This window comes from Lycorma delicatula, chromosome 10 (assembly GCF_047948215.1).
Source record: "Lycorma delicatula isolate Av1 chromosome 10, ASM4794821v1, whole genome shotgun sequence".
Lineage (NCBI taxonomy): Eukaryota > Metazoa > Arthropoda > Insecta > Hemiptera > Fulgoridae > Lycorma > Lycorma delicatula.
Window position 1 is genome coordinate 122,914,968 of NC_134464.1, and position 72,089 is coordinate 122,987,056.

Here is a 72,089-nt window from a genome sequence, read left to right on the forward strand (position 1 = left end):
ATCATCTCTGTTTAAATCTTTTTACCGACTATTTTATAATTAATAAAAATATTGATTTATCTGCAATCGATGTTTCTATTTGAAAGCCACAATTTTGTTTCTATAACTCCTATAGAAATTTTCACAAACATTTTTAGAACCTTCATTAAAAAGTTGATAAATTTTTAATAGAATTTGTGGAAACGGGCAAGTGATACTAAATTAAAAGTGTATACCTCTTTGGGGTACATGTTGTAAAACATTCATATAATTATTAAAAAATATAACCCTGATATTTTCAATTTTGGGCAAGCTTTGGAGGTGTAAAATTAGTTACAAAATCTAGCTCATTGGGTTTGATAATTTCACTGGAGCCATATTGCGCTCTCAGTTGTGCATATCTTGTCTCAGATAGATCACTCAAGCAAGTCACTTTTCTTATTTAATTACAATAAATGTGCTATCAGACATTTCTGTTTATAAAAGGAGGTATGTATGTAAGTATGTAGACCGATATAATTTATCGATTCATTAATAATACAGATTCCAAGCAAGTTAATTTAAAAAAATGACTAACACACTGTAACATAAGTATATGTAATTTGTCAGTTAGGAGTGAAATTTTATGGCCTAACTGAAAGCTAGGAATTATTTTTTAAATTATAGAGTAGGAATACACATACCTGAAAATTAAGAGGATAATTTCATTTACTAGTTATTGTTATATATTTGTTATTTAAGGTGTTTATTTTTTGTATTTTTACGGGCATCAACTACTAAGATCCATTAGCCATCGTCACATTCTTTAAAAAGATGTTAGTATCACCATCAGGATCGACATATGTAAGGGTGTAAAGGGCCCTTATATTTTATTTAAAAGCACAAACTTCACAAAAACATTAAGACACAAACACAACACTTACAGGGTGTAAAGGGCTCCGATCTTAAAAATTGAGACAAAATTCTCAACGAACATGAAAATAAAAATATATATCTATACAATACCATTTCCTTCTTCTACCTGTCTCGTTTATTAATTTGTTTAAGCACTCTGGTCGCCCCTGGGGCGACCAGAACCGCTGTTAAGCAGTATATAAGTCATGGCAGTTGACTCCATATAAACAGGCTACAAACATGCATTGCACCCTCAGTCCACCCTTGAGGGTCCCCCATGACATCATTGGACACACCCCGACTCACTGCTCTTGAATGCAGACAAGCCAAGGTGGCCTAGGTAAGAGGGCTACCTCCCGTCTCTATATGTGCCACGCTTCAAGACTCCCATAGAGACTTTTTAACAGCTTTAAATTTTTCACTTTTACAGAATTCTAACAAGTCCACTGTCGTGTAAAAATGAACTGTATTTTCTTCATTTCCATTATCCAGATCAGCACTAATATTATTTCTAAGACGGAACCTCTTTCTGAGGTCCTCATATATGGTACACTCTTTTATTAGATGCTTGATTGTCAGTGTTTTATTACAAACACCGCACATTGCTCTCACTTCGCCGGTTAACAAATATGAATTTGTTAATCGCGTGTGACCGATTCTAGGTCTGGTCACCGCTACTTGTTCTTCACGGCGAGTCAACTTAAAGTCGCTTTTCCATATATATGGAGAAATTTTTACTGAGTTTAGTTTTGTATTTAAACTCCTCCATTCAGCATTCCACTTGTTTTTTACTATGTTTGTTAGACGGTTTTTAACATCTGCCACTCTTGCAGGAAATGCATCCAAAACATCGCAGACTGTTGCCTTTCTGGCAGCTTCGTCTGCGCTCTCATTACCTGTAATACCAGCATGCCCTGGAGTCAATACAAATACGAATCGATGTCCTCGTTGATTTAGAACGTATAAAATGGACAGGATGTTTGAAATTAGGACATCCTTAATGTTCTTGTTCCGAATTGCGACAAGTGCACTTAAAGAATCGGAACATATTAACACTCTCTCTTCGCAATAGTGTTCAGTGTAGCGAAGAGCTTGCTGAATTGCAGTAAGTTCTGCCGTGTAGACACTGGCCATATCTGGCAGTTTCCAAAAGTGGGCTTTTCCATTTACATATATGGAGCATCCAACACCATGTTCGGTTTTAGAGCCGTCAATATAAATTCTGATATGTTCTTCGTAACTACTGACGGTTGCTAAAAATTCCTGCTGGATGATCACTGCTGGTTTCTTTTTTATTTCTCCCTGAGAGATCCAACCTTGTATTTACCGCTGGCAATAGTCATGGCGGTATTTCTCTTGTGGAAATTGCTAGCGTCTCAGGAATAGTAATTTCGTATTTTCCTCTTAATTCGTGGTACCTTATTCCGGCTGGTCTGGAATAGGTAACACGATGTTCTAATAATGCAGCCATAGGATGATTCGTAAAGAGTTTGTTATTTATATGAGCAGGAAATTCCCATACGTTTGCTGCATGTCTTAACAAAAGGACCTCTCTTCTATAATATAGTGGCATTATTCCGGCTTCGGACATTAGACTAGTCGCCGGACTTATGCGGAAAGCTCCTGTTCTGAGCCCCAATTAATATTCGATAAACATTTTATAATGTTTAGGGCTTTTTGCATCTATCACTCGTCCTATATATGTAATCCCCACGTAAGGGATTTATCCAATACCAGTCCTAAAAATCTCACGTTATCCTTATATTGTATTGGATTATCGCCAATTGTCAACGTAGGACTTTGATGAGGAATTCTCTTCCTACAGAATTGTACACAGCACGTTTTTTCTGGTGAAAATTAGAATTCATTATTCTTGGCAACTTCATTTAGAGCGTTAATCGCCCGTTGCAATTTATATTTCACCATAGCAGTCTTGTTGCTGGCATACACAATTGCCAAATCAACAACATAGACGCTTTTGCTGATTTCTACTGGAATGGCTAATATCAATTTATTAATGGCGATGGAAAACAAGGTACCGCTCAACGGCGAACCTTGTGGTATGCCATTTTCCAACATTCTTTCAGATGAATATTCATTGTTGACACATACTTGGAAGGTACGATCATTCACATAGCTGCTGAGCAATACTGGCAGATTGCCACGAATGCCCCATTCATGTATCTGGAGCATAACTCCATGTCGCCAGATCATATCGAAAGCCTTCTGAAGATCAAAGAAGACTCCGACACAATGTTTTCTTGTAATAACGCTGTTATATATAATGTTTTCTAAGTTGATCATTTGATCGGTAGTAGAGTGGTATTGTCGAAAACCTGCTTGATATGGTGATATAAGGTTTTCTTTTTCTAAAACCCAAACGAGTCGATTATTAATAATTTTTTCTAGTATTTTTCCCATAGCGCACGTCAAGGAGCGCTTTTTTTTGGTACTGGAACAACATGAGCTTTTTTCCACTGCTGCGGGTACATTCCATCCCGCCATATTTGATTATACAGTTCTGTATAATCAAATCTGGGTTGAGAGAGAGTAGCTGGTTGGTGGACTCGAGACTTGACTGTGATAAAGCAGGCCGTGGACCGACTCAGGAGAGCCGCACAGCGTGCGCGTGATCCTGACCGGCGCACGGTTCTGTTTGCGGAGTATCGTCAGAAAAGGAACGAGTATTTTCATAGCATTAGGACTTCGAAGCGAGATTCCTGGCGCTCTTTTGTTCAAGAGCAGGGGAATAAAGACCCTTGGGGTGTTGTTTATCGAGTACTTGGTAACAAGCGGAAAAAGGACAATCTTCTGTCGGCTCTCTCGACCCAAGACAGCGTTGTAGTTGAGAAATATCGTGTTCTATCTCTTCTGATGGACGATCTGCTCCCCGATGATACAGAGACCTCGTATCATCGGAGAGTTCGAGCGGAGGTCGTAGGTTTCGACACAGACTCTTTGTCTTCGGAGATTACTGAAGCGGAAGTCCGTCAAGTAATCTGTAGCCTGGCTAGGATTACCATCAAAGCCCCCCGGATATGATGGTATTACGGTGGAGCTCCTTGTTTGCACCCTGCCTGTGATTCTCGGCCCATTGACTAGGGTGTTCAATAGGTGTTTATTCGCTGGGTATTTCCCGGCTTGCTGGAAGCGTGGTATCTTGAAGCTGTTATTCAAGGGTGGCGACAAGGACCCCACCGTCAGTTCTTTTTACCGTCCTCTGACGCTCTTGCCAGTTGTTGGAAAGGTTTTCGAAAAGGTACTCACCTCCGCATAAATAGTAGGTTGACTTCTAATCACATGCTGATGGACGACCAGTATGGCTTTAGACCCGGCAAGAGTACAGAGGACGTGATTCTTAGGGTCCTGGATCTGGCTTCAGGCAGTGAGTGCAAATATGTATTCGGTGTCTTTTTGGACATATCCGGGGCATTTAATAACTTGTGGTGGCCCTCTGCCTTGTTATCAATTGCAGAAGCGTGGTTGCACGCGGAATGAAATTAGCACTCTCTCGAGTTACTTTACAGTTCACGAAGAACTGTTGTCCTTCGTGACGGCAGTTTGCAAGTAGGAAAGACCCTGTCAAAAGGATGCCCACAGGGCAGTGTATTAGATCCACTCGTCTGGACCATCGAGTTCGATTCTCTCATGCGGCTGCGTTTTTGCCCGGTGGCTGTCGCGTTGTGGCTTACGCCGACGATGGGCTGCTGCTGGTCGAGGGCGGTTCGCATGCTGAGATCGAGCTTAGAGCGGCACAGGCATGTAGCGGTTTGCGGTTGTGGAGTCTTCAGCATAAGATGGTTTTCAGTGCGGAGAAAACCACTATGATGTTTTTGAAGGGCCTGCTAACTGCAACTCGCCACCCGCGGGTTGTGATGGACGGCCGTTCAATTATGTATGTCACTCTTCAGAAGTATCTGGGTGTTATCCTTGATGAGAGGCTTCTCTTCAAGGAGCAGCTGCAGTATGTGGCGAAGAAGGCAGTTGATGCTTTCTTCGGCGTCCGTAGAGTAATCCATCCCGATTGGGGGTTGAATGCTGCCTCTATATCAATAAAAATAGCCAAAATATATCTGCAGTCGGCGCTTTCCACCTCGGTAAGAGCATTTAAGATGCAATCCTCGGCGCCAACCCGTTTCATGAAGCCATATTGGCCTCGATTTAGAATACAGCTCATATCGATGCTTTTCTCAAGCCGTTCCACAACCAGCCTTTCCAGCAACTTGCCGAGAACCGGCAAGAGGCTGATGGATCGATAACTGCCGACCTCACCAGGATCCTTTCCAGGTTTCAGGAGTACCCTTACCAAAGCCACCTTTCAGCAAGCCGGAAAGCAGCCCCAGCTTAGGCATCCCGTGAACAGTCTGCCAAGCGGCTCTCTTATGACAGGCAATAGATGGGAAAAAATATCCAGGTCAAGTTGGTCAATCCCCGGTGCCTTCTTCAGTGACATTCGAAAAACCACTCGGTCTATATCATCGGGTCCCACGGTCCGAACGCCAGGGAATGGTGTTTCACTCGCCCTAACGCCGATTTCCGCTTCACCCTCCGGAGCATCTGGAAACAGAGCATCCAGGAACGCCCGGTAAGTCGCCACAGATGTTAAAGTGTGGTCACGACCACCTAACCCGCAATGGACTTGGCTTGTAACAAGTCTTTGCGAGCTGCCAGGAATCGCGCTGCAACTCGCACACGGAGTCTTTACAAAACTTGAGTTTGGCTTCTTTGATGGCGTGAACATATGTGTTACGGGCACACCGGTAGATCCGAAGACGCTCAGCGTGCACGTGATTAACGATATTCCCCGTTAGGGGGCAGTGCTGGTGCCTTATCCGCGCGGACCTAACTCTTGCGCGCAGCACGCTAAGGTCAGAGGACCACCATTTCTTGCCGGGCCTCCGCCTGTCTTCCACAGACGACCCCCCGGAGAATGGGGTCATGACGGCTCCAGGCACGCTCAGATCAGCGGACTGGCTGCTTATGACGGGTCCGTCCATTAGCCTAGGCCGCCGTAGGACCTCATCACCGCCAGTATTGATGGCCCGGCAGATTAGCTCTGCCATCAATTCCAACTCCTCCCTACACTCCATGCGCTACTGCAATCCTTGTAAGGCAGTATCGCACACACGCCTCAGCCTGTGTCGATCCAGGCCCCTTAGGTTGTAACGACCTGCATTTGGTACCCTAGGACTGCCTCCGTAAGCAGTATCATAGGTTATAAGCCTATGATCGCTCACACTGGCCTCGGGCCAGACAGCCTATTTACCTGTCTTCCGAAGCGAGTCGCCCGTCACCAAAGTGACGTCTATATAACTCTCTCCCAGTTCGCTGGAGAAAGTTGGCGGCTGCTCCGCATCATTAATAAGGTAGAGGTTCCTGGCTTCTGCGAACTGCTCGAGACCAGCACCTCTGGGGTCTGTGAGTGGTGAACCCCAGGCGGTAGACTTGGCATTTGCGTCCAGCGCAACCAACACTCTGGAGCCCGGGAGACTGTCCAGAATCATCCCCAACTTCGCCAGCAAGTCATCGATACTCCATCCAAGCTGGAAGTATCCCGACACAAGTACAACATCGAGCGTACCCCTCGTGATTCGCACGACGGTGACCTGCTCATCAGACCACTGAGGAATCCAGAATACACCCAAAGCGTCACAGCTCACCACGACCGCAGAGAGCGGCCGTCCCCCACGAGTATGAATATCTTTCACCCCGTGGAAGCCGACTACCCTATCCGCGACCGTGTACGGCTCCTGGACCAAAAGGACCTCGAGGTTGCACTCCTCAAGGAGCCTCATGGCCTCGCTCGTGGCCGCCCGGGAATGGTGCAATTAATCTGCCCCAGGCGCAGGCGTTCGAACTGGTGAAATATGTCCCCAAGGGCTTCCGGCCGTTCAAGCGTCGCCATAGGCTGTGTTGTTTACAGCTCTAGCCCGTGCTACATCGTACGCCTTACACTGCCGACCTCCTACCCGGTGTCCAGCATTGCTGTCTTTCAGCTGCGAGCAGGCGGCGCACTTCGGGGGCGACAACTTGGCAGGGCAGTTTGTTGCCCTGTGCCCCGGAGCAGCACAGTAGCCACACATCTCCTTCTGCGCTCGGCATCGGAGAGCGGTGTGCCTGAGAGCACTTACACTTGTGGGCAGAAATTTGACATAGACCTTACCAAAAAAATAGCTTTAGCAGGTAATATTGAGAATTTTACAGCTGACAAAGGTTGGTTTCAAAAATTTATGTGCAAGTTTGTTTTTGACTATAAGAAAACGAACTATTGTTTGTCAAAGATTTGCAGATGCATATAAAGAAAAACTTATACAATTTCAGTGGTATGTTATTGGCTTGAGCAAAAAATTCAGTTTCTATTAAAAATAGGTAACGCTGATCAAACTCCTATACGCTTTGAAATGCTGCAGAATTCGATTATAAGTTTGATCGGTGAAAGAAGAGTTCCTATATGAACTGGTGGTAATAGAGTTTAGCATGTTATTTTAGCAGACGGAACAATATTTCCACCTTTTGTTGTTTTCAGGAGAAAGACTTTGGCCAAAGAAAATCTCCCAAGGGGGATAAATAACGGTTGAAATTAGTTTGGTTTCATAGACACAAATGCTTGCAAAAGGTAAAATCTACTCTCAACCTTGATAGTTTTCAGGGTACAGCATTTAATTGAAAATGTGAAAAATTCATTATCGAAAAATAATTCTGAATTAGTAATTATTCCAGGAAGATTAACTTCTCTCCTTCAACCTTTAGATACATGTATTAAAGCCATTTAAAGAGAGATTGAAAGAATTTTATTCTTCTTGGATGGCAAACAATGATCATTAATTTACATTCACTGGACGAATTAAAGACAATTTCTCTCCTTAACCTGTGAATGGATGTTGACCACATTGGAAAATATATCTTCAGAGCTAGTGATTAAAAGCTTTAACTTCAAATACTATGGATAGGGTGGAACATAATATCCTCTGGAAAAACAAAAAAGACAAAGACTCTGATTCTGGCTCTGAAAATGGCTACAAAGTCTTCACTTTGTATAAAACATTCCAGAAGTGACTAACTTCTGGAATGTTTTATTTAATTTATAATAAAATTAGTAAATAAAGTTGTGAAAAAGTGTTGTTTATTTTTTACTAATATGAAATCTTACATTTATTGAAGTATCTAGGTATAAATGAATATATATTCTAAAGTTTTTTTTCTTTCTCATTAATCTTAAAAGTAGCCTATTTAAAAGTACGCCAGGCAGTCTTATGGGGTGGCAGATCTTACGTGGATAAATATGATATGTCATTTATTTGATTCTTGATTACTATTACACAAAATCTTTACCAATAGTTGTTTATATAATTGTAATTCTAAACATCACTTCTTTAAAATAATCTATAGTTGTGATCCTATTAGAAATTTTACACTTAAATCTAAAATTTAGGGTTTAATTTTGATAAGTCCCATAATAATTATTCAAGATTGTTGAAATTATGTTGATAGATGTTAGAATAGTGTAGATATTATGATAGTCACAATAATTGAAATGTGTAATCAGAATTTTAATTTAATCACTACCTAACACATTTCAAAAATGTACTCTGATATTTTTGGTATCTTGTTCATTTATTACATATGAAAAATAATTATAGCAATGTAACATGCTACAATTAATTTCCTAGTGTTTTCTTATCCTTTTAAATCTATTTTTAGTCTTTGTCTGTAATATCATGCTAAATATTCCTCTTTTCTCTTTATTATTTTTGCACCTGTCGCATTTAGCTTAATAGATTCAAATAAACATTTGGATGGAATTTGGTTAAATTTTCATGGAACGTGGACTTCCCCATCATGTCATGTTTAAAAAGATTTATTTATATTGAAATTTGTGCTACAACAAAAGTGAAGGTATTGCTACTTCATTCACATTCTACTGTTATATTTCATTCACATTATATTTCATTATAAGCATATAGAGCCAGTATCGATATAAATTCAGTAATAATATTAAGTGGCAATGCCAAACCATATAACATGTAAAATGAGTTACATATTAATATGTATTGCTTTTTCTCAACCAGTTTGTTTCTGCACTACCAGCAGAAAATTGTAGCAACTGACAGAATGTTTGTTAAAAAGAATTAAAACTTCATTATTAAAGAGATCTTTTATATTACCTAATACTAATTAAATTACTATTAATACCTATTTTGTCATTATGTACAGAAATGTAATTTATTTAAATTGTAACAAAAGTATTTTTACAATGTTCAAATCAATGTATTAATATAAGTTGTTTTGTTACACCAGTCTAACAAATGTGTTTTTAATACTTACATGTTCTGTTCAACAGTTGTATACCTATTATCCAGTTCTGTAATATTGTTACACATTGTGTTTTTAAATTTAACTATTTAATATGGAAAAAACTTGTTAATAAAGCAAGCGGTAAATATTTTTTTTAAATTAGCAGTATTAGAATTTTTAACGCATTACAATATAATTATTAACATTATAACAATAACATTATTTAATACTGAAAATCCAGAATGCTATAAAAAAACCTACATTTTTCCTATACACTTGAGATGCAGCTTCTTATTTAAAATCGCACAATTATTAACCGTGAATATTTAGCCAAGTAATGCAGTAATTGGTAATATATAAGTATGTTTGTATTCACTGTGTTCTTATGATGATAACAGTTAACCTCTGTTGTAATTTATTAATCAAAACAGGTGACTCTTTTTTAATAAAACTTATATGCATCTGATTTCATAATTAATTTCTAGATGTTTATATTTATAGAATTTTCAGTTTTTTACTAGCACTAAAACATAACTCCTCGTTTCAGAAACTTATCGTGATAACATTTAACTTAAATTTTGAGGAAATAGAAGCAATCTAATTAATTGTGATATTAATAACACTAAGGCGTGGTAGCAGTAGTTAATTAAAGTTAATTATAATTTTGATCATTATTTACATAAAAACAAATACTGTATTATTAATATAGTCAAGCACACTGGGTAAAGAAAATTGTCTAGAATAATCTTTAAAAAAAATCATAAAGTGGGTTAAATGATCAAAAAAGACAGTTATAAAAAATGTAATGTTAATGAAAAGGTATTTATTATATAGAAATAAATAGTTTTAATCACCCGCTTAACAAATTGAATTAAATTAATTATGATGGAAGCAGTTAAATATGGGTTTGCAAGCCATCGGGTCGGTCTAGTGGTGAACACATCTTTCCAAATCAGCTGATTTCAAAGTCGAGAGTTCCAATGTTCAAAAATCCTAGTAATGCAATTTTTTACAGCTGCACCCTTAATTTACCCCTGTACAGGGGGATGTTTGCAAAAGTAATAGTGGAATTTTGTACTGTCACCCGATCTTAGTAACTGTGTAAAATTTCATCAATAGGCAATGTCAGAAAGTATGTTAAATTAAGGATGCAAGATTTGAGGACAAACATGAAAAAAAATTGAAAAAAACATTTTGAGTTAATATAAAGCAAGTAAAAATACAATAATTAAATATTAATTAGGTTGTTCATGGAATTTTAAATAGCAATTATGTTCAGCTGTTAAATATAAATACACATTGCACTTGAGGCATTTAACAGATGTTTTCGTTGAACAATTTGCTGTATACCTCCTGTTACAATAGGACCTGCATTCTTCTAATAATTGAAGATAAGGGCAAGCCATTTTTTCTCTGACTTTCTGTAGAATTTGCATCTTCTTCCTTTGTTCCTGCATAGTTTCTTCTATATCATTCTCTTTGATAAGTTTTCCCATATTCCATTTTACATGAGCACAGTTGTACAATATTTTTTTTTTTGTGGAATGTGTTTCTTATTCATCTTATTTGGGGTACTGAAGACATGAATTAGATATTGCCAAGTCTAACATGTGGAGTATCACTTTGATGGTCCATTTTTTGGTCTGATTGCGAGGACAGGAAGATAGCATGCGTTTAGCTAAATCAACTCCATAAACATTTTTATTGTAAGACTCTATTACTTAGACTGTTTAATGAATATAAATTTATTGTCATTTTTTGACCATCTTTTAACTTTACATAATGGAGAGTATGGAGTAATGGAGATCTGTGAGTGAAGAGTATTGTAACTAGTTAATAAACTAGTTACAATACTAGTGAATCATTTATTGAATCATTTTGTTACCGCTAATATTCCATCATTACTTACTTTGATATCATAGCTTCCTCTTCCCTTATACTTTAAATTACTGTCAGATTCAAGTGATATCTGTTTTGAAAGATGATTGTTATGTACCAGTGGACCTAATGCCACAAAGTAGTAATTGTTCAGCCAATTTAACACTTGAAAAGTACCGATCGAAATGTAATATAAGGCCAGGCACTAATCAGCGAACCAACCGGGTTGGTCTAGTGGTGAATGCGTCTTCCAAAATCAGCTGATTTGGAAGTCCAGAGTTGCAGCGTTCAAGTCCTAGTAAAGCCAGCTATTTTTACACGGACATGAATACTAGATCGTGGATACCGGTGTTCTTTGGCGGTTGGGTTTCAATTAACCACACATCTCAGGTATGGTCGAACTGAGAATGTACAAGACTACACTTTATTCACACTCATACATATCATCCTCATTCATCTAAACGGTAGTTACCGGAGGCTAAACAGGAAAAGGAAAGGCACTAATCAGCGAGACAGATGTAAAACTGCAGCTGTCCCAAGACCAAACCCCTGTTTGACTTCTTCAGGAAAGATAAGTGTACCTTGATATATACTAAAATTATAAATGATTCTATTTGGGTTTGCTTGAACAAAAACTTTTAGCCCAACAGGATTAGGTTTATCTGGAACATTACTAATTTTCTTATTTGTTATCTGAATGTATTAACTTAACTGAGGCCCATTGTTCTTTTAAAAGGATATGATTTTATAAGCATTTATATAACTGGAACCTATTGGACTTTTAAAAGAACATGATTAGTTGGATACATTCACATATTAATGAAAATGTTACGTATGAAAATAGAATAATTTAACTGTCCTTGAAGAACAGTGTTTCTAAGTAGTGGGACGCCATCTTAATTGTTTATTATTAGCAACACTGTGATTGCATAAAAGTGGTTACTCCACTCATCAAAAGCATTGTGAAGAACAGTACTGCCATCTACACATCAAAGTATGTACTACTTCAAAAGGAAGGAATTTTTAAATATTTCTTTTAAAAGGATACTAGGTCTTAATGACTAAATAACATATCAATTTTCAGGACTCAATACAGTAAATATATCAGTACTTTTAAAAACACTGATGTTAAGTTTAAATTATGATTATGTCTCAGTAGTTTTTGGTCCTACATCAGGCAAGACTTATGTAATAACAGCAATTTTATATAAATAGTGTTATGGTGAATGCTTTTGTGAAGTTGTTTGATAAACCATTTTAAAAAAAAAAAAATCTAATAATGTGTTAAACAAAGATGGTACACCAATATATAATACGAAAGGTAAAGTCGATAGATGGGTGGAATATATTGAAGAGTTATACGGAGGAAATGAATTAGAAAATGGTGTTATAGAGGAAGAAGAGTAAGTTGAGGAGGATGAAATGGGAGAAACAATACTGAGATCTGAATTTAAGAGAGCATTAAAAGATTTAAATGGCAGAAAGGCTCCTGGAATAGACGGAATACCTGTAGAATTACTGCGCAGTGCAGGTGAGGAAGCGATTGATAGATTATACAAACTGGTATGTAATATTTATGAAAATGGGGAATTTCCATCAGACTTCAAAAAAAGTGTTATAGTTATGATACCAAAGAAAGCAGGGGCAGATAAATGTGAAGAATACAGAACAATTAGTTTAACTAGTCATGCATCAAAAATCTTAACTAGAATTTTATACAGAAGAATTGAGAGGAGAGTGGAAAAAGTGTTAGGAGAAGACCAATTTGGTTTCAGGAAAAATATAGGAACAAGGGAAGCAATTTTAGGCCTCAGATTAATAGTAGAAGGAAGATTAAAGAAAACCAAACCAACATACTTGGCGTTTATAGACCTAGAAAAGGCATTCGATAATGTAGACTGAAATAATAAAATGTTCAGCATGTAAAAAAAATTAGGGTTCAAATACAGAGTTAGAAGAACAATTGCTAACATGTACAGGAACCAAACAGCAACAGTAACAATCGAAGAACATAAGAAAGAAGCCGTAATAAGAAAGGGAGTCCGACAAGGATGTTCCCTATCTCCGTTACTTTTTAATCTTTACATGGAACTAGCAGTTAATGATGTTAAAGAACAATTTAGATTCGTAGTAACAGTACAAGGTGAAAAGATAAAGATGCTACGATTTGCTGATGATATAGTAATTCTAGCCGAGAGTAAAACGGATTTAGAAGAAACAATGAACGGCATAGATGAAGTCCTACGCAAGAACTATCGCGTGAAAATAAACAAAACAAAAGTAATGAAATAGTAGAAATAACAAAGATGGACCGCTGAATGTGAAAATAGGAGGAGAAAAGATTATGGAGGTATAAGAATTTTGTTATTTGGGAAGTAGAATTACTAAAGATGGACGAAGCAGGAGCGATATAAAATGCCGAATAGCACAAGCTAAACGAGCTTTCAGTAAGAAATATAATTTGTTTACATCAAAAATTAATTTAAATGTGAGGAAAAGATTTTTGAAAGTGTATGTTTGGAGTGTCGCTTTATATGGAAGTGAAACTTGGACGATCGGAGTATCTGAGAAGAAAAGATTAGAAGCTTTTGAAATGTGGTGCTATAGGAGAATGTTAAAAATCAGATGGGTGGATAAAGTGACAAATGTAGAGGTATTGCGGCAAATAGATGAAGAAAGAAGCATTTGGAAAAATATAGTTAAAAGAAGAGGCAGACTTCTAGGCCACATACTAAGGCATCCTGGAATAGTCGCTTTAATATTGGAAGGACAGGTAGAAGGGAAAAATTGTGTAGGCAGGCCACGTTTGGAGTATGTAAAACAAATTGTTGGGGATGTAGGATGTAGAGGGTATACTGAAATGAAACGACTAGCACTAGATAGGGAATCTTGGAGAGCTGCATCAAACCAGTCAAATGACTGAAGACAAAAAAAAAAAAAAAATCACAACAGTATAAAAATCAAACAACATATTTTGTTTATTTTCTTTTTTATTTATATATTAATTTTTATTTATTATTTGTATATATTGTTTTGTTTATTTTCTTTTACCTAAACAGGGGGATCTTGCCTCTGAGAATAAAAATTAAAGCCTGAAAGCGCTCTTTCTCCAACGATTTCCTCGTTCTTAACATAGAATCACTTACCCCCTCATTCACCCCAAGAAGGCTAGGATGGCTTAAAACCTTACCTGAGATAATACAAATGTATCCTGAAGTTTGAAGCAATCCGGTAGGTTGGTTCTCGCATGATACTCTGATACCTCCCTCTTAACCCCACGATTGTTTCGAAAACTATCAACTTTTGTGCAAAGTGCCGGTTCGTGTCATCAGGTCATTTTTAGACCTTTATGAGAGTATAACATTTATTTTTTCTTGATTTCGTATTTGCATTATACATATAAAAATTTAATTTTTTTAACAGTATAGATCGCATATAGAAATGTTCTACAAAGTATCGGTTCAAATCGAACCGTTCATTATAAAACTTGATCTTTGAGGAATGTTGACCATGTGTTTGAGTGAGGTTAATATTTTTTTAATTTTATTCAGATTAGATAATTGAAGTTTTTGATGATATAGTACATATTTTCTGAAGTTATTTAATTTTTCTTGAACTTTGAATCGACCGGTTTTATTAAGGTTACAATGTGAGTATTCTATTTATTAACAAATGCAGATCCTAGCCGTTATTCCTTACAATTTTAAAACGGCCCTTACAGATTTTTGGTGTTTGGAAGTGTAGATTACTCTTTTTTAAAGTTAAACAATTGTTTGATTAATTGTGTGATTACTGATTTTGATTCACGAGTACGTAGTTGTGTAAATTATACATTACCCTACTCAGTGTCATCATCTCTTATGATGTTATATCTTAAACTTATCTATCTTGAATTCACGAGTGAAGTTTCATGTTGTCTGCCACATATTAGTTACATATATTTTTAACTCTTTTAATGACATAATTGTCCTAATTTCATCATTAAGGCAGTTGAAAATTTAGTTATGTTAAGTTTAACCTAACAAAAGTTATGAAATTTTTGGTGAGGGTACTGTGTAACAAACGAGGGACGTAACTCGTGAAAAGCAATTTCCGACCGAAAAATTTCAATTGTAACGAATTACCTACATCCTAAATAAGGTGTAGTCCAAATTTCATCAAAATTGAAAGTGTGTCCCTAATTGCAAACAATTATCTTTAAGGTTAAATACCAACTTCATTTTAATGGATTTACATACCGGTGTGTAGCAGTATCTTCATTTCAGTAGAAAAGGCACCTTACTTGACACTTTTCTTAATAACCATTGTATAGGATGCTTTTTATTTATAATCATGACCGTGTTATTTTTGGTAGGAACTTGCCATGTCACTTACAACAATTATGGTTATGGTATTTAATTTACATAATACAAAACATATAGTCTGCTATTTTATATTGAAATTTAATGTGCATTTTTAATTTGTAGAATGGTTAAATTATATAAATGAAATCCCACCAAAAATTGTTTTAAAAAAAATTACACTTTGTTTTTCAGTTTGTGATGCATTATATATATATATATATAAATATATATGTATGTGTGTGCCCGTGTGTTTTTTTTAAATCTGACAAAATCAATTCTTGTGTGTCATATTTATTTTTAATAACTTGCAGATGGCACAGATTATTGGTAGCAGTGACAATGGTTTTGGTGATGAGGAATCTGAGAACGACCAGTTTCCAAACGCAAAAAATCTAAAAAAGTTAGGAGGATTTCATACATTTGGTATTAGTTTACCTCTAATTAAAGGTATTGAAAAGAAAGGCTACAAAACTCCTACACCTATTCAAAGAAAGGTATATATTTAAATGTTGAATGGTGAATCTGATTTTGTATGTGTTTTTCTATTCTGTGTCCACATATTATTTATAACATTACAACGGGTACCACTTTACTCCTTGAGGATGTGAGTTCATATTCTCAGGCCAGATGATTGTTATTATGTAAAGTGAATTTGGTTGAGATGTGTACAATATTTTCCATGTTGAAAATTTCATTAAAAATTTGAACAAAATCATTTTCTGTAAAAGAAAATTTTTTAATTGTTTTTAAATAAGTTGGTGGGATGATGTGCTAAATGGTTTGGAAATTTATCGAAAATAGCAATGATTATAAGGCTTTTTCTTACAAGTAAAAATTTTGTGTTGAATTAACATGAAAGTAGTTTTGATGTCTGGTTTGACAGAGATGATACTTATTTGACTATTCCTATCAAAATCACTTAAATAATTCACAACTCTGACTATTTATAATTTTATGAATAATCTTTTTATTTTGATTTAATATTACATTATAATTATATTTGAGGAACGATCAGAAAGTAAGTTCACCCCCTCTATGAAACAAACACATATTTGTAAGACAATTTTTTTTTATTGAATTATAAAGTATGTATTTTTATCTATTTTTCGACATAATCACCAAGTTTTTCTAAACACTTTTCATACCTTGTGACAATTTTTTCAATTCCACTCTCATAAAAATTATGTCCAATTTCCTTCAACCATTTAAGGTCTGCTTCCTTCAGTTCCTCATCATTAGCAAAATGCTGGGCAAGGCAACAAGTCCTGTATGCCTGGTTGAGTGTGTTGATGATTTTGATAATATCCTTGTCCATTCACTGTGGATAGGGAAAGACAGTAAAACTGAAATGTTATTGTAATAATTATAATAATAATGCTGATCTCCATTGCTTGAGTGGTAGTATCTCAGCCTTTCATCTGGGGATCACAGGTTCAAACCCCAATCAGGCATGGCATTTTTATATGCTTCAAAATTCCAGTTCCATATTCCCATATACAAGCTTCAAAGCTAATGTGGTGGATTAATGATTTAATTCATCCAGAAAAAATTGCTACTTCTGGAAAATTTACAGTTATTTTATTTATTACAGTTTAGGAAAAAAAAATGTTCTCAGATATTTATTTTCTTTACTGTGGCATTACTGTTAGGCTACTTTAAGTAAAAATTTTATTTAGGTGATTCATTAGTGTCTAATCTAAAAATATTTTAACATTAATTTCTAATACATTTCTTCATAAAGAGTATAAAAATGAATAAAAGTAAAGTACAGTGTAACTTCACTTTATGCCAGTCTTACATTCTGGGAAATTTCCACGTATAATGGAATCGCAAAAATTAAGACTCGGCATGTAATGCAGAAATACAGGTTAGGTTCTTGTTAAGTTAAGACAGTAAATGATATACGTAAATTACTGTACTTTATTCACTATTTTATTATTATATTATCATTGTATTATTTTAATGATAATACAGTACAATGTATGTATATAAAAAGGAAAAATGTAAAATGTATACTGTATGTACTATACATAAATCATTTCCACTAACATCATTTAACATTTATCGTGTTTTTTTTCTTCTATTATTTAAAAAATTGGTAATAGTGGATTGTTGAATTTGTTCAGTAAAAGTCTTTGTTCTTCCTAGTATAGTGAAACTATATTTTCTAGTTCCCGTTGAAACTGCAAACTACGTTCCATCACTGGATCTTCAGCATTTATAAATTATTTCAATTCCTCTGTCATTTTTACAAATTTGTCTAAATTTTTTGTTTATTTTTTATCAAAATTTTCTCTTCATTTTCAACACTGTCCTGTACAATTTCATTTTCAATCATCTCCGTAAGTTCCAAGTCACTTAATTCTGCATTTACATTCTGTATAAGTTCATTTACATCCTGTGCCTGTTAACTGTCTGACAACACTGACTATTTCGTTGCAAGTACTCTCTACATCTTTATTTCGTCTCTGTTATGTATGGCTTCATTACTTCCTCTCTTTGAGTAGGCCTTTACCACTTTGGCCCAAAGCTTCTTCCACCAGGTGTTTAATGTTTTCTGTTGTAACTCATCTAACTCATTCTTTTATGTTTCCAATGTAATCAGCAATTGTGTATTTTTTTTCAGCAAATCTAAATTTGCCCTCTTCCATGTCATCAAAAAGTTTTTAAATGTTCAATGAATGTAGTACACATCAAAAGTTTCATTTACAAACTTGTCAAGGAGTTGCAAAAGTGGTATAGTTTTGGGTAAGAGAAACTCAACTTGGATATTTTCATCAGCTTCTTTCATCATCAACACCTCTGAGTGAGCCATACAGTTGTCTAAAACAAGCAAAACTTTGTATGCTAGATTTTTGGATGCTAAGTAGTTTTTAACCTCTGGCGTAAAACGTTATTAAATCAATCCATATAGATATCGGTAGTTACCCAAGCACGTTTATTAGCTCGCCAGAAAACTGGAAGGTTATTTTTATTTAATGCGCAAGGATTCAAAAATTTATAAACTAACAACGGTTTAATCAATCAGTCTCCAGACGCATTAACCACAGCAACAACGAAAGACAATCCTTTGTTGCTTTATAATTCAGTGCAGTTTTACGTTCTTTAAAAAGGAATGTACGCTTTGGCATTCTTTTCCAATATACGCCTGTTTCATCTGCATTGAAAATCTATTCTGGTACGTAACCTTTCTCCTTTATGATGCTTAATAATTATGCTGGGTACTGAGCAGCAGCTTTGAAATCTGCAGAAGCTTTTTCACGTTGAAGTTTAGCATTGCGAAAACTGCCTTTTTTAAAATCTTAAAATAAAGCTTAGTTATTTATTTTCTTTATGTAATTGTTGCAACAAGATATTAATTGTGTTATTAGTTGTTGTAATTAAGTACAGTTTTGTTTCTTAAATATAGTTTTAGTATACTAAACCTAATACATAACAAATATTTAAGAAATAATTTGTTCATTAGTTTTTAAATATATAGTTTAATTTTGTTAAATTAATTTTTATAATTGTACTACTATTATAAGTATTAGAAAAAAAAACTAATAATGTCGACAGACTTAGTTCTGACAGATGATAATGTATGTTTTAAGTTGTAAATAAAATAAAAAATAAATAGATAAATAATGTTAATATACTCGTATATTCACATTATATGTGTATGTGTATATACATAATTATGTCATATGCAGAGAGAAGACAAATTAAATTTTATTTTATAATATAAAAATTATGATTTTGTATATAATTTTGTATATAAAATTTGTTGTATATATAATGTTTATTATACAGAGATTTTAGTATATTTAATTATTTTTATTAACAATTGTCTTCTTCATTTTAAATAATTACTGTAAGCATAAAAAAGTAATTTATTAAAAATAATAAAATTAATAAATTAAAATATATTGAAATGTTGCAAGATCTTTTTAAAATTTATAAATTTTACAACACGATACTCTAAAAATACTCAACTACAGTTGAGTGTTGTATGAATTAACCGTAAAATAAATTTAAAAAACCAATTGATTTATTTAGTTGTGTTATTATTATTATTATTGTAATTTGCAAACAGAATATAAAATTTTTAAATTAAGATGTTTATGCATGATATATACATTAATACTTTATGTAATTTCAATTTATTAAATTCTTATTATATTGTATATTGAAGTAAATAATTTAAAAAATCATATTTACATCATAAATGGTAAATGTAGATGAATAATAAAAAATAATTATTATATATTTTCTGCAATATTATCAAATTTAGTTTTATTAAATAATGATAATAACTATTACGAAATAAATTATTATAAAAGAAATTGTTATATTAGATTGAAAAAGATGAGAAATATAGAAATTATATTTGAAATATATGTTTTTAATAAATATATAAAGTATTTGCATCTCTTATGTTCAAACGTTCTTTCCATCGCATGGTCTTTTCTATAGGTTATTCAATAATAGTACAGCTATGTTATTTCTACAAGCGGGGCATTGATATTAAATTTTCAGTTCAAAAGGTGATGGGGTGGTGGTACAGGGGGAGAAACCACATCATCTCCAGATTTTGCGTAATTAAGGTTATATCTTTTTTTGATAATTTTGTAAAATATTAATAAACAACTTATGTAAAAAACGTTTTTTTGCTAAATTTAACCCCCACTCCCCTTATACATCCCAACATCCCACTTAGCAGCCGGATTACTGTTGCAGTCGTCTGCTACATTGTCACATCATAGGTGAGCAGTAGAATTAAATAAATCGATATTTAAAGTGCAAAAATTTATTTAAAGTGACCGCTAGTACCATCACACCCGTGCAAATGAAATACGGTATGTGTGCACGCTTTAGTTAGAATCATTGAATTAAATAAACGAAAAATATTGTATTTAAATAAAATGATAAATATTTTAAATTAAATTGTATGTGTATGAGTGTTTAAGCCGTGCATCAGAAAAAAGCCGCATGATGGGAAAGTCCTACAATTGTGTTGTCAGCTATTTCCTAAATCTCATATCACATATCTGGTCTTACATCTCATCCTAAATATCAAGACCGATTTTCACCGTACAGGAGTCTTTTTGCATGCAGCATCTCACAAACAGTATTATTCTCCGATATAATATCCTAGGTTGGAATTCGTCTCCTTGGTTTGAACTCGTGAAGAATTATACTATCGGTAAAAAAACGTTAGTATTATCTTCACCTGGCAGTGAAAATTATGTGGCAGTGGGACATCATCAACTAACTTACACTGTGAGGACTGCATCTTTGTCGCTAATTAATATCTGCAGAATCATATTTCATTATAAGTAGTTGTTGATCTCAGCAGATTCTAGCAAATCAGTGACTCTATATTTTTTTATTCTCCTTCTGCTTATTTGTCAGAAGTTTTGCCAAAAACTTCTAAAACCTAACTGAACTGCAATACCACAAGGAAGAGTGCTTGGTCTCTTGTTTTTTTTTTTTGTTTTTAATACATCTCAAAATCCTGACTCATTCATTTTTGCTCTCTTCGCTGATGATACACTACATCTATATCTGAAGATAATTATTGAAAAGGGCGTGAAAATTCTCCCTTAGCTATTATAAAAAACATTTACTGGATGGACTGTACTCACTTTAAGTATGGATAAAACCGTTCCGTTATACGTTTCATTAAGACCATACTTTTCCGTTATACTTTTCATTATATATCATGAGGATATAATTCCCATTATTAATAACAATAGAATTTTTGTTGTCCATTGTGCAAAATTTCTAAGTGTTTTATTAGATGACAAATTCTCTTAGGATTAAATAGATTTTGTTTGCAGCTAAGTCAGATCGTGCTGTTTGTTTTTGAATCACTTTTACAAAACTAAGCTTGCCTTTTAAATATTTATTATGCTTTATGTATATTTCCATATCTTTCCACATTTGAAGTATATAATCAATCTCTTGTAGCTCCCTCAAAAATTCAGGATAAAGTCTGATTAAAACATAAAATTTTAGTAAAATTCAAAATGTAAAAATGCTGCATCAGATAGTTGGATGCCTGTTTGTGTATACACCATTGTACAATCTTTACTAAAAAAAATAATCACTTATTCTTATAAAATAATAGTATCCACTTCTATCGTACTAGGCAACAAAAATAGTGTAACTCAACACAATTGTTTGGCTTACAAGAAAGGATCTTAATATAATTCCACTGCCATTTTTAAAACAGGAAAAAGCCTTTTAAAATATCTTCCAACAATTTATAAAAAAAATAAATAATAATTTTTTAGAAATAACATCACTCTGTCAAATTTTTTAATCTGATTTTCTGCGTCTCCAGTTAACATGCACATAAATATGAACTGAAATAATTTTTATTAACATTTTCTCAATTGTGATTTATAGTTATTTTTAATGTTTATTATCCTTAGTATTTATGTTTCAATTAATTAATATGAGCATTAATCACATTATTACTCATTTTATAATTAATTGTTTATATTTGATATTTATATTTTATTTCTATATTTAATATTTAATATTTTGATCAGCTGCTCTGCTGATTAATACATGGCTTTATCACGATTTCCCTTGATCGATCCAGCAAAATGCTGAAGCATACCAATAACAATTAATTCTTCAACTTAATTCATTCCATTTTATTCTGGCTGACAGTTTTGTAAGAGCTGCTGATGAATTATAATGAAATATATTTTTTGTAGCATTTGAATAAATGCTACGGCTGACTGGGACTCAAACCCAGAAACTTGGATGAAAGGAAGAGATGTTATCATACTGCCATAAAGATCTCAGCAACTTACGAATGGAAAAAATCTCTTCATAATGTAATTAACTTCTTAAAAAATAAATATGTCTGGTTTCAAGCTCATCTCAGCCTCAGGATTCCTTTTTAGTTCTTTTTTTCCTTTTTTAAACTCTTTAGGGTTGAAAATCATAATAATCATAATGGTTTGCTATTAGTGTTTTTGGTTGTCAGTAACATGTGTACCTACCGATAGTGTCAGGGCATGCTGATTGCAATCTGTGGCTGTAGTTTAGCATCATATACAGACTCGTTATTTGGTTTTCATTTGCAGTGTATATGGTACAGGTTTCTGCAAACATGTACCACCTCACCGCAGCGAAGAGGTGGCAATGCCCCTGTAACGAGTAAGGGAATACTCCCTGCTAGTCCTACTTGCGTTCTTTTCAGAGGGACATAATCCGTGGTTATTTTATAACTGATCCAGAAGCGGCTAAGAGGTACAAAGAGAGACAGGGGAATATCTTAGGTCCCCAGCTGCCCGTACTTGCTGTGGGCAGTCGTCACAACTGTGGGCTTGCCCAAAGTTTACCTAGGAGGAAGACAGCGAGAATAGCGTTAGTCATGGCTAGTCAGGTCAGGGAATCTTCGGCCATGCAAGAAGCAGTATTCCAAGTTGTAGTAAAGAAGTCTGGGTGGAAGAGGAAGCCGGAGCCTGTTCCTTCGACTTTGTTGGAGGATAAGGTTTCCGACATGGATACAGGGACACCCACCCAGGTTAAACCCAATCCTGTAGTTGAGCTTTTAAGAAAGCGAAGGACAGACCCGGCAGTTCTGTCCTGTTGATCAAGGCACCCCCAGGGTGACCTAGACTACCTCATTGAGTTTCTGGAGCTCCCCAGTAGCGTGGGCTCAGGTGCGAGGAAGAAAATTCTTCCTCAATTAGTGAAAATTAAAGAGGCCCTCTCTGTTGTGCTAGAGGGGTACGAGACCTTGGCCTCCAAACCCAAGGAGGTCAAAGTGCTTCAGAAGCCAGTTTCTGCTCCAGAACAGCCCGGGGCTATGTTGAGGTCGTCTGTGGTAAAAGGGAGGCCAGCCAGACCAAGATACCGAGGTGTTGTTTGTCAACAAGCTACAGGGTTCCACCAAGACAAATGTCAACGTCAAGAAGTACTTACAGGCTGCCCTTCGTGACACCCGAAAGGGCCTTAAAATTAGGGACATAAAAGAGACCAGCAAGAGTCTAGTTGTGATCTAGGTTGTGTAGTCTAGGTAGAAGGATTTTGTTATTTGGGAAGTAGAATTACTAAAGATGGACGAAGCAGGAGCGATATAAAATGCCGAATAGCACAAGCGAAACGAGCCTTCAGTAAGAAATATAATTTGTTAATATCAAAAATTAATTTAAATGTCAGGAAAAGATTTTTGGAAGTATATGTTTGGAGTGTCGCTTTATATGCAAGTGAAACTTGGACGATCGGAGTATCTGAGAAGAAAAGATTAGAAGCTTTGAAATGCGGTGCTTTAGGAGAATTTTAAAAATCAGATGGGTGGATAAAGTGACAAATGAAGAGGTATTGCGGCAAATAGATGAAGATAGAAGCATTTGGAAAAATGTAGTTAAAAGAAGAGACAGACTTATAGGCCACATACTAAGGCATCCTGGAATAGTCGCTTTAATATTGGAAGGACAGGTAGAAGGACAAAATTGTGTAGGCAGGCCACGTTTGGAATATGTAAAACAAATTGTTAGGGATGTAGGATGTAGGGGGTATACTGAAATGAAACGACTAGCACTAGATAGGGAACCTTGGAGAACTGCATCAAACCAGTCAAATGACTGAAGATAAAAAAAAATTACAAGGGATGATAAGGAAGTAAGTTACACCCCTCTATAAAACAAACACATTTATTAGACAATTTTTTTTTTATTGAATAAAAAACCTACATATTTCTATATTTTTCGATATAATCACCAAGCTTTTTCTAAACACATTTCATACTTTGTGACAAGTTTTTCAATTCTACTCTCATAAAAATTTCATCCAATTTCCTTCAACCGTTGAAGGACTTCTTCTTTCAGTTCATTATCATTAGGGAATTGCTTCCCTCCCCAATCTCACTAGAGAGAACCAAACAGGTGGTAGTTGCAGGTTACTAGGTCAGGGCTGTAAGGCAGATGAGGCCGCACTTCCCACTTGAATTTTTGCAGTAAGTCTTGTGTCACATGTGCTGAATGAGGAGTAACGTTGTCGTGAGGAAAACCGACTCCATCATTCAATTTTCAGTGTCTTTAATAGCTTTACGCAATCTTTTTAAAGACTCACAGTAAGATTCGGCATTGATTGTTGTTCCTTGGGGCATAAATTTACTTTAAATAACTCCTTCAAAATCGAAAAAGACTATCAGCATAAACTTTCGAACACGTGGGGATGTGTTCACTTTTTTGGCTGGGGTGAATTTTTGTGTCTCCATTCATGTGATGCTCAGGAGTGTAATGAAGCATCCAGCTCTCATCCCCTGTGATAATTTGTTTCAAAAATTGTGTGCCAGTCCTGGAATAATGTTGAAGAAGAGAAAGAGCAGATTCAAAACATTGATATTTGTGGTTACCGGTCAACAGATGTGGCAACATCGTGCACACATCTTATGGTAACCTAGCTGATTGTGAATAATCACAAACACACTATCATAACTGATGTTAAGTTCACTTACAATCTCTTTAATTTTAATGTTCCGGTTACTCAAGATCATTTAATTCACACATTCCATGTTTCCTGACGTGTTTGTAGTTGAAGGACACCCAGCATGCAGTTCGTCACTCACATTTGTTCTTCCGTTTCTGAACATTGGCAACATTTTGTGACCATGGGACATGACATTGCATTCTCACCGTATATCTCAACAGTTTAGTAATGAATTTCACAACAGTTGTAATTTTTTGCCCACAAAAATCGAACTAATGAACGCACTTCTATGCTGGATGAAACCTCTAGAGGACATGCCATATTGACAACGACACTACCCACATACTGAGTGTTCTGCAGAATTGCTGCTGGGGGAACGTGAAGACAACAACACAACCAGTGCTCCACCACAAGATATTAATATATCCCTTTCAGTCCAACAACATGGCAAGAGTATAACATATTTTTTGATCCAGCTCTTGTACATTACGAATAAAATATTACAGTATTGGAATCAAGTTCTATATTACAGAGTCCTATGGAATAACAACTTCCACTCAATTTGAAAATAGTTCTTTATCATATCTAATAATTCTTAATTGTAAATATGTACTATTATTCTTCATGTAAACAATTAGCATATCTTCACACAAAATTATTATTCCTGTACATAATAATTCATATATACTCAAATTCACTTCACAGAACTTAATTAACAATAAATAAGTTAGTAAATTTTCAGGTAAATTATATAACTTACAAAATGATCAAAGTCATTCTCTTTGATCGTTATCATTTTTTGGTATCACTGTTAAGTATATCTTACAAAAATTTGGACATGATCTTTAAGCTTTTCTATTAGAACTTTGCCCAAAAATCCTGTACCCCCAGTAACTAGTATTGTTTATCCTCCATAAAATTGTTGTATTGGAGTTTCCGATAAACTGGTGTTTATGCTGCCTTTAGATGTCTCTTACAAATAAAGACTTAACAATACAACACAGTATCACATTTTTAAATGCAATAATTACATTTCCAAACTACATATTTTGTAAACTACTTTATATTTAGAAAGATTATATAAAGTAACCAATATAAAACAATCATTTAAAAAGTAATAGAAATACAAGTTAGAAAAAAAGTGATTATTTTCTTTATTAGGTAACTAAATAGCATAATTTTTCAGAACTTACTACGTGCCTTTACATTTAAATCTGATTAATTTTTTTATGTTGTTTTGTATCAGTGCTAAATGACTCATCTATAAATTTGGAATACTTTCCTGATTGATTTATTGTTTATTTTACTGATCGACTTACTGGAAGTAAAATGTTTGAAGGTGATTCTTTCTTAGCTGTGAGTTCATCTGTTGTTTCACAGGGCTGATTCTGAATGTTTTCCTGACTGTAACCATTTAGAAATTCGTTTGAAGGATAATATCAGAATGCCGTTTAAGTCCTCAAACAAATCCTGATTGTATTTAACACTATAACTATAATACACTATATAATCAGTAGTAAGTATATATATATATTATCATTATATATCCCTATATAACACACTATATCACTATAGTCTGTTTAACAGTATATCAATAACATAGTAAAAGTTATAATTTGCTAATTATCAGTCTGTGTGATTCATATTTATAAACCCATGAGGGAGCATTAATAGGTATTATTATATTTAAAACCGGAATATATGTAGTCACAATAAATATTTTACAATCATAAAAATTTAATATTTTATTGAGACATTTTGAAGCAAAAATAGTAGCAAAAAATAAATAGGTACACTAGAATTCATCTTCAAACAAAATAGGAAGCTCCGCAGTACAGGAAACAGAATTGTTTTTGTTAATGGGTGTATACTATTTGTGCGATAAGGAACATTAAATCTACCCCTCAAACACAATGTATATTAAAATTTTTACCCACATTTACCTGGTCATATACGTAAAATTTTAATCGAATACAATTAAATGTCTCTGGTATATGTGTAAGTGTCTCTGATTAGGTCAGTTAGAATCTTTACCAATCTTGGTTGTTCAAGTTACCAATTTCAGTTAATGTAATTTTACCTTTAAAAAAATTATTAAAGCATATTTCAATTTTGTAAATGAAATTTACGTTTTGTTTTGCTATTTTGAAATTATACAAGATTTTTTTCTAAAATAGAATTAATTTTTGAAACAAAGAAAATTACGAATATTTTTTCAGCTAATTATTTAATTATTTTTAATCTTTGAATCATTTGATACTGTTATCAATTAAAAATAACATAACTTTAAATATTGTCAAAAATTCAAAGATAAAAAATTAAGTATATTTTCAAGAAAAATTTGAAAATAATTATATAAATTAAGATGCACATTATTTTGCATGATACTCCCGAATTGCATAAAATTATTTTATACCATAGAAGTTCTTATAAATGACTAATTAGGATTTAGAACTAAGAACTAGAGAATGACTACTCATATGATTTGCATTGGGTATTATCATCTTTCAAAAGCAAGTAAAGAAGTAGAACACTCGCTTATGAATAATGAATTGTTATGATTTATGAAGTTTTTTAAAGTATGAAATCAGGCTGGCCATATTCAATCAACATATTTGAGAAAATTTGACAAATTTTTTATGATAAAAATTGTCAAATAAATTGTTGAATTTTGATTTTCGATGTTTTCAATTGACGCCAAGCTCTCGCCGAAACCTTTACAATTTTATTGTTTTGGGAGTTTGGATATCAGTAACAAAGGAAAACGTAAGGAAAAATATTTGATTTTATAAGGTTGGTGGCACCTCAAAGCTGAGAAATTTTATCAGTACAATTTTGGAATCTTCTAAGAAGTGTCGAAAATTATTTATTTTTCTTATATTCTTATGTCTTGTTTTCCTTTTTCTTTTAAATATTCATTATTTTAATTAATGTTATCATTTCAGTATTTAAAAAAATTATAAAACAGTATTATAAGATGCCGCATGTTTGAATCCCATCTAACATGCAATTAACAATTTTATAAATACGTATTGTCAATCGCTTGTTTATTTCCATTCAGTCACCATGTATCTTATTCGTCTTGCGAAAAAAGTTTCAAATGAAAACGATGCTGTTGTGTTCTTTTAGGAGCGTGGATTATTGTACATAATCCACGCACAATTCAATACGGTCACAAAGTAATTTTGGATGCGCATCTTCTTTGCAGCTGATAGGTTGTACGGAATGCTAATAGTTACATTAGGAAATGTTCCTTGCTATGTCCAGATTACCGTTAAGAAAAATTTTGTTTTTCGTTTATTGCTGAGCGAAGAGGCTAACGACCGTGAATTTTGACAGAAAGATCTGGAGATTAACCGTAACACAAAAATTGATTGGTGCAACTGTATACGTGAGGTACAATATTATAAAAAAAATCCCTTAGGGAGGGGAAGGCCGGCTTAACTGTTGAAATGAGAGCTTTCTCTCACGTCAGAAACATAATGTCGGCCGAGTCCTACCTCAGCAGTGAGGTTTCAGGAGTTTCTGACGTCAAACCAAAGAATGTTTTTTCTGGTTGCTGTGCAAGACAGAAGTGCAGAAACTCACTGCTTCTCAAAACGAATTATATTCGGTAAATAATGTAGACTAGGGTTGCGTAGCATGGTATTTAAAACCTACTGTGTAATTAGAGTTATACGGAGTTAGAGTTAGAGTTGTAGTTAGAGTTATACGGAGGAAATGAATTAGAAAATGGTGTTATAGAGGAAGAAGAGGAAGTTGAGGAGGATGAAATGGGAGAAACAATACTAAGATCTGAATTTAAGAGAGCATTAAAAGATTTAAATTGCAGAAAGGCTCCTGGAATAGACGGAATACCTGTAGAATTACTGCGCAGTGCAGGTGAGGAAGCGATTGATAGATTATACAAACTGGTGTGTAATATTTATGAAAATGGGGAATTTCCATCAGACTTCAAAAAAAGTGTTATAGTTATGATACCAAAGAAAGCAGGGGCAGATAAATGTGAAGAATACAGAACAATTAGTTTAACTAGTCATGCATCAAAAATCTTAACTAGAATTTTATACAGAAGAATTGAGAGGAGAGTGGAAGAAGTGTTAGGAGAAGACCAATTTGGTTTCAGGAAAAGTATAGGGACAAGGGAAGCAATTTTAGGCCTCAGATTAATAGTAGAAGGAAGATTAAAGAAAAACAAACCGACATACTTGACGTTTATAGACCTAGAAAAGGCTTTCGATAACGTAGACTGGAATAAAATGTTCAGCATTTAAAAAAAATTAGGGTTCAAATACAGAGATAGAAGAACAATTGCTAACATGTACAGGAACCAAACAGCAACAATAACAATTGAAGAACATAAGAAAGAAGCCCTAATAAGAAAGGGAGGCCGACAAGGATGTTCCCTATCTCCGTTACTTTTTAATCTTTACATGGAATTAGCAGTTAATGATGTTAAAGAACAATTTAGATTCGGAGTAACAGTACAAGGTGAAAAGATAAAGATGCTACGATTTGCTGATGATATAGTAATTCTAGCCGAGAGTAAAAAGGATTTAGAAGAAACAATGAACGGCATAGATGAAGTCCTACGCAAGAACTATCGCATGAAAATAAACAAGAACAAAACAAAAGTAATGAAATGTAGTAGAAATAACAAAGATGGACCGCTGAATGTGAAAATAGGAGGAGAAAAGATTATGGAGGTAGAAGAATTTTGTTATTTGGGAAGTAAAATTACTAAAGATGGACGAAGCAGGAGCGATATAAAATGCCGAATAGCACAAGCTAAACGAGCCTTCAGTAAGAAATATAATTTGTTTACATCAAAAATTAATTTAAATGTCAGGAAAAGATTTTTGAAAGTGTATGTTTGGAGTGTCGCTTTATATGGAAGTGAAACTTGGACAATCGGAGTATCTGAGAAGAAAAGATTAGAAGCTTTTGAAATGTGGTGCTATAGGAGAATGTTAAAAATCAGATGGGTGGATAAAGTGACAAATGAAGAGGTATTGCGGCAAATAGATGAAGAAAGAAGCATTTGGAAAAATATAGTTAAAAGAAGAGACAGACTTATAGGCCACATACTAAGGCATCCTGGAATAGTCGCTTTAATATTGGAAGGACAGGTAGAAGGGAAAAATTGTGTAGGCAGGCCACGTTTGGAGTATATAAAACAAATTGTTGGGGATGTAGGATGTAGAGGGTATACTGAAATGAAACGACTAGCACTAGATAGGGAATCTTGGAGAGCTGCATCAAACCAGTCAAATGACTGAAGACAAAAAAAAAAAAAAAAAACTGTGTAATTATAAACACCAAACAGTCAATCGCTTGGAAATTCTTGTTGACCCCCAAACAGGAACGCACACTCAAACGATAGAAAGTACGTGGAAGTCGGCCAAACAACGTAATAGAATTGATTAGTGCACTGCTTGAGTTTAAGTTTGTGTGACGCCAACGCTACCATGTTTTAGAAAGTTAAGTTGGCTTATGGTTGTTAACCTGGTTTACAACTGAATAAAAGAACAAATAAACCTTATTTGTTCTATTCCAGTGGCAAGCCAAATACTGTGAGAGACACAGCCATTAATTGTACACATCAAAAGTAACATATATTTCACCAGGGTGTAGAGCGCGTCATAGAATATTTACTCTAACACCTTATTTGTAATATCCATATGATTCATATTTAAGATAGAGAATGTAAATAACTTAAAGTTGGCTGTAACCAATTAAGCCGTTTAGAGTTAAGGTAAGATTAATAGATCTGTAAAAAGAGTTAACTAATTTATTGCAGTTTTAAATTCTGTACAACAGTAACAAATTTTTTGGAAATATAAAAAAGTATAACAGAAATATTACTAACTCTTCATTTCTAATTAACAAACAGAGTATATTACTATTGTGTATTGTACTTATAATAAAAGTTTTTGGTGAGGAGGTATGTATTAGATTATATGGCAAAATCTCATTTAAAATTTATTCATAATTTGTTTCAAATCATTAACAAAGTTGTTTTTTTTACTAACAATAAAGAATTTTATTTAATTCTGAAACTGATAACATGAAAACTATTCTTTATTGTACTCTGTTCATAAAAGGTGTATGTATTATATTTTTTTTTAGGGTTATTTCACATAAATTTCATTACAGCTATGGTGTGAACCTCCAGGAGTTGGTCACTGGATTGTATACACTTTTTAGTATGCTGAGTAGTATGATCTAGTAGTACCTGGATGAGGTTCAATTTTATTATACATCTCAAATGCTTGGTATGCCCAGCGGTTAACATCTTCAGGGCTTTTTTCAAAACTTGGAGCTAATTTTTCTATGGACGGATTTGTCTATTGCAGGATAAATATCTGACAATAAAAGATTATAGACTTCAACATCTGAAAGTAAAACCAGATAAACATATATTAGGCATGTGTTTACAATACATTCAAAATATTGTATATCACTGCAAATGTGTATGTAGAATACTTGCATAATGTCCACAGATATCTAACAGGGAATTCAGTGTTTTAAGTTCTTTAGTTCAATTCTATATAGGATTTTCTATTATTAGCAAAATTGAAGTTTTAATTTCAATTTTTCTTACCTATCATTGAAGCTATGAAATAGCTGAATTGAGCAATTTAAATCAGGCAAACAAACAACTCTTTCATCGCAGTAAAAGATTTATTGTTGTTACACCTACCTTTCAGTCCTGATCTCGCACCATCAGCTATTTTTGTTTAGTCCTCAAAGAGTTTTTACAGGGCACAAAGTTTGGCAAAAATGAGCAAGTCAAAAGAGAAGTACAAGAATGGCTCAGACACAGAGATGAACAATTCTGTACTACTGGAATAAGAAAGCTCACTGAAAGAAAGAACAAGTACTGAAATGTAGCTGGGAGATTATGTTGCAAAGTAGCATAAGCTTCATTCTCTTTGAATAAATGATAATTTTTCTGCAATTATTTGTCTCTTTAATTATTGAATGATATTATATATATGGAATAAAATGTTCAGCATTTTAAAAAAATTAGGGTTCAAATACAGAGATAGAAGAACAATTGCTAACATGTACAGGAACCAAACAGCAACAATAACAATTGAAGAACATAAGAAAGAAGCCCTAATAAGAAAGGGAGTCCGACAAGGATGTTCCCTATCGCCGTTACTTTTTAATCTTTACATGGAATTAGCAGTTAATGATGTTAAAGAACAATTTAGATTCGGAGTAACAGTACAAGGTGAATAGATAAAGATGCTACGATTTGCTGATGATATAGTAATTCTAGCCGAGAGTAAAAAGGATTTAGAAGAAACAATGAACGGCATAGATGAAGTCCTACGCAAAAACTATCGCATGAAAATAAACAAGAACAAAACAAAAGTAATGAAATGTAGTAGAAATAACAAAGATGGACCACTGAATGTGAAAATAGGAGGAGAAAAGATTATGGAGGTAGAAGAATTTTGTTATTTGGGAAGTAAAATTGCTAAAGATGGACGAAGCAGGAGCGATATAAAATGCCGAATAGCACAAGCTAAACGAGCCTTCAGTAAGAAATATAATTTGTTTACATCAAAAATTAATTTAAATGTCAGGAAAAGATTTTTGAAAGTTTTTGAAAGCTTTATATGGAAGTGAAACTTGGACGATCGGAGTATCTGAGAAGAAAAGATTAGAAGCTTTTGAAATGCGGTGCTATAGGAGAATGTTAAAAATCAGATGGGTGGATAAAGTGACAAATGAAGAGGTATTGCGGCAAATAGATGAAGAAAGTAGCATTTGGAAAAATATAGTTAAAAGAAGAGACAGACTTATAGGCCACATACTAAGGCATCCTGGAATAATCGCTTTAATATTGGAAGGACAGGTAGAAGGGAAAAATTGTGTAGGCAGGCCACGTTTGGAGTATGTAAAACGAATTGTTGGGGATGTAGGATGTAGAGGGTATACTGAAATGAAACGACTAGCACTAGATAGGGAATCTTGGAGAGCTGCATCAAACCAGTCAAATGACTGAAGACAAAAAAAAAAAAAAAATTATATATATTGTTTTAATTTCATCTATTAATGATAATAAATTTCATTTGTTTATTTCTGTAAACCAAACTAAGGTTTACATGTTGTTGCCATTCGGTATGCTGGTGTGCCAATATATCGCCTAATGATTATAAAACCATCTATCCCTTTGAAAATTCTTCCATCGGATGGTTTGCTTTTTTTATAAATGACATTCAAGTACAATTTAAATAACCATATTGACATTATTTTATGGAATATAATTTTAAAAACAAAAAAAAAAAGTGGCTGGTAGTTTTCAGGACATGATTGTACTGCTCTGATCAATATTACCAATGCTGCTGTGTGTACCGCTGCTAGGTAGCAGCACACCATTTGATATTATCATCAGCTCACCAGTGTATCACTCCATGATAGTTCTCTTAGTACTGCGTTTCATCAGTGGTCTGCACTGGTTGACAGGAAAGGCAATAAAACCTGGTATGAAGCTAGAGGTTGATAAAAGATCTCTTGGAGGGGTGGCCTATTTTCGCTCAATATATTCCTCTCAGGTTGCATAAATACGGGTTAAAATGCTATAAATTATGTTTAACATCAGGTTATACACAGTATTTATTATTTATTATGATAAATTTGCATATTCAAGCAAAGATGTATACAAAATCATAATTAATTTAATGGACGAAGGAAGATTGGTGAATGGAGAGAATTTCTATAATAATTTACCAATTCTTAAAGAATTATTGGAAAAAAAGCATTTTATTATGGAACTCTTCTGGCAAACACAAAAGGCCTACTTGTAGATTTTATTAAAAAATGCAGAAAAAAGGAGGAGTTAACGGTGTCTGCAAATATGGAATGAATGTAATAAAAGGGACAAATAAAAGTTATGATGATGTGTTATAATTTTACAATTTTAATGTGTTTACAACTTCTTTAATATTTACTAGTTTTGCTTCAAAATTTTCATTGTTGTATTATTTTAATAAAATATTACAATTTTTTTTTCCACTATCTAAAACACACTTAAGTGTATTTATTTATTATAATATATAGAAGTTAAAGAAGAAAATTAATTATAATAGATTAGAAGTAAATAGAGGTAGTTTGAGCTATTTGTCTTTTTATTATTGTATTTTGTAATAAAAAAGTGCCTTCTGAATGATAAAAAGTCCAAACAAACTCCGTTATGGCTTACAGATATCTCAATTAGCTGAATATACTCAGCACATATCGTTTTAAACTGATTACAGCAGAAGGAAACTGTATTGGACAAGCTTTGTCATTCTTGGAACCTGTGTGCCAGGATGTCCTACAATAATCTTAAGTGCAGTAAGTAGGTGTACTGACTGTGTAGTACCTGATAATTTTATACACCAGGATACCACAACAGCAGCGTGTTAAAAAAAAGAAATGAAGATAGTGAGTTTTCTCTTAGTTCTTGAGAATAAATATCAATATTCTCACATATTTTGAATAATTCCAAATTTTTGAAGTAGTTAATGAACTTTTAACTCCACTACGTCAAGAAAGAACTGTCAGTGGAAGAACTGACATAAACATCTTGGTAAGGCTATTAAGCTGTAAGTGATTGATGATTATCAATACTTGAATATACTGTATTTGTTGCTGGAGGAAATTGTGTTGAAAGGTTGACTAACCACCTCTTTTTCAACCTTCACTTCAGTCTACTTTCAAAGAGATTGAAGGTTGACCTCAGGTATCAAGCCTTTCTCTAGAGATACAAATCAGCATTGTATTGCTATATGTCTACACAAATAAAAAATTCTCAGACTTAGTCGGAGGAAAGTCTCCAACCTAGCTCTCTAAATTTTTCCATGTTTTACAGAGTTATTCTGTGCAAAGTAATCCCCATTTAATGCTCGAAATGCATTCTGTAAGAGTTTGGCAGTTACTCTTGAATGATTACTTTCGGTAGCAAAGATTTTAAAACAAAGTTAGGGCTTGTTAACTGCTATGTGTTAATATTTGGTTTCAAATACGGGCTTATAACCGGGAGGGAAGTTCTTGGATAGTGTTTGAAAACATTATTTAAAGAAAGGTTATATTGAATAATAAGATTTGAAATTTGTTTGCCTTTATTATTAATGATATTGTGATTGGAAATTAAGTTCTTAAAAATATTTAAATCTATTGTTAAACTAAATTACTAGTTTTTGTGAAAATACATCAGTAAAAAAATATATAAATTTGTTGTTTTACATTACAATTCTTCTAGTGATACATACATAAATCATCAAAGGAATAAATGCCACTAATAGATGCTTTCTCTAACAATAATGGTGTTCATTACATTGGCTGTACTAATAATGAACACAGTAAAGATCCCATATAAAAAATTTTAAATAAATATTCTTAAAAGAAAGAATTAGTAATCTACTTGTTTGGACCTTATTTGTTGACACTTTACTAAGTTGGTTGTACATTTGATTTATTTTTACTTTGAATGCTTATCAAATCAAACAAACCTTATATTATTTAAAAGATTGGTAAGTTTGGTTTTGCAAAAAATGTAATAAGATCAATTAATAGATTAAATTAACCAATTAATACGTTTAATAACATTTTACTTAAAAAAAAAATTATTACAACAATGCATTAAGTGACAAACCCAACTGACAAACTGGTTTTTTGTTAAAGTGGCCTTGTTTGTATGAATCAGATGATATACGTGTCATAATGTTAATAAATAGGCAAACTCTGGTGTAATTACGAAAACTATTACTGTCACATTTTTTTTTTATAGATAACATAATGCCCTTGAAAATCTCATTGGAGACAATCTTTTGTAAAGGTTAAAGTAACTATTCTATAATCAGATAAATATTAAAAAATAATTTTTTGTAGTTTAGGAAAACTAAAAAAGTTTTCTTACAGGTTTTTCTGAAAAATGCGAATTGGAATCAATTTTTTTTATAAAAATAAAGAAAAAATAAATAAATTTTTTTGCAATTGTATTTCATAAACAATATTTTTACTTACCACAGAGACCCTTAATTTTCTTCTCTACCAATTGGCCTTCGCAAACTGGTTCATCACTTGAACGTGTTTCATATGGGTAAGTGCCAAGATCATTTCCTCTGGAGAAAAAAAATTATTCACTCATTTCAAAGAATAAAAAACATCTCAAACAGTTTATTTGCCACTGTATGTTTAAATGGCTGAAATAACTATACTTTTGTGGATAACAATTTTTTTCAACATTTTATCCGGTTTGATCTTTAATGAATTTAGTTAAAAGATCACAACTTCAAAATAAAATTTTAAGTCTGGCTAACAAATAACTGAACTTAAGTTTTAGTTGTAACTTTTAATCATCATCACAATTAGGAAAAATATAATGTAATGTAATAAATATAATATAATGTATGCAAAAGTTTTTTTACATTAGTTTATTATGAATGTATTATTTTTTTACATTTGAGTAATGCATTATTCAGTAAATTACAGGAAGCCACCAGAAAACGAGTTGCTTCTCCCTTTCTTTGGACTTGCAGTTTCAAAGGCCTATAATTTTTACAAAAAATTGTGTAAAACATAATTCATACAAATTTTTTTCAATTCTGGGGATTATAAGCAAATTTTTTTCTGAGAGATTCTCCAAACATAGTAATGTTATCAAAATAAGTTTTTGATGAAACATTTACATTGTACTGGCGTAGTCTCTTGTGGGTTTGTTTTAAATGTTATTTTATAGTAAATTAACCACATAAATGTGACAAACTGTCAATATCATTTTACAGTAATCTGGCATTATACAGTTTTAATTCTGAATTTCACTTCATTGTAAATTATGAAGCAGAACATTAAACAATGTAAAAGTGTTTCACAAATATTTAGATATAAAGTATCATACATCTATTGAAAAAAAGATACTTAATTTTTTTTTCTAATTTCATGAAGCAATTTATTTAACTGATTCAGTTATATTGATAAAGCTATGTTTTGAAGTCATATTTATTGCATTTGATTCGTGTTTAGAATATTTAATTTTATCTTTTGAGTCAAATCTTACATTTCAGTGCTTAATGTCCCAAATGAGCTGTTTATTAGTTAACCAAATTATTAGTCTATAAAATTTATTTATTATTAAATTTTACATATTTATTAGCCTAATTGTACTTAACATTTTACAACATTATATGTTTAATAATTAAGAACCTATTCCAAAAGTAAAGTAATTTGTCTCAAGCCTACTAAATGTCAGTTTCACAATATTTAATTAACAATTAAACTTTTTATCCTCTCTAAACACCTTAAATGTCATTGAAATTTTTCTTTTTTCTTTTTAGTTAAGTATATCTTAAATTTTCTTTAATTATTATTTATATATCAGGTAATCATTTTTACTATTAATTAGTAAAATAAACTATACCAAAAACATTTTGCTAACTGTCATTATGCGACCAATGTTACAATGCATAATTAATCCTTGAACATCCAAAAAAAATAAATAAAAAAATGGCTTAATATTATAGCAAGAAAAATACAATATTTGCATCAAACCTAAAATAATTCATCAATATCTTCCAATTAATATTTTATGATATAATAAAGTAGCAATTTTAAAAGTGTTAATTACAAAATTTTAGAACATATAAAATTAATATGCAAAAACATTATTTAAAACATATATTACAAACAATATAATCATCATGATGAAATCATTATCATTAAAAATAAATAATAATGCCTTATTATGCTTCAGTCTCCATTTTTTAATAAATTGCTGGTCTGTTTTAAATATCTTTCCGCCAATTTATTTAAAATTGAAAGATTTTCTTTTATAGAACCTATGAATCCAAAATAATTTTAATACTAGGTTTTAGTTAATCAACTCAAATTATATATGTCATTGAAGCGTACAAAAAATTGGGCTAAATTTATTTTCATTAATATTTTCTAAATTTGTGTTCTGTATCTATTTAAAATCTTCATTTATTTGTTTTACTTTTTATTTCACGTATAAACATTTATTCTTACATGAAGGGAGTGTTCTGGGAGGTATTAAAAAAACATGCAGAACTGATCAGGACATGAAAATTTACAAAAACATTCATATGGACAAACAGATTATCTTACTTAATTTTCTTTCTGTCTACCTTTTTGTGATTTTTCAACATAAATCCATATCTTAAAAATGTATTGAGATATTTTAATGGATATTTAAAGGAATGTATATGTCCCCAGAGCAAATAAAACAAGTACTTTCTTTTTCCTGTTTAGCCTCCAGTAACTACCGTTTAGATAATACTTCAGAGGATGAATGAGGATGATATGTATGAGTGTAAATGAAGTATAGTCTTTGTACATTCTCAGTTCGACCATTCCTGAGATGTGTGGTTAATTGAAACCCAACCACCAAAGAACACCGGCATCCACGATCTAGCATTCAAATCCATGTAAAAATAACTGGCTTTACTAGGACTTGAACGCTGTAACTCTCGACTTCCAAATCAGCTGATTAGGAAGACGCGTTAACCACTAGACCAACCCAGTGGGTTAAATAAAACAAGTACTGCTCCTAGATTGTATAACTTACTTCCTAATCATATAAAGACCAGTAGGAGCCTAAACACTTTCTTAAAGCTACTAATACGATGGCTAATTAATATTGAATATTGATGACACTGAAAGTATCTTCCATGTAATTACAAGATTTATGATTACATATATAATTAATTATAATGCTTTATACTATTGGTCTTTATATAGTAATAGATTTTTTACATATATAACTTAGCGGGTAGCACGGATGAAAGGTTTATTAGTAAACAAATATTTGACTACGATTGATCTTCTCTATACTTAACTGCACAGAAAAGATAAGTTTCCACCAGAGTAAATAATGAATTGAACCAAAACTAAGATAAAACTGTTTACTTTTCCCCTTACTCTAACTAAAAAGAGATTAATAGAAAAGGGATTGTGCCACAAAATGAGTAAGACCCTTGTGGACACCTAATCTTTCATCTTTTACAAATAATATAAATTAAGTATAATTAAGTTAAGTAATAAATATTTAATTGTATTAAAAAACAATGTTAAATTAAGTATGATTAAGTTAAGTAATACTATAATTAGTATTAGGATTACTCCATTAATTATTAATTCTGTAAAAATGAAAGAAATAAAAAAAATAATAAAGAATAACTTTGAAATTATAAAATGGCGGCCATGTAGCTTTTTAATCATTAATAGTTACATAAACATTTGTTTTATTAGATGAAAAATTAAGTCTCTTATTATGAACAAAACTAAAATTTATTACTTCAAATCAGCTGAAATTGTTCAAGTGCAAAATTAAACAATTAAAAATTTTTTACTTGTTTTACTAAAAATTGAAATTATTAATTATTTTTAATTCACAAATATTGAAGGAATTGAAAAAGGGCACAAAATTGTCAAACTGCATAATTTGTGCAGTCCATGTTCTGATTATTAAATAAGTACTTTTCTGACAAATGTACTATTGTACTGTTACTAAATAAAATTTGAATTTTTCTAACTTTTCTTTTTCTTATTAAATTGACTTACACCATTTTGTTCAGTATTAAATTACTCATGTTTATTACTCATTTAACAAAGTTATTTTACGTCAAACATAAAAAACAGGACGTTTTACCCTAATTTGTTGATTTTCACCACAGATGTCTTAAAACCTACTGCAAGTACAGTTCTGAATGTATTTTATTCTATTTTTCAGGTAAAAAATCATAAGAAATTACTAATTCTGCCCCTTAATTAACATTCTAAAAATTTCAGTATGATCTCATTTCATTGGGGAAGCTGAAATCCAAGCAAAATCTTTTACTAACTGTAATTCATAAAGGAAGTACTTTAGGACAATGTTTATATGAACTTTTTCAATTATTTTCAGAAGTAGAATAGGTTATGAAAGTCCCAGGAGAACTTTGTGATACATTCTGTACCACAACTAATAATATTCTGTATACTAATAATATGTAGTTTAATAATAATACTGTATATATTGTATAAACATGTATATATATATATATATATATATATATATATATATATATATATATATATACGTATGTAACATCAGAGTCACATGTCTTCTTTATTCTCCATAACCCTCAGATTGATAACTCATAAATAAGCATTTGTTCTCTCTTTCCACTAAGTAGATTCTCAAACTCCTAAAGTGGTTACAGTTTGTTTTTTCCACTCTGTTATTTAATTTAATCTATGAACTTTATTTTTAGATTATTCAGTTTATATGTGACAAATATAAAATGTCTTCAAAAAAGTTTTGGTGATAGATTTTTAATGATTTATAAAGTTGAAAATGAAACTGTTTATCTAGACAACATTCTTTTTTATGTACACTAAAAAGAAGTCTAATAAAGACTCCATAAAGAGTCTACTTTTCATTACAGGTGCTTTTACTGTATGTATAATTATATTACGTTTTAATCATTATATACCACATATAATTATTGAATTGAATTAAATATATAAATTTATGCGATAGAATTGTAGTAATAAATGAGTTTAGATTAAAATGGAGTGAGAATAATTATATGTAATTCAGGTTATTACAAAAGAGATGCAAGCTGGATTTGAATAAATTGATCATGGTGTGGAGGGGGCCAACAATATAATTGGGGGACCTGGGGATGCCTACTGGTCATCCGGATTCAGATAGTAGAGTGCCTAGGTGATCATTAAGAGGCTGTACATACCATGGCTTTGATCCGGACCCTGCATGATAAGAGGGGAGGTTTTTTAGCAGATGAGAGCCCCGCAGAGCTTTTCCCTCTCCCCATGGAAAAAAAAATGTTAATACGACAATAGTTCAAACTATACATAATATAAAATGGTTCCCACAGAGTACAGAAAATTTGTTAGAATATTTTGTTAATGAGCTTAATAGTAGTTTTGGTTAATAACTTTAGTAGCTGATGCCTCAGAAAAATAAAAGTATCATTAAAATACTCATTATCATTGAAAAATACTAAGAATTTTTTTAAACTTCTTAAAATACATGGTTAAATTAGTTACATAAAAAAAAAATTATTGCACAAATAAAATTGACTATGAAATGTCAAAACACACATTTTATATCGATAAAAAAAATTTAACATTTTTTTCCGATAGAAAACTGTGCTTTTAAAAATTCCTGACAATAAAACTTGAAATTACTAGATTTTTTCCATAATAACTATTTTCTGTGACTGTTTTGTAACAGAAATTATATATATTTTTAAATGTTACTGCTATTTACAGACTAAAATTATGTACCAGACGTGCTTTAAAACAAATAATTTTAATTAAATATTACTGTAATAAGAATAATGTAAACATGTTTTGTATACAGATATACAAAGTAATATCGTACTTTCTACCAGTAATTTATAACAATTACGTGTGACTTTAGAGTAGCAGCAAACCTAATGTTTTGACTGAACAAGGAAACAGATGAACATTAATTTAAATATTAGGTAAGAAACATAATTCTATTACACAGTATTATATTAATTTACTTTGTTCTATTTTTAGACATTATTAAAGGATTTCAACTACTTTCAAACATTTTCTTAATATAAAATAAAATAATATAAAATTTTACACTTGCCATTAATATATATATGTATATATAATTCTTTTTTTAAAGTAAATTCTTTTATGAATCATACTCCTCTGTACTATATACAAATATATTTATTTTATTTTATTAGATTAACCAAAGTACAGAATAAATAAAGTACGATGACACCTTATTCCACTATAAATGCTTTCGAGATTTACTCGCATCATCAGCTACATTACATGTTCATATATTCATCTCAAATTGCATTACAAACATCATAAAAGATAATAACTTATCAATAATTTATTTATTTTATTTATAATTTAAGCTTTTATTCAGTTAAATTAAATTTAAAAAAAAATTTTAAATTAACAAGTTTTTACATATGAAAAAATTTAAACTGTTGAAATCTAAAAACCGAAATTTTTCGCGATCACAATACTTCCTTTACTTCGTACAAGGAAGTAAAAATCAAAGCACCCTTGGTCTCATAAAATTAACAGAGCAATCAAATGGACATATAATAATGAAGATAAGTTAAATAATGAAATAAACTTCATAAAACATATACCTCTTGAAAATGGATGTAATACTTTAATTAATAAAATTTATGAAAAACAAATATCAAAATACATAATAACAAAATAAGATACAAACAAGTGAAAACATATTCATAAAGTATTTATACATAAATAATAATATTGAAAACATAAGTAAAACTTACAATAAAAAAATATTTAGACCAACATACAAACCTAATAACACATAATAAAATAAACAATCTTTGTGTAATTTATAAAATTAAATTCACAGATTTTAATAATTTTTAAATAGGAAAAACAAATAGATCCTTTAAAACTAGGCTTTTTGAACGCTATAGAAATTATAAAAATAATAAATTAGGCTTATCTAATTTGGTGAACCATTTAATGAACAATAATCATTCTATTTCTGATATTAACAAATTTAGGAATATTAAAGATTAATTAAGATGAAATAAAATTAAATATATTACAAAATAATTACATATATATAAATATAAACAAAATTCCAATTTGATATACCATCAGACAGTTAGTGTTTGAGGATGATGGTTTATTGAATGAAAAATATGTGCAGCTGTCTTCTACGTATTAGGAAAGTACTGAAATATGAATACCTCATATGAATCAATCATTCAGTCTAGATTGATAATTATTATTCATGAAAATGTGTTTGGCACATTAAAAAGATAGTTGAATAAAAATAAACTTACCTTTTCATCCTCCTTCTTCTCACTTTCAAATTCTTCTTCCCAGTCATTATCACACTATTACTATTGCCCTCTTCCTTTTCTACATCAGTATCATTTATTTTAGGTGGCTTCTGTTTTTCATGACTTCATTTTTCATGCTTTCATAATTTTCAAATGTTTCACATTTAATGCCATTTTTAACTTTACGTTTTACATCTAGATTGTCTGATTCCTGAAATTAAGCATATTATACCGATTAAAGACCTGTACAAAATAATTTTTACTTTGTTTTATTATCAGAGGTGTAAAATATATAAAACAATGTTGGGTCATATAATTTAAACAAATCCTTAATTTTTTCTTCTTTTTACTTCAACTTTGATTACTTTCTTTTTACCCTTTCATAGAATGATGTAAAATATGTTAAGCAAGTTATTTAGATAATTATATAATTGGTTATCTGATTTTACAGCAAAATATATCAAATTAAAAAAAGAAATGTATCTAGTTGATGTTATTATTTATGAAATGGCAGACATCTCACCTAAAAACCATATTTTTTCCAAACTTTATTCAGCATTACTGGTTGTACTAAATTTTTGCTACATTAGTGAAGAAAGCAAGACAACTTATTAAAATCACACGTGATTATATTTTGTTTATGTGAATAATAATTTAAAGTTTTAATAATTTATAAGGTATCAAACTTTTAAGTTGTGGATAGATAAGTGCTGATGGTTATATATATATATATATATATATATATATATATAAAAAAAAAAAAAGTTTCTAGATCAAGAACTAATGTACTAGCTCATTTTATTACATAATGTGTAATAATTTAAATTTGCTTAAATTGAACCTGAAATTGATTCCTGGTGCTGAACAATTACAAATTTACATTGAATTAAATTTTTTATTCACTTGATTACTAGTTTTTCAGCCCTGAGTTCCTGAGGTCTGATGAAAAATGGATGGTGGTCTATTTGTACATAAAGAAAAGTGAAAAATGAAGAAATCATATTACAAGAGAATTAAAGATAAAGTAGTGATAATGGAATCGGTAATATTTTGCTTACAACTCTGTTAACATAGAATAAAAAATGTAACCATCAGTTTTTTTTCTTTCCGAGTAGTAAGAACTACTCACAACTGGTAAATCCGTTAAAAAATCTGGTGTGGACACCACATGACTTCCTTGTACACCTATTAAATTACATATACACATTTTTTGCTGCGCTTATTTCATTTAAAAATAAGATAAAATATTCCAATTCTTTAATAAAGTGGACAGTTACACAATTGCTGAAATATTAGTTTTGTTAACATCAAATATTTATACGATTATTAATTCAACTATCTTACATGAAATATTAGGATAGAGTAAAAGTCCCTTTATTATTCGTATTACTAGATCAGTATGATTCGTATCTTCGTGAGTTGCTGATTAACAAACTTTTCAGATTTCTTGTGTGTCGTATAAATAAAAGTTAATAATAATTAAATTATTCCGTTTAGCGAACTCCTGTATACTGGTTTCAAATTGTTCATTTTGACCTTACAGTGTAAAATTTCATTTTTATTTTTAGGTTCGGTCAACTAAACGCCCAGGGTGTTTATGTAGTCCAGGTTGAGTTAAGTGAAGTTATGCGACCCCAGTTCGAAGCTGGTTTAAAGTCACCCACGTTTGCCAGTCCAGGTCATGTCCTGGAGGTGTTGGAGCTCTGTTTGGGAACCATGGAGGGGGCTCGATAGATGTAGAGTTCAAAAATCCCTTTCTCGATTTCAGTCTCGGAGGGGGTGGTCGCTCCATTTGGTACATTGTATGTCGTGTATCGAAAGATTGTCTGAACCGATCAATGTACTCGGCTTCAACTCGACGTATTCCAGGTTCCTCCATGCCTGCCGCTCGGTGCAACTTTTCAATAGGAGTGGGTTTCATACATCCCTTTATTAAACGACTGGTCTCGTTCAGCGCTATATCAACCTTTTTGGTGTGTGTTGATCTGTTCCACACAGGACATGCATATTCGCCTGTTGAATAGCACAAAACTCTAGCTGTCATCGACAGGACGGTTGACTTAGCACCCCATTTACTGCTTCGGATATTTCCTCAGGAGATTGTTCCTCGTATTTAATTTCAACATTGTGCTTTGACAGTGAGCCCTATGCGTAAGTGATCTGTCTAATATAACTCCAAGGTACTTTGGCGCTTCTGAGTGTTCCAGCTGCTGATCGTTCCATATAACATTCAATCGTCTTATTGCTTCCCTGGTTTTCATTTGATACGCGCATACAATTGTTTTCGCTGGATTTGGTTTTAAGGATTTTGTTTAATAATACTCAGTTAAACCTTTTAGGGCTGCAGTAAGTCTCTTCTCAACTTCTGGAAAAGTTCGATCTTGAAGAGCCAAGGCAAGGTCGTCCGCATACAGGAAATGCTCGGCCTCGGGGAAGATAGGTTGATCGTTGGTATACAGGTTGAAAAGTAAGGGTGATAGCACACCGCCCTGAGGCAGTCCATTCCTCTGGTTTCTCCAGCGACTTTTCTTTCCTTCGAAGCTAACATAAAAACGCCTGTTTGGTAGTAATGATTCTACTATTTTAGTTAGTTGGTGATCCCCTGTTGATATAAGTATTTTTTGTAGAAGCAGTCTGTGGTTTACTGTATCGTAAGCCGCCGATAAGTCGACGTATGCAACGCCTGTGATGAGTTTCTCCTAAAAGCCCTGTTCAATATGCTCTGTCAGCTTTAAAACTTGACCTGTAGAGTTTTTGCCCGGTCTAAACCCAGCTTGTTGAGGAATAAGTATCTGATCAATAATCTTAGGGTTATATATTCCCCAACTACTGGTCTTACTCAGAATGTTATCTGTCATCAAAATAACATCATTTCAACTTTCATTCACAAGAGAAAGTCGGTCATCATCCCCGACACCCAAAATCGAGAAAGGGATTTTTGAACTCTACATCTATCGAGCCCCCTCCATGGTTCCCAAACAGAGCTCCAACACCTCCAGGACATGACCTGGACTGGCAAACGTGGGTGACTTTAAACCAGCTTCGAACTGGGGTTGCATAACTTCACTTAACTCAACCTGGATTACATAAACACCCTGGGCGTTTAGTTGACCGAACCTAAAAATAAAAACTGAAATTTTACACTGTAAGGTCAAAATGAACAATTTGGAACCAGTATACAGGAGTTCGCTAAACGGAATAATTTAATTATTATTAACTTTTATTTATACGACACACAAGAAATCTGAAAAGTTTGTTAATCAGCAACTCACGAAGATACGAATCATACTGATCTAGTAATACGAATAATAAAGGGACTTTTACTCTATCCTAATATTTCATGTAAGATAGTTGAATTAATAATCGTATAAATATTTGATGTTAACAAAACTAATATTTCAGCAATTGTGTAACTGTCCACTTTATTAAAGAATTGGAATATTTTATCTTATTTTTAAATGAAATAAGCGCAGCAAAAAATGTGTATATGTAATTTAATAGGTGTACAAGGAAGTCATGTGGTGTCCACACCAGATTTTTTAACGGATTTACCAGTTGTGAGTAGTTCTTACTACTCGGAAAGAAAAAAAACTGATGGTTACATTTTTTATTCTATGTTAACAGAGTTGTAAGCAAAATATTACCGATTCCATTATCACTACTTTATCTTTAATTCTCTTGTAATATGATTTCTTCATTTTTCACTTTTCTTTATGTACAAATAGACCACCATCCATTTTTCATCAGACCTCAGGAACTCAGGGCTGAAAAACTAGTAATCAAGTGAATAAAAAATTTAATTCAATGTAAATTTGTAATTGTTCAGCACCAGGAATCAATTTCAGGTTCAATTTAAGCAAATTTAAATTATTACACATTATGTAATAAAATGAGCTAGTACATTAGTTCTTGATCTAGAAACTTTTTTTTTTTATATATATATATATATATATATATATATATATAACCATCAGCACTTATCTATCCACAACTTAAAAGTTTGATACCTTATAAATTATTAAAACTTTAAATTATTATTCACATAAACAAAATATAATCACGTGTGATTTTAATAAGTTGTCTTGCTTTCTTCACTAATGTAGCAAAAATTTAGTACAACCAGTAATGCTGAATAAAGTTTGGAAAAAATATGGTTTTTAGGTGAGATGTCTGCCATTTCATAAATAATAACATCAACTAGATACATTTCTTTTTTTAATTTGATATATTTTGCTGTAAAATCAGATAACCAATTATATAATTATCTAAATAACTTGCTTAACATATTTTACATCATTCTATGAAAGGGTAAAAAGAAAGTAATCAAAGTTGAAGTAAAAAGAAGAAAAAATTAAGGATTTGTTTAAATTATATGACCCAACATTGTTTTATATATTTTACACCTCTGATAATAAAACAAAGTAAAAATTATTTTGTACAGGTCTTTAATCGGTATAATATGCTTAATTTCAGGAATCAGACAATCTAGATGTAAAACGTAAAGTTAAAAATGGCATTAAATGTGAAACATTTGAAAATTATGAAAAACAGAAGCCACCTAAAATAAATGATACTGATGTAGAAAAGGAAGAGGGCAATAGTAATAGTGTGATAATGACTGGGAAGAAGAATTTGAAAGTGAGAAGAAGGAGGATGAAAAGGTAAGTTTATTTTTATTCAACTATCTTTTTAATGTGCCAAACACATTTTCATGAATAATAATTATAATTATAGACTGAATGATTGATTCATATGAGGTATTCATATTTCAGTACTTTCCTAATACGTAGAAGATAGCTGCACATATTTTTCATTCAGTGAGTTTATCTGTTGCTTGTTACATTTCTGAATCATCAGCTTCTCAATTAGCAGCAAAATATAACTTTTGCAGCCAGTCCTTAAACTGCAAGCTATTCACATGGAAAGGAAAGCACTATTTTTTTTTTACTCTTGACATAAATAACGATTGTCAACAGTTTGATTAGTATTTTTATAAAAGGAACAACTTTATGTTGTCAGTGACATATGTATTTTGGTACATTTATGCATACTAGTTTTTCTTATTCGTTATGAATTTATACGGGCAAATTATCCAATTAAATATTACTCCATTACATAGTATGACATTATACTACATCAACCTTTCACACCACCTTCTCTAACAGAAAAATACTAATAATATCACAGAGGAAATACCCTGTTTGTAAAATGTATACAGCATATTCATTATATCCGGTTCATTTATATTTAAATGCCTCCATTATATTAAAATGACTAATCTAAGAATTATGATGAAATTACAAGTAAATGCAGAATTACTTAGTTTTTATAATCATAATGCTAAACATAATCATAATTGTTTTTATAAACATATTGTTTAAAATTTTCATTTAAAAGAATCATTGAAAAACCAATTAAAATGAGAACTGTTATTAATGATTAATTTCACACATTGGAAATTAAGAACCTATTCTCATGTTATTAAACTTGACAAGTAACCTTGTTTTCAGTATTTGCATGTTACAGGAAATCAATCAATCATCAGTGAGATAAGTTACTTAAAATAGGGAAATTTTGTTTAAAAATTATATCTAACTTTACATCAGCAGTTATATTAACAAATACATGTTTTATTATTCGTTAAGTTAACTTTATCAATTTACTGGTTTATTATATACTGGTCTATAATTTATTATTATTTTTTATTGTTTTAGGAATCCAGTGATGATATTAATGCATCCAACCAATTATACTTTTGCAGAATTTGTCGGCAGCATTTTCGCTATAAGATTCCTCTAAAAGGCCATATGCAAAGAATTCATCAAAAGGAAAAGCCTACTGTCTACAGTTGTAGACTATGTAAGATAGCTCTTTATACACCTCGAAAGTTTTCAGAGCACTTTAAAAGCTGTCCATTTGGATACCTCCAAAAAAAAATATTTATATGTCAGCAGTGCGGTAAGGTATACAGAAACTATACAGAAACATTCTGTTGCTATACAGAAACATTTAAATCAACATGAAGCTGCACACGACAAAACTAAACAATCTTTTGCTTGTAGTCTTTGTGGCAAAGAATTTACAAAACAGAATACTAACTCATCATATTTCAATGCATAAAGAAGAACTCTGGCAGAGTTGTAAAGTATGTAAAAAGCCATTTAAGAAAGCTAATGATCTCAAAAAGCATATGATAACAAAATACCATATTTTTGCGCAAAATGTAAAAAAGGTTTTCTTGAAAAAAATCAATTTAAGAAGCATAAGAAACGATTCCACAAGGCAAAAACCAACATGTACTGGATGTTTAATTACTAATCAACTAATATGAACATAAGTTTATGAAAACTACTGACAGCATAAAATCAATAATAGAAGCAACTTTTGAATCAAAAAAAGTTAAATTAAAAATTATTCACATTAAAAATTAATGTTTAAAGTAAGAGAAATATGTTACAGGAAAATGTTATGTTTAATTAAAAGAATATCTTTTATAATTTTCTTTATTTTAGTAAGATGTAATTATTACTGTGCTTAAAAAACAACTTGATAAATTTGTTTAGAAATATAAAATTTGTTCCATATTGGTCATGTTGACTTTTAAACTTATTTTTACAACCCATATACATTCTATTAACAGGTATAGTAACATTCAATTTAACCATGCAAGTAAAAAAAACTGATCCAGAAACATGGCAAACTAATAAGAAAAGTAGTTTCACAGAAAAGTAAACAAAATTTTTTTCTTAAATGATTATAACTTTTCATATAAATATTAATAATACTTTACACATTTAACCTAATCAATATGTCATTGATTAATAATTAAGTAGAAATTTCTGAAGAATGGTCTTTTCCAACAAATATATTTTATATTTATAGATGTTTAATTAATCTTTGAACGGAATACCTGCAGAATTACTGTGCAGTGTACGTGAGGAAGAGATAGATACATTATAAAAACTGGTGTGTAATATTTACAAAAAAGGAGAAGTTCCATCCAACTTCAAAAAGTGTTATAGTCATGATACCAAAGAACGCAAGAACAGATAAATGTGAAGAATACAGAAAAATTAGCTTAACATGCCTCAAAACTCTTAAATAGAATTCTGTACAGAAGAATTGAAAGGAGACTGGAAGAAGTATTACCAGAAGTCCAATTTGGTTTCAGGAAAAGTATAGGAAAAAGGGAAGCAATTTTAGGCCTCAGATTAATAGTAAAAGGAAGATTAAAGAAAAACAAACCGACATACTTGGCATTTATAGACCTAGAAAAGGCATTCGATAACGTAGACTGGAATAAAATGTTCAGCATTTTAAAAAAATTAGGGTTCAAGTACAGAGATAGATGAACAATTGCTAACATTTACAGGAACCAAACAACAACAGCAATAGTTGAAGAACATAAGAAAGTAACTATGTTACATTTTAATGTTTACATAGAACTAACAGTTTATGATGTTAAAGAACAATTTAGATTTGGAGTAACAGTACAAGGTGAAAAGATAAAGATGCTACGATTTGCTGATATAGTAATTCTAGCTGAGAGTAAAAAAGGATTTAGAAGAAACAATGAACAGCATAGATGAAGTCCTACACAAGAACTATCGCATGAGAATAAATAAGAACAAAAAGAAAGTAATGAAATCTAGTAGAACTAATGTAGATGAACCACTGAATATAAAAATAGCGAGAGAAAAGATTACGGAGGTAGAAGAATTTTGTTATTTTGGAAGTAGAATTACTAAAGATGGATGAAGCAGGAGCGATATAAAATGCCGAATATCACAAGCGAAACAAGCCTTCATTCAGAAATATAATTTGTTTACATTAAAAATTAATTTAAACATCAGGAAAACATTTTTGAAAGAATGTTTGGAGCATAGTTTTATATAGAAGTGAAACTTCATATAAAGATCGGAGTACATGAGAAGAAAAGATTAGAAGTTTTTGAAATGTGGTGCTATAGGAGAATGTTAAAATCAGATGGGTGGCTAAAGTGACAAGTGAAGTGGTGTTGCGGCAAATCGATGAAGAAAGAAGCATTTGGAAAACTATAGTTAAAAGAAGAGACAGACTTACAGGCTACATATTAAGGCATCCTGTAATAGTTGCTTTAATATTGGAAGGACAGGAAGAAGGGAATAGTTGTACAGGCAGGCAATGTTTGGAATACGTAAATCAAATTGTTAGGGATGTAAGATGTAGGGGGTATACCAAAATGAAACGACTAGCACTAGGTAGGGACTCTTGGAGAGCTGCATTAAACCAGTCAATAACTGAAGACAAAAAAAAAATATTAATCTTTAAATACAAATAACAGATAATTCTTTATATAGTAACAATGTAAATAGTGTTTAAAAGTGATGAAATTTTTAAATTAAGTTTACATATTACTGTTGGCAGTGTAGATGTTATAATTCTGAATAAATAACATTACCAGAAACACTGACAGGTTAAAAACAAGAACAACCCTTTTATTATTATATTTTTAAAATATACAACTAATAATCATGAATAATTAGGTGAAATGAACAAAGAAAACAGTTCTAAATGAACATGCAATCCTACTACACAATGATATGTGTTTCCAAAATTTGCCAAAATTTCTTTATATTATTAATGTTTATATTATCAAAATAAGGTTATATTATTTAAAAAAATACTCTATGCAGTAAAAAGAAATGGTGAGCGAGTGTGAACTTAAATCAAATTGCACTTTCAACAAATGGACAGGATATTTGATCAGTCAAATATGTGGCAAAAAGGTGAATCTCACCAGAAACTATATAAAGTATAAGATAATCAACACAGCTATTATTAACTGTATAGTGTGCTGCTGCTATTAGAGTAAAATAATTAGGCGTGTGGTTGGACAAGCACTGGTCCTTTACTAGACATGTTGAGGAGGTGGCAAGAAAGTGCGAAAATGTGATGCAGGCGCTCAGCAAAATCATTATAGTTATAGCTAGGTTATAGCTCAGGTGCCACCCATAGATTTACAAGCACATATGAGAGCTTCAATAGTGGCCAGACGATTCAAAAAGGAAGCAACTGACAGTATCTACATGGTTTGGTGTGACAGATGGCAGGATTCAGACAGAGGAAGGTGAACTAATGGGTTCATCAGTGACATCAGAAACTGGGTGAACATTCAAAAGAAAGATAATGCCGGCAACGAATTCACCCATTTCCTATCTGGACGTGAATGTTTCCAGGACTATCAGTACAGGATGGACAGATATCATACAAGTCGCAGTCATCGATTGCGGCAGGCTGGATACAGCAGAGCAGGTGGTGTTCTTTTGCTCTAGATGACGCGACTTGAGTAGTGCTCTGGGAACAGGGTGTGGAGAGGGTCAACAGTATAATCGAGGTGATGTTCAGAAATAGTAACAAATGGGAATGCGTCTACACTAAGATCGCAACAGTGATAGAAGAGAAGGCCAATGAGGAGAGGCGATAACAGGCTGAGGAGATGAAAATCGATAGAGACATGGAGTTCAGTGATGGGTGATCAAGGGGGAGCCAATTTCTGGAGGTGAACGGTGGAGACTCCTTGGAGTTGTCATTCGTCAATTGTCCCCTGGGGACACCTTCCAGTCATCCAGATTCAGATAGTAGAGTGCCTGGGTGATCATGCAGAGGCTCTACATACCACATGGTTTAGATCCGGCCCCTGCATAAGAGGGGAGATTTTTTAGCGAGTGAGAGCCCCGCACTATGGTCGTGTGGGCCTGGCAGAGCTTTTTCCTCCCCCTGCAGAAACAAAATATAACCAAATATCTTCTTTTTCTTTTTTTTGACATTCAGTTTTGTATTAGTTTTGGTATTTAGTATTAGTTTTTTTTTGTTCATCGTTTTTGTTTTGTTGTTTTATTTATTTATGGTGTTCTGAGTGTTTTGATGTTTAATTTAGTGTTTTACTAGCCATTGCTAAGGTCTGTTGCCAGCCTACCAACCGTAGGCTTTCTGGTAGGCTAACGGTTGGCCTTCCCACCGTAGTTATTCCTTGTCTTTTCGTCACTGGTGATCAGAACTAGATCTCCAACCAAAAGGTTACGGGCGGGACAATGCCATTTGTAGCGTTGTTGAAGATAATCCTTTGACCATCGTTTCCAAATCGATTGTATAAATTTTTGGAGTAGTTGCCAACGACCTAATCGTGTAATTTCAACCTTTTGATAACTGGGTTCAGGTAAAGATGTGAGAGGACATCCAATGATAAAATGTCCCAGAGAAAGTGGTACTGGATCTCTTTGGTCTGTGGAAATAGCAAAAATAGGCCGAGAATTATGACAAGCCTCAATATGTAAATACAATATAAAATTCCTTAAAGTTAGGAAAATTTGACACTTTTGATTGCACTTTCCAATAGACCACCTAAATGAGGAGATGAAGGAGGAATCAACTAATTCCTTATGATGTAGAAAAGGTTTGAATATTTGTTTTAAATTTGTCTAACTTTAAAAGTTGATACAAGTTGTACAAAATATTTCTAGCAGAATGAAAGTTAGCATCGTTATCAGAAAATATTTTAGTAGGTATACCTCTATGTGAAATGAGTCTTTTGAAGGCAGAAATAAACTTTAAATGAATAGCTTTAGTGGCTAAACATATAAAAAGCGCTATGTAAGCCTTAATGTTTTAGATCTCTGTCAGCCTTGACGAATTATAATTGAGTTATTATTATAACTGTGCAAGAAGAGAATGTTATATTGGTATTGAGTTTTTGCATCAAATGTAAAACAAGTTAAACACTTACAAACGATTGACAAAATGATTCTTTTTGAATTTATTATCCAGTATCTCTGTCGCAACGAATGATGTGTTAATTGTATACCAGTGTGATAAAAGTTGATACAAGTTGTACAAAATATTTCTAGCAGAATGAAAGTTAGCATCGTTATCAGAAAATATTTTAGTAGGTATACCTCTATGTGAAATGAGTCTTTTGAAGGCAGAAATAAACTTTAAATGAATAGCTTTAGTGGCTAAACATATAAAAAGCGCTATGTAAGCCTTAATGTTTTAGATCTCTGTCAGCCTTGACGAATTATAATTGAGTTATTATTATAACTGTGCAAGAAGAGAATGTTATATTGGTATTGAGTTTTTGCATCAAATGTAAAACAAGTTAAACACTTACAAACGATTGACAAAATGATTCTTTTTGAATTTATTATCCAGTATCTCTGTCGCAACGAATGATGTGTTAATTGTATACCAGTGTGTAAGAGTCTTGAGTGCTCAGAGTTGATAATTACATAATGTACGCACTCTAATGTAATACGATAGTATGTTTAATGTGATATTGTAAGAGAGAACATTGAAGTTTGCCACCTATACGGATAAGACCTAAAATCATCCAAAAATGGATCTAGTGAACTAAGCTTACTTTGTTTATCAATGACCTGATTGTTTTTAAGATTCTTTATCTCATTATTGAAATACATGGACTGTGATTGTTGTAGTAAAAAGTAGAGTATGATTTAATTACTTAGTAGTTAAAGTACTAAAATTACATTCAGACGGTTTTGATTTAATATTGTGAATGAATCTGAAACAGAAATTAATGTTCATAACAAAGCATGTAAAGATGAAAACCTTTGTGTGTAATGGCATGCAACAGTAGATGTACATGAAATTAACATCGTTTTACGCCTTTCTAATAAGCATTCAAGACTTAAACTATCATTGAACAGAATATTAAGATCCATTGGCCAATGGGAAAAAGATTGTAATAGCCAAGGAGGACCATGCTACCACAGTGAGATATCAAGTAACTTTCTTGGTGAGCAATCTCTAGACTATACATCTGCTGTCTTATCAGAGGATATGATGTAATGCCAATTGGTGATTGAAATATTTTGTTAAATTTCAGAAACTCTGTTACCTATCCTGTTACCTTCCAACTCGAAGAATGTCCATGAATCCAACAAAGTGCTACGGTGGAATCCATGTATAGTGTATCTCGTCAAAGTATATCTTTAATGCAGTAGGATACCTTCACAAATAAACGTGAAAGTAGTAAACAACTACAGAGTTCAAGTCTGGATAATGTGATTTGTTTTTAGGGGGCTAGTTTTGATTTAGAATATAGTAAATTAGATGTATAATTACATATATGGTTGGGAGTATAAAGTGCGTATATCAAGGTAACAACCGTAGCCCATAAAAGACATCAGAAAATCCATTTAAGTGAATGGAATGAAGGATCTAATTATGTTAAATGACCCAAATGTAAATGAAAGCCATTGTGTTACACTGATAAACATAATTTTTGTTTCCTAACATGTGATATATGATTTTAATCTGTTTTTTGATGCTGAAAACGAATATGAACTCAGAATTTTCTATCACCCACCATTAATGAAAATTTTTTTAAATTTTAATTAAAGTATTTTTTTCATTTTTCAATGTATTTTGCACTTTAAGCTCCAATATTGTATTCCGTTAGCTCATTTTTTATTGTTTAACTTTGTTAACATAATTTTTAAGCTATAAATAAACAATACTAGACAAAGAATTAAATCATATCACAGTCACATATTATGATATCTAATACTGAAGAGTGATCCTTCACGGACAAGACTAATCATGTCTGTGCAGGTAGAAACATGTAGCTGAAAACACAGCTGCGTTGTCTGTATTAAGCACTGTTTTTAGAAATGAATTAATTTTGTTCAGTCTTATTGCTATCTTAAGTTTGTAAACAGTGCAGTGTCATAATGTCTCAAAATTGTGTAAATGATGTGGATGCCTTGTCTTATGTAGGTGGTGAGTTTACCGTAAAATCAAACAGAAAAAACACTACACCTTTAATTAAAAAAGCATATCATTTGTACTTTCAGTGTAAAATTGGTAATCAGGATAAGACGTGGGCTCCTCGTATAGTATTTACTAATGGTTCTGTATATTTAAGGAGTAAGCTGAAAGATACACGGAAGGTTTTGCGATTTGGTGTACCTATGGTTTGGCGTGAACTAAAGGATCATGTAACGATTGTTGCTTATATTCAACAAGTGTGTCTGGAATTTGTAAAAAATCTAAACATTCTGTAAAATATCCTTCATCGCAATCTGCCATCAGGCCTGTACCGCACAGTAAAATTATTCCAGTTCCTAAGCCACATGTGAATGTATATTTCGAAAGCAGCGATGAAGAATCTGGCAATACTGAGAAAAAGAAATAATGATTTTGATTTTAAATTATCTTTTGATAAGCCACATCTCATATCACAAGGTGAATTAAATGATTTGGTCAGGAATTTAAATTTATTAAAAAATCAAGCTAAACTGTTAGGATCAAGACTGCAAGGTTAGAATTTACTTTAAAAAAATACAAAAATTTACGGCTTTTAAGGCCGACAAAAAAACTTTCTCCGTACTTTATTGATGGAAATAATTTGATTTATTGCACAAATATTGATGAGCTTATGTTGCACTTAGGACAAGTTCATAAACCTGAGGTAACAAATATCCTTCGACACCAATCGCTTATGGTATCAATTTGAAAGAGACATACGACGTGATGATAAACGTTCTTAAAAAAATAAATTATAAATTACATAGCTGGATCATATGTGGTGATTTGAAAGTTATAACTATTTTATTAGGCATACAGTTAGGCAATACTAAGTACATGTGTTTTTTTGCGAATGGGACAGCTGAGCTAGGGATAAACATTATGTTATCAAAGAGTGGAAGAAACGAAACAACTTAACTCCAAATGGGAAAAATATTATTCATTAGCCCTTAGTTGAACCCAAAAAAATATTTTTACCCCCTCTCCATATCATGCTAGGACTAATGAAAAATTTTGTGAAAGCAATGAAGAAGTATAGTTGTATATCAGGCAGAAATTTTCGAATGTAAGTGAAGGAAAAATTAAAGAAGGAATATTTTTTGGTCCTCAAATAAGAGAGTTGGTCAAACATGATGTATTTAACCCGATTTTAAATATTGCAGCTTGGGCTTCATTTAAAGACGTTTGCAAAACTTTTCTCGGCAAACAAAAATCCGACAATTACCACGATATTGTTAATCAACTTCTTACTTCATACAGAGCTATGGGATTTAATATATCTTTGAAAATAGATTTCCTCCACTCACAGCTGGATTTTTTCCCAGACAACCTCAAAGATGTAAACGTTTCCACCAAGACATTTCGGTGGTGGAAAGCCTCTGTAAAGGGAAATGGAATACTAACATGTTAGCTGATTACTGTTGGACATTAATTCAGGATGTGCCTGAGGCTATTTATAAAAGAAAAGCATCAGCGAAATCATTGCCAACACAGATATTGTAATGAAAAATTATAAATTTAAATAATATCTAACAAAGATGGCTTGGAAATATTATGCGCTTATGTTTTTAAATGCATATTTATATACAGATAAGAGATTACCATTATCATACATAAAATTTCCTATATATTGTTATTCGAGTGGAGCGGTTTACAATTTTACATTTTGTATGAGATTATTTACCGCTTTAAAAAAATGACTACCCTTCATTTTACCAGTTTGAAAAACATTTGGCATGATAAATAGATCATCCTGTGTATTTGTGCCGTGTTTATTCATCTGAATTATATTTATTTTCTGTTTATACAAACAGTAGAGTCCACCATATCTTCTAGACATGACAAATGCTAGTGGTGGGAGGAAACTGTTGCCGATAATAGTTACTGATAATACTACTGAAATGTAGAGAGCAGGTGTGATACAAAACGTGATATAGATACGAAGGTGGCCTGATTATGAAACTTATCAAAGAAAAGGCAAGATACGCAGATAGGACATGTACTACGGCATAACAGTTTGTTGCACACCATAATACAGGGCATAGTTAAAGGAAACAATACAAGAGGAAGATCAAGACTAGGGAATATTGAACAAATCATATAGTATGTTGGGTGTAAAATGTGTATGGAAACACAAAGATTAGCACATGATAGAATAATAGAACTGGCTGTCAGAGGAAGACTACTGCAGACCAATCCTAGGATTTTCTTTATAAGACCACATTATGGAGGTGGTTTATCCTTGGAATAGTGCCAGCTAAACTGTGCGGTATTAATTTATGTTAATATACTATTAATTGTAATTGTTTTGCTCATTTCATACCTTACCAGTAAACAGATATATATATATATATATATATATATATATATATTTATTCTGTAAGCAACAACAGGATTACATGTTGTATTCATTAAAATTGTCCAAGTTTGTATCAAAATCATATAGTCACTAACCTTTGCAAATGAATTGGTACTGAAATGAATTGTTCTGCTAAACGTAAAGAAATGTGTCACTGAACAGGACTTGCTTGTTATTGAAGATACGTCCAAGCAACAGGTGTGCCTTTCATCACACACCATTAAAGGAAGTACCTTTAGATAACAATGAATACTTAATGTTTAAATAAATAACACCAGAATGTAATTCTGGCATCAGTGCATCCCTGGCAATTAGCATATAGTCTGTACAACATTGAACTTGTTTCAAGCAAGAAAACTAATGGATGAAAAGGAGTAATGTTAGAAAAACAAAATTAATGAAATATCCTCTTAAGGAACGAACAATTTAAAAATTAAAAGAGTATGGAAGTTTGGAGATGTAAAAACGAATCAAAAAAGGTAGTATTATTTAATAAAAAGTAATAGTTATACTTACTAAGATTGAACCTTCGTTGATCTTTATGTCTATGTTGAGAGAACTTCTTTGTGTTATTTATGGTGTAACAATAATATTAAGAAATATTATAATAAATAATAAAAAAAACAATGTGAATGTGAGCATGTGTGTATTTTTTTATAAATATATAACAATTTTTTTTTTTTTTTTTTTTGTTAAGTATGTAACAATTTCAATATAAAGTAGTTGGTTCAAGCACGAAATACAAGATGGCGTACCCACAGTTAGCAAACTTTTGAAATATTTGTTTAGATAATATTTTTTTAATTTTCTTTGTAAAATGTTAATATGATGAAAGTAATAGGTAGCAATTGTTTTTATGTAATTTTTTTTTTTTGTTACATTTGTAAAATTTCTTTTGATGGTAGTTTTTTCTTGTAATTTTTTTTTTTTTTACATAATGATTTCTTGTAATCTTTTTTTTTTAATGTAATGATTTTTTTGACAGGTGTATTTATTTATTTTTTTATTTTGTTACATTCGACTGTAGTATTTCTTTTTAAATTTTTTATCATTTATGTCAATTTTCTTTGTATCTATTTCAATATGATGTATGTTGTAAGCAGAAATTTTTTTTTGTTAGGTAATTTTTTTTTTTATTTATGTAACGATTTCATATGACTGTATTTTTCTTGATGACAGTAATAAGCTTTTTTTTTTTATGTAACTATTTCTTTTGAAAGTTATCTTTCAATTTTATCTAAATTTTATATCAAATTTATCATTTATGTCAATTTTCTTTGTAACTATTTCAATATGAAGTAAGTTTTAGCAGCAATTTTTTTTTGTTATGTAACAATTTCTTTTGAGTGTATTTTTTTTCAAAATATTTTTAATCATTTATATAAATTTTATTTGTAACTGATGACAGTAGTAGTAGGTATCAATTTTTTTTATGTAACTTTCTTTTTCAATTTTTTGCAATCGCTTATGTCAATTTTCTTTGTAACTATTTCAATATGATGTATGTTGTAGGCAGCAAATTTTTTTTTGTTAGGAAATTTTTTTTAAAGTTATTTAACTATTTCTTTGACTGTAGTTTTCTCTATCAAATATTTGTAATCATTTACGTAAATTTTCTTTGTAACTATTTTAATATGATAACAGAAGTAGGCAGCAAATGTTTTTGTAATTTTATTATTATTTTTTTTTTTTAATTTATTTCAATTTTCTTTGTAATTATTTCAATATTGTTTAAGTTGTAGGCAGCAATTTTTTTTTGTATTTTTTTTTTTATATATATATATATAACGATTTCTTTTGAATGTAGTTATTTCTTTATTAATTTTACTTTATTTCAATTTTCTTTGTAACTATTTCAGTATTCTATAAGTTGTAGGAAGCAAGGTAATTTTTTTTTTAAGTTATGAAATGATTTCTTGTGACTGTAGTTTTCTCTTTATCAAATATTTGTAATCATTTACGTAAATTTTCTTTGTAACTATTTTAATATGATAACAGAAGTAGGCAGCAAATGTTTTTGTAATTTTATTATTATTTTTTTTTTTTAATTTATTTCAATTTTCTTTGTAACTATTTCAATAGTGTTTAAGTTGTAGGCAGCAATTTTTTTTTGTATTTTTTTTTTTTTTTAATTTATTTCAATTTTCTTTGTAACTATTTCAATATTGTTTGAGTTGTAGGCAGCAATTTTTTTTTTTATTTATTTTTTTTTTATATGACGATTTCTTTTGAATGTAGTTATTTCTTTATTAATTTTATTCTATCATTTATTTCAATTTTCTTTGTAACTATTTCAGTATTGTATAAGTTGTAGGCAGCAATTTTTTTTTATGTAATTTTTTTTGTTATGTAACGATTTCTTTTTAACTATGTAACTATTTACGTAAAATTTTTTTTTAAACATTTCAAGATGTAGTTGGTTCAATGGGGAAATAGAAGATTGTGTACCCACAGCTTTTCAAACTTTTGAGATATTCGTTATAACATGAAAAAATAAACTAGACTGGTATAACATTTAGTATTTAAAAAAAATTAGTTTGGTGACACTAGCTCTGTGGAGGGTTAGAACCAACCTAGGTGTAGACATTATCAGTGTTATGGTCGGGTAACCCCTGATGCTGAAAAACATCACTTATTGTGATGTTATGATATCTTGATACTGTATTTTTTATGTTTTTACTGTTTTTTTGGATGTGGTGTATCAAAGATGTTCTATTTCCATATTCAATTTGTAACCGTTAAAACTGTAATAATTATAAAGGACTACAGACAAATAGTTACCTAACAAAATTGAATTCTTCAATTTTAGATCAATCAAATACCAAGAGATATTACAATTAAAATTCTGTTACAAATAAAGATGTTACAATATTTCTGGAGTATGACTTATTTTTTGAGTGATTATTTTTTTTGTATAATTCTTGTTTTTGATATATTATTGATATAGATGATAATATATAATATACATTCGGATAACGGTAAACGGTGATATTTCCTGTGTACTTCATTATATTAGTAGACTGTTGGTATGTGAAACTATCAACGTGTGTAAAAAAAGTAGAGAAGTGTATAAAGAATATAGTGGATGATAATTGTTCAGAGTCAAGAAAGTAGATGTAAGCTAAATAAGAGAGAAAATTGTCAGCTTTGACCAAAAGGGAATGCATATTGATAAGCAATTATTAAACCTAGTTTGTTACAGTTGTTATTCTATAAAAATTCAGACTTGAAGGAATCGGATAAAACAAATAAATGTGAAATTAGGGCATACAGAGCTGTAATCAAAGCAATCGAAGCTGATTTAATACCGACGGGTCAGTTGAAAAGCAGCAAATGCTGCAAAAATACATTAACTACATCAAAAACTTGATGAAACATTACACCTATCACAACTTTGTTTTACATACTTTATCTCCTACTACTCCTTAACAAACACCTATTAGCTAAATCACACCAAAACCCTATATATCCTTATGCTGATCAAATGTTCAATTCACCCCTATTATGCCTTATGTTACCCATAATAAACCCCTCCCACCCATTAGTACTGACAAAATATTACCTAAGATAATGTTGGGTCAGAACCTGAACCTAGTCCTAGTGATGATAGGACAGGCCAGGACTAGACAGGACAGGACAGGACAGGTAGGGTGTTTATGTCAAACAAATCCCTGATGCAGTTAATGTTTTACAGGATCTACTACTTTTCTCCTTAACCGTCGGCATTAACCGTCCATAATCTTGACTCCGAACTCATGAACTAGGTTTTTGTGTGTTGTAGCATTTGTTGTAAGAATGCAAGTGTGTTATGCCCTTTTTTTATCCTTACATGTTCTTTGTGAATGGGAAATATTGTCTGATCTGATAGACTGAGTTTCTCTTCATGTGTAACTGTAGTTTTCTGTAGTCCATCATAACTATTACAGTACGACAAATGTTAATGATTAAATATTAATAAGAATATTAAGTACGAATATTCGTCAGCATCAGGGGTGTGAAACAAAAGATGAATCAGGAAAAAAATATTAGTATAGAGTCTATTGTTTATCAGAATTGAATTTTATATGTAGTAAGTGTAGCCTGCATACTGCTGCTAGTGTCTTCATCTAGTTCGTTTCTAACCTACCGAGGCACTAGTGCTGCATTAACATAACCACAAGGGCGCAGGTACTGCATACAGTGTCGGTCACCTTGGAATTTCTGTTATCTCTGTGGGAAACTCCCTTTTGTCTCTGTGTTTTCAATTAACAAATATTTCAAAGGTTGGCAAAACTGAGGATTCATCATCTTCCACTGACTTTCTTATCATTTCTACTAGTTTCTCATCTACTACTGCCTACTATTGATGAATGAAGCTTTTTTATTGTTGACTCACAGTGTTGTCAAATATTTCAAATATTTTTTGTTGTCATCTTTTATTTCCTGCCTACTGCCTACTTAACTGCTGCCTACTATTGACGAATGAAGCTTTTTTATTTTTGTCTCACAGTGTTGTCAATTAAATATTTCAAATAGTCTTTGTTGTCATCTTTTATTTCCTGCCTACTGCCTACTTAACTGCTGCCTACTATTGATGAATGAAGCTTTTTTATTGTTGACTCACAGTGTTGTCAAATATTTCAAATATTTTTTGTTGTCATCTTTTATTTCCTGCCTACTGCCTACTTAACTGCTGCCTACTATTGATGAATGAAGCTTTTTTATTGTTGACTCACAGTGTTGTCAAATATTTCAAATATTTTTTGTTGTCATCTTTTATTTCCTGCCTACTGCCTACTTAACTGCTGCCTACTATTGATGAATGAAGCTTTTTTTAGTGTTGTCAATTAACAAATATTTTATGTTCATCTTCTATTTCTTGTCTACTACTGCCTACCACCTTGCTTATATCACATATCTACTTTACTGCTTACTACCTACTTAAGTGCTGCCTACTTTTGATGAATGAAGCTTTTTTATTGTTGACTCACTGTGTTGTCAATTAACAAATATTTTATGTTGTCATCTTCTATTTTCCACCTACTACTGTCTGCTAGCTACTTAACTGCTACCTACTATTGATGAATGAAACTTTTTTATTGTTGTCTCAGTGTTTTTAATAAACAAATATTTCAAACGTTGGCAAAACTGAGGATCGTCATCTTCTATTCGTCGATCTTCGCCTTCTACCAACCTCCTAGCTACACACATACTGCTTATGAATGAAGATTTCTTATTGAATTTTATCAGAACCGTATTCATTTACCATCAAATATGTAACATTTTGTTGGCAGAATTAAACTCAATCCAAATCGATTTGTCAAATGCCACCTTAACATTTCTGAAAGAAAAAACAGATCAGAAAAAAAAATTATTAGTACAGAATAGTTTGTTTATGAACTATGAATGTTAAATAAAATAGAAAAAGAAAAATTTTAGATGGTCATCGCTTTTATAAAACTGTTACTTCATCTCGTTCTGAAGCATTACTAATTCTAGAAGACTATTCCCATTTACTTTCTCCATGGTTTTATTGTTCAAATTCGATGATAAATATTGTTAATTGGTTGCTCAACTAATATTTCAGACCATGTTTTTTTCAATTCTTATGATATACTATGTATAATTCTGTATTCCATAAACAATTGCAATCTTTTTTAATAAAGAATATATATCAATCATCAATCTAACTGCTTATCTCACTCAATTTTGAACACTACATTGTTTTTATAATGTTTGTACCGTCTGAAACAGGAATGAACATGTTTCTTTATCTTTAAATTTTTTTTTTTTGAAAATTTATTCCGTATACAAAACCAGTGCATGTACATATTATAAATAATTCTGTCAGTAATTTAAAAAAAATAACATTATAATAATTATATTATATTTATTAAGTATAATCCTAGAATGTGATAGTATTTTTTCATTTACGGTTGATATCGGAGTGAGATCTGAAATAAAAAATTTGATTTTCTCTTCACTTTGGTTTATATACAGAACTAGGTTTGTAGTTATTTTATGAAAGAAAATTAAAAAACCAACTATTTATATTTTAAGGTAGATTTCATAAAAAGCTACCTGTTGTAATGGGTACCATAATTTGACTTCTCAAAAATGTCAACATGTCTTTACATTTGAGATTCTCCAGATACCAAAACCACCCTCAGTTCAAAAGTTTATATATACATTTATATATATATTATTATTATGCTTTTACGGCCAACATGGGACCACTTAAGTCAATTTTAGTTGGATCTTTTCTGAGAAAAGCGTGTTATTTTACTCTTTCGAGCTGCCCAGTATTTCTTCATCCGTTCACATCTTGCTTTCTTTTCTTCATCCGTAAACACTCTCTTCGTTGTATTTTGTCGTTTGTCTGTCTTTTGTTTAAATCTAATACTTTTATCTTTTAGCTTTGTAATTTTTCCAGTTTTATTCTGTAGGTCAGTCAGTTATATATATATATATATATGTATTATCTATATATTTCACTTTCTTGTGAACACAATAATGCCAATCAAAAAATAAAATTTCACTACAACTTTCTTATTAATTAAAATATAGAATTCATTTAAAGTTATCTAAGTAAAGTTTTTTTATATCACCAACCACTGGCCCAGAAGGTAGAAAAAATAGGGTTTTCAAAGACAAAAAAATCATATACCTCCCTTAATAGGCACAGTATTGAATCGGTTTAAAGTGATCATTATTTAAACTTTTGACTGAAAAAACTTTTTTATATGACCAACCCTTATAGCAAGGGATGACCAAACTATTGCTGTAATTATAAGAAGTTGGGGCTTTGTCATATGCTAAACAAGTGAAATTTTTTCCACATGCAACTATTGTCATATTGAGTAAACTTGAAGTTTTTTTTAACTTTAAGGTGAAATCTTTTTATTTCCTACTTAGCACCGGTGAAATCTACCTCTGCCTTCTGGTATGTCAAAAGGGAACGTGAATATTTTACTTGTTCCTAGAAATATGAATATTGTTAGAAAATTTGGCAAATATTTAATTATAATTTTTAGAAAAAGACAATGTACATATATAAAGAAAGATAATATCTGGAAAAATTGCATTTTCCAATATTTTTTAAACAATATTAAAAATATTAGAAAATTGTTATAAAATATTTTATAGTGAAAATAATTCATTATTCACAAAAAGTTTTGTCAAAAATTTGGAAATATCAAAAATTTCTACAGAGTATTGTGACTAATATGAATTTTATATTTACTTCAAGTTGAAAAACCAATAAATAAAAATCCATTGTGACTACTGAAAACTGCTAAGATTACTTTCCTAATCTTTTTCTGACAACGCTAAAATGTTGTTTAACACCAAGTATAGTTAAAGGCATATCATCCATTTAACTGATTTTAAAGGAATAAACATATTAGATAAATAAATCTAAAAAGATTAAATTTTTTATTACACTCAAAGATAGGATTTCAGATCAGTTTATCGGCCATCTGAAAGGTATCTCAAGTTAAACATTGCTCTAATAGTGCCGCTTTTACCTATTTATCAGTCACACTATTAAGTGCATATTGCACAAATATTAAGTGCATTACCAGTCACAGTATTAAGTGCGCATTGTACAATGTATTAAATGCAATCAGAGCAGCCTAACAAAATATTTTGTTAGTTTTAAAACAATGTAAGTTCTGTTTGTTGATTACCTTTGATATTTATGACTGCCATCTTCTCTAGTCTACAGTAACTATCTTCAGTTAATTAAAGATATATTAATATAATATATTATAATCGGTTTATAATAATGTATTTAAATGATGCATTAATTGCAAATATTTTCCTGTTATTTGAGAAAACTTCTAGAAGATTGCAATATATTCTAGATTTTTATTACTATTACGAGGGATGACTGAAATGTATGCATACAGGGATCATATCAGGAAAATAAAATATCGTATAAAGCGACAGGTTCTGCTGTGTTTTTAGTTTTCCCCTACCGCTAACATTTCAAAACTTGTGATCTATGACCACTCATTTTCTGTCGATTGCTACTATTACGACTAATCATCAAAATTAATAGATTCAAAATGACCCCTGCATTAGGCGGCAAGCATCTCCACATCGATAGGACACATTACTCCACAACTAGGCAACCTAATCACAGTAGATGTCACGCAAACTTACAGGAAAGAACAAACTTTCAGAAAAAAACATTGTAAACAGTTTCTGAAACTTATTGTGACAAGGCAGCTTACCTTTTGTACAGGTGTTCAAACAATACAAACATACTCGTTTAAAGAAGCAAGTACTGTTTAATGTATCTTGTTTTTTTTGTATTGATTTTTATCCAATTAATTTTTATCCAGTTAATTTGAAAGTACTATCCCAAACGAGTGTCAAACTTCGCAAGAGTTACAAAGCATTAATGGCTATCATTATAGGCTCATTGCGTAATGTAATTGTTACAAAAAATTTTCTTTCATTTGCTAGTTATGATTGATCTAACAATCAAGTACACTAAAAAGGTTTCTATAATTTGAAGATAGACCAGTACCTGCTGAAATATATTGATCTTGCTTACCTTTTATTCTAACACGGTAGTTTTAACATCCATAGCATATCGTTGTCATTAACGTGACTAATATTGGTTAACATTTGCCATAAAATCTGAAAAGTAAAATATATATAATATTTAAAAAATTGAAATTAATTTTATTTATATATTAATTTTGTAAAGCGATTTAAAATATGTATACCATAAAAATATAATAAATATTTATTTTTATTACATGAACCTGATGTATAATGCATTGTTGCATAATCATCTTATTATTATTCTTTTGCTTCTTTGAAAAGGGTGTCTCCATTTCTTTCATTACTACATTTCACTTATTCTTCTTAAATTCTACTTCTATGTTAATTGATTAATTTTATTAGTTTTATATGTAATAAAGTTTTACCTTAAAATGTAATGTTCTTTACGTTTTGAGGTATGAGGAGTACGAAAATACAATTCATTTAAATTGTGGTTCCTTATTATGTTTTTTTGTAGACTGTATAAAATTCTGTCGCTTGAAAATCTCAAAAACTAATCAGTTTTATTGAAAACTAGGTATGCTGTAGCACTGTATCTAAAGCATGTGAAAATATTTTTGAGGCCTTATTGATTTACTCTAAATATAAAGTCAAAAAGTGTATACGGGGCAAGTTATAAACGTGGTTCATTATGATGGTGCAAGTTGGAACAATGATGTTTCTTTACCTGCTGTATTTATTCTATTTATTGCAGGTAGCATTAATGATTGTATGTATTTGAGGAGGGAAAAAAAGAAACAAAATAAAATAACGAAAAGTCATTCTTCTTACAATATAATTATACAAGAATTATTTTCTATTCTTCCAATGATGTTAAATTATAAAAATATATCTACAATTTAATTAAAAATATAAGCAAAAAGAAATAAGTCAAAAGAATAAACACATAATAATAAAAAATTAAAATAAACTCAAATATTGAAAACAGTAAAAAAAAAACAAAACAGTCTAATGGAACAAACCTCTATAGCAATGCAATCAATCTCTTAAAGTACCAGCAACCGCTTGCGCAGAGTCATCTTTTCCGCATGTTTTTTTATAAACCCGTTAGGTGGCGCTAACTATTTTACGTAGCTTGATAAATGTGTCAACCATTTTGTTGTATTGGAAAAAAATTGATTGATGTATCAATTTGATCATCAATTCGATAAACATTCTGTGTAGTGTTGTGAAATGTGTGTAGCACTGTAAGGCTGGTTGTAAAATGCTCTTTATTTCTCCATGTACTTTATGTTGATGAATTTCCCACAGTTTGGTGACGGTATGATGCTGTAGGATGCAATAGGATATACTGTGGCCAAGGAACGAAAGTTTTTGTAGAGATTGAATAGTGTATTTCAGAGAGATTTAACCAGATTTTTACTATATCTGGTTCCAATAATGTCTCCACTGTCGGTGCACAATTCCATTAAAGAAATTGATTATTCTGCTTTGGCCCTGGTCTAGTGAGGAATCGATTCTGGCCATCACTTTCTTGCTTAATTCACAAGATATTCTCTTCCTCTTTTTTCAATCCATTGTTTCTTTCTACGGACTAACAGCGACATCATAATTTACTGTAGACTGATCTATAACAGAAAATTATAAAATAACTGTTATAAAAGACTATTGCTTTGTACGGCTTGATAAGCATCCCTCAAGCAGGTACAGTATAAAAATTAACTAAAAAAAAATCTTAGCTTATAATTTAACTACGTTTCTAATGTAGTCAAAGAAAAAAACATGTACTCTATAAGTAAGACGTAATTAATACAGTAGCTGTTTCATTTTTTCCAAAATCAACAAAAAAATAATTAAATATTGGATTGGCCTTTTACGCTGAGATTGGATTAGTCGTCCCAAGGAAGAAATACAATCATTTTCATTATCTATCAGCTTAATAGCCCGGTTACATTCTGCTGGTACAGTATAATAATGTTTATAAAATGAAATATCTATCCTATTGGAATTTAACTAGTATTACCAAATTATTAGAACTATTAATAATAATTAAACGATTAATAATTTACAGTAAATAAATTCAAACAGGAAAAATCAGTATCTAGGACACACATTCCCAAAACACAGACAAGTATTTAATTCCATTATATATGGTCAGCCTAATTTAACACATTATATTTAAACTAAGCACTTATAATGAAAATAATCCTTACTACATACCTATATCATCAGGAATACTAGATGTAGTTGATCGATAAGCCGACAGTTTTCTTATAAACTGTAGTTTCCTCGTAATACAAATTTTTGTGTTGTTTAGTTGCACCAAAACCAGTTATTTTAGTCAGTTATTTCTTATGGTATTTTATTCAGTTGTCTCTAATATTTACCCACTTCTTCTATAAACAGTTCCCTGGAAAAATTTTATTTATTTATTCATTATTTCTCCTAGTTAATTGTACTTAAAAACTAGTAAAACTTACTTATTCTAAAGTTTCTTATTATTAGAATTCCTATATCTAGGTTCGACACAATTGGTTGTTACAGTTTCTTTTAAAGAGAAAGAGACATTAGGTACTCCCGAGAAAAAATTAAGTGTGGGAGTTACAATCACATCATTTTAATTGCAATAAATGAATTAAAAAAATTATATCATATAAAGGCACTGTGCTGTCTATGACAAAATAAGTGAAATAATACTTATAATTATTACTTACTCAAGAATTAACACCCAACGTATGCCAATAAACCTTGTTAACATAAGAATTGAATACAATAGAAGTTTACAGCATTTTAACACTCCAAAATGCTGAAACAAACTTTATTTGTTTCAATGTTTGTAAATAAAAAGTATAAAGTATAAAGTAAAAAATTAATTTTTGCTTAAAACAAAAGGGTTGCCCATGAATGGGATCAACTATATCTGCAATCACGACTCGAATTTTTTTACAATATTTTAAAAACATCGTAATTACTGATATTTCGAACAAGTATCAAATATTAATCTGGATTAGATATGTGGACGATATATTGATCATATATAATCCAATGAAAAATGACAACATATGATTATTTTAAATATACTTAACTATAACAGAGACTTAAAATTCAAGTTTGAAGTGGAAATTAACAGGAAAATACACTTTTCGGGCATTGAAATTGAAATAAATTGAAACATTAAAGAAAAAGTCGTTAAGAGGAAATCAACCATAAATCACACCTCTATACATGAGGAATCTAATCATCCATGATCAAAAAAATTGGCTCTTATAAAAATTTAATTTTTAGGCTGTTGCAATACACAAACAATAATAACCCAGATAAACTCAAAAATGAAGCAAACAGCAGTTTCCAATGGCTTTGCAACATTACAGCAGAATAATAATAAGTTACTAATATATTTCAGAAGAGAGGCAATTCTAATACAGATGACCATCTTTTTTTCTTTTTCCTGTTTAGCCTCTGGGAATTGCCGTTCAGGTATTACTTCAGAGGATGAATGAGGATGATATGTATGATGAGTGTAAATGAAGTGTAGTCTTGTACCGTCTCAGTACAACAATTCCTGAATAGTATGGTTAATTGATTCCCAACCACCAAAGATCCACTATCTACCTGCCTTTACAAGAACTTGGAATTCTCAAATTCCAAATCAGCTGATTTGGAAAAGACGTGATCACTACTAGATCAACCTGGTGGGATAAAGCTGTCCCTCTTCTTTTTTTCTGTTTAACCTCCAGGTCCAACATTATATAGCTGAGCATCTGCTACAATATAATCATACTACACCGACTTAGAAATTTTAGAAACATACGGTAACATAAAAATAAACTTCTTAGAAAAATACTACATTTTTAAATTATGATCATCCAACAAGTATCTTTTGAAGAAGATATTTTGATTAAAGCCCCAGTAAATTACAACTATTCACATAACTCATATGCTGCTGATTTTTATGGTTATTATTCAAAAAATTATATATATTTTCATTTGTTCATTTAATCATAACATCGCCATAATGTCATTAACTTTTGATACGAGTTGTTTGCGAAACTACATTTGAAGGTTTAATAAATTGATTCTTCAACTGCATTTTGGTGTCAATTTAATTTATTCAACTTATAATATTATATCAATTAACACACCGGTTATTGTGTTCAAAAAGTATTAGGATTTTCAAAAAATAAAAAAGAAGAATATATATCTGTATAGAAAAGACATAATGTCAGCTTAAAGAAATAAACATTTGAGATTATCTTTTCCTATAAGCCATCTTTTAATAACATTTAAATTTTGTAAAAGTAACATTCTTTATTCCATCAGGTATAGTGTTGTAATGTCGAGGAGCTATGTAAAGGTAAAACCTACAAATATCTCTTTACTTGGACTTGGGTAGGTTGTAAACCCGCCAACAGTAATTTTGTTGCTTTTTCCAATTTTGATAAAAAAGATTTTTAAGACCTTATAAATTATAGGTATATCTTCGTCACGCATATACAAGCTCTTTCTTTGATTTTTCTATATGAGCTGTCCATTTAACTCCAGAATCGGCGGGTATTCCCAAATATTTCATGTGATCAGTTTCAATGATCCAATTACAAGCTTTACAAATATTTATATGCATTTGTAGAGCCAATGGTTCCTCCAAATTTTATCTTAATTCAAAACCGATTATAACTTAATCTTTTCTGTATTCAGCTGCAAAGAGTTGTACTCAAAACACACGCTAAGCCTCTGGAGATCGTCATGGATCATCTTACAAAGTTCATTTTTATCGTTTGCCCTGTAGCTTAAAGCTGTGTCATCCGCAAATGTGTGATAGCACAGTTTTGAACACCTCCACATAAATCTTTAATGTATACTAAAAAGAGCTCTGCTGAAAGCGTAGAGGCCTGAGGAACATCACAGATGATGCAGAATTTGTTACTCAAAAAATTGCCACCTCTAATTTGCTGGGTCCTGCCTGACAAAAAGCTAGCAAACCAGTCTCCACAGATTTCTCTGAAACTAGTATTTTTTTAAGAGTCTGTGATCGACAGAATCGAAAGCCTTTCTTATATGTAAAAAAAATGCAAAGTATTTTGGAAATAATCTAGACCATTTGTAGCCCCCTCTTATAACTAATTGTCAAAAGCCTTATAAACTAACTCGATTTCACTGAAAAATATATAAACCTATTTCAGATTTAACCTTTTCATCTGCTTGGAGTAGATTAAGCAAACTAATTTAATCAGAATTATTTATTATCAATTCAGGAATAATAACAAACATTTGTAAATGTTGAAGTGTTAAAAAATAGCACTCATATTAAAGATTCACTTATTTTGATTACTTAAAATATTCAAAACATTTTTATATATCACAGTCTGTCATTAATTATGCCTTATGTAATTTGTATTTATATGATAGTTTTACCGTATAAACAATTACTTTCGATTAGGTTTTTGTGAAATTTAATCTATTAATTTACATTTCAATTCCATTATAGGTTTAGAGCAGTTAATGCTAAAAAAATTATTAAAATTAATTTCAGAACGTATAAAAATGTTTTTTCTATTAAACGAGGTATGTAAATCTAAAAATTACAATTTTACTTTAATTTTAATTAATACGAGTACTTCTACTTACTTTTTATTAGCATCCTTACACATCCAAATAAAATAAGATGTAAACAGACTAAACGTTTGACCACTTTTAACACAGTATGGATAGAAACACACTTCAGAAGCTGAAGAAACAGAAACAGAAATG

At 31.4% G+C, this 72,089-nt stretch overlaps 2 protein-coding genes across 5 annotated transcripts in view; one reads left to right on the forward strand and one right to left on the reverse strand.

Annotated features, from left to right (window-relative positions):
* The first annotated feature begins 14,534 nt into the window (after positions 1–14,534).
* Positions 14,535–49,252, forward strand: LOC142331297 (ATP-dependent RNA helicase DDX54-like). 4 transcript variants are annotated; one of them, XM_075377088.1, is made up of 3 exons: positions 14,535–14,695; positions 15,701–15,883; positions 48,394–49,252. In XM_075377088.1, exons 2-3 carry the CDS (start codon positions 15,701–15,703, stop codon positions 48,700–48,702), a joined length of 492 nt encoding a protein of 163 aa, XP_075233203.1. In that variant the 5' UTR covers positions 14,535–14,695; the 3' UTR covers positions 48,703–49,252. The 4 variants fall into 4 exon arrangements, with proteins under 4 accessions (XP_075233203.1, XP_075233205.1, XP_075233206.1 ...); XM_075377090.1 differs by lacking the exon at positions 48,394–49,252 and adding an exon at positions 24,933–25,471; XM_075377091.1 differs by lacking the exon at positions 48,394–49,252 and adding an exon at positions 19,845–20,031.
* Positions 49,253–68,592: 19,340 nt separating this feature from the next.
* The window catches only part of LOC142331459 (vacuolar protein sorting-associated protein 45-like), a 12,257-nt gene continuing 8,760 nt past the window's right edge, over positions 68,593–72,089 (reverse strand). The window contains exons 3-4 of the mRNA XM_075377383.1: positions 71,967–72,089; positions 68,593–68,751 (exon numbers count right to left, since the gene is read on the reverse strand). The exon at positions 71,967–72,089 is cut by the window's right edge and continues 82 nt beyond it. The gene's annotated coding sequence lies outside the window, so the exon portion shown is untranslated. The remainder of the gene's footprint in view (positions 68,752–71,966) is intronic.

Bases quoted from the DNA above. Each gene is read 5' to 3' on its own strand.
- LOC142331297 (XM_075377088.1), top strand. From the start codon at position 15,701: ATGGCACAGATTATTGGTAGCAGTGACAATGGTTTTGGTGATGAGGAA. The intron at 15,884-48,393 runs GTATATATTTAA...TTATTGTTTTAG, and splicing joins CTACACCTATTCAAAGAAAG to GAATCCAGTGATGATATTAA.